The sequence below is a fragment of the Somniosus microcephalus genome, chromosome 21, assembly GCF_052327205.1.
Source record: "Somniosus microcephalus isolate GS21.2 chromosome 21, FLI_Smic_1.0, whole genome shotgun sequence".
In the NCBI taxonomy this organism is placed as follows: Eukaryota; Metazoa; Chordata; class Chondrichthyes; order Squaliformes; family Somniosidae; genus Somniosus; species Somniosus microcephalus.
In genome coordinates, this window is record NC_141007.1 from 71,465,876 (window position 1) to 71,537,749 (window position 71,874).

The 71,874-nt window shown below is 47.5% G+C and overlaps 2 protein-coding genes across 3 annotated transcripts in view; both read right to left on the minus strand.

Moving 5' to 3' along the window:
- Positions 1-1,065: 1,065 nt before the first annotated feature.
- LOC147102946 (voltage-dependent calcium channel gamma-1 subunit-like) lies at positions 1,066-45,973 on the minus strand. 2 transcript variants are annotated; one of them, XM_085963921.1, is made up of 4 exons: positions 45,635-45,973; positions 13,819-13,893; positions 8,576-8,713; positions 1,066-5,087 (listed from the first exon to the last, which is right to left on the minus strand). In XM_085963921.1, the coding sequence occupies exons 1-4, from the start codon at positions 45,873-45,875 to the stop codon at positions 4,861-4,863; spliced, it is 681 nt and encodes a 226-aa protein (XP_085820047.1). In that variant the 5' UTR covers positions 45,876-45,973; the 3' UTR covers positions 1,066-4,860. The 2 variants fall into 2 exon arrangements, with proteins under 2 accessions (XP_085820047.1, XP_085820048.1); XM_085963922.1 differs by lacking the exon at positions 13,819-13,893.
- A 9,824-nt stretch (positions 45,974-55,797) lies between these two features.
- LOC147102947 (voltage-dependent calcium channel gamma-4 subunit-like) overlaps positions 55,798-71,874 on the minus strand; it is a 17,732-nt gene continuing 1,655 nt past the window's right edge. Inside the window, exons 2-4 of the mRNA XM_085963920.1 lie at positions 60,521-60,604; positions 59,407-59,547; positions 55,798-57,499 (exon numbers count right to left, since the gene is read on the minus strand). Of these exons, the coding sequence (XP_085820046.1) occupies positions 56,955-57,499; positions 59,407-59,547; positions 60,521-60,604 (770 nt within the window). The 3' untranslated portion in view covers positions 55,798-56,954. The remainder of the gene's footprint in view (positions 57,500-59,406; positions 59,548-60,520; positions 60,605-71,874) is intronic.

Genomic DNA, 71,874 nt, shown 5'->3' on the forward strand with positions numbered 1-71,874 from the left:
ACGCAGCCCGATTGCACTGATTTTATGTTTTGCGATATGCAAATAAGTTTGAGTGGAAACTTGAGCTTAAAAAAAACACTTAACAAAACTAACAGAATTTGCGCCCGGTTCACTCTGCTCAAAGCGGAAACTTTTGGCCCCGTTCTACAGTTTCTGCTATATAGCTCAACATTCTATTAGCTTTGTCGATTATTCTGAATGGGTTGGACTTGTTGAGCGTCGAGTCTAAAGAGACTATTTTAACTCCCTCCACTGGGGGGCAGTAGCAGAGTTAAAATTGTAGTGGAGGACTTGCCGTTGCCGCCATATTCCCTCCCCCGTTTCCGTGGGCAGCCAAGGAACCTGCCTGAAATCAGGCACATGGGTGCTCTGCTCAGTAAAACCAGGCCAAACAGCCCTTCGAGGGAAGTGCGGAAGCGAACGAAGTGCTCAGGTTATTTTTGCGGGGCTGGGCGTGCTCCTCCAGGCTCCGCCAGAATACTGCGGGTCTCCGCACCCCGGTCTCCCCCCTCCTCTGTGTTCTCAACCGCCCCCTTCCCTCCTCGGGTCTACCTTTTTTTCCCCAGCCCCACTGGCCCAGAGCTGCTTGGCTGCAGTGGGGCCCCCCGTTCAAGGTGTACAGCTTGCCACACATATGTTAATAAGGGTCGGCCCTCTCAATGGGCCGCAGCTCTCGGCCAACAGAAGTTAATATCCACCCATGAATAGGGTTGTCAACTCTGGGCGTACTCCTGGTCTCATGACCTCCAGCCACCCCGTTCAGTTAAACAGCCTTTTTCTTTTTATCCTTCTCTTGGAAAACTGACACCATTTTTCTCCTGGTTGCTCACACCAATGTCCTGGGGATTAATCTTTAATTGGAGGAGACTCCAGGTTGGCAACCCTACCCTCGCGACTCCTCGGTCTCTCTTAACCTCCCACCTATCATAGCACCATTCATGGAGTTGGCAATGGGGGGGTGAAGCTTTTGTGCAATGTACTGAAATCATGTTAACAACTAGATGTTGAAGTTCTTTAAAAAAAAAAAAAAAAGTCATATTAACAATTCATTGCTTATGAAGTGGCTCTTTTGTACATTTTGTTCATTTATTTACATTTTTAATTCAAGAAATGCCAACAATTTGGTAAAGAAACATTTTTTTTTTCTAAATGACAGTTTTACAAGTGTAGTAGAAGTAAGATAAAATTAAGTCATTCATTGTTAAGACAGAAGGTCAGTCTGAGAATGGTAAGTGCGAAGTCCATCCCCTGACCGTTATAGTACAATACAATAGTCACACACATACTATCTGATAACATGCATTGGGTTCCAGTTGCTGGCTATGGTCATGCAGCCTGCTACCATGCACTTAAATTGTATTGTTAGCTGGAATATTAGTGCTGCACAATAATAATGGGGCCTGCATTGTTTTGATGACCGTATTATCCTCCAGAATGATTCTAGTTTGGTATGCCCCATTGCACAGAGGTGGCTTGTGGTCAGTCCACAAGTGACAGTAACAAACTGCACAAGGAACTGCTCCACCTGGTGTGGTGAAGAGTCCTACAGACCCGGAAGGTCCAGGTTCAATCCCAAATCCACTGAGCACAGCTGGGATGGCCGGTAAGGTGCTATAATTGGCCTCAGTGCCTAGACGAGGTGGGGGGGGGCAACAATTGGGAAGGTTTCCTGATCTTGATTGACACCTGCTGGAAGGGGCATTGATAAACGTGACCAGGCTCAGTCTATGATTGCCCCATTGTCAAGTAACCTGCCAACATTCACAGTCCAGACTCTCACGTGAAGAACATGCACTTGGGGGAAAGTGCCAGAGGACTGCTGCCACCTGTGCAACTATATCCCAGCAGGATTCTGCATCTTCAGGGGAAGAGGAAAAAGCTAGCATCAGTGACCATATAACCACCAGATTGTCGTAAAAACCCATCTGGTTCACTAATGTCCTTTAGGGAAGGAAATCTGCCATCCTTACCTGGTCTGGCCTATATGTGACTCCAGACTCTTAACTGCCCTCTGAAATGGCCTAGCAAGGCAGCTCACCACCACCTTCTCGAAGGCAGTTAGGGATGGGCAATAAATGCTGGCATTGCCAGAGACGCCCACACCCCGTGGATGAATAAAAATCAGGAAACGTTAGAATATTTTTGTATAAAATACTAAACACTTGTGGCATAGATACAAAATTATGCTCAATCGGTTTTCATTTTACAAGTCTTGGTATGGCAATTTGAGTGAAACACTAAATATCCCCTTACTGTATTACAGAACCCAAACCATTGCTTCATTTTACTATTTTATCTCGTGTTGAGTTGTAATGGACTATTTTTAATGTCAACACTTCTCTGGTAATTTAGCTCAGATACTCATGACTAAACAAACTGTAATAATTGAGCTAAACTTTTAACGGGTACCTCGGATGTGACGTGTTTCCTGCATACAGTATAAAGAACAACTGGCCATTGAGTCAATTTAAACAAAGGAAACCTTCCATTTGTCCAGCTGTGTTCCCACGTCCTTTAATCTATTATTTCTTTTGATAACCCCTCAATCCACTGCCCTCATGGGTAAGATGATCCTGGCTGGACAAGGAGAGGAAGCTTAGCAGGGTTGTGTGCTTAGTAGGCTGTGCAGATTTAGCTAGTTAAACTCCAGCAGTGCACTCACCTACTTTTGCGTGTTCCTAAACTTTGGATCGTGCCAACCTGCACCTGAGCTCTCTGAACTTAGTGGACCTCACAAGGGTCAACTGTAATTGCTACCTATGTGATTTCTCAGTAATTTGGTTTTGGAGACTTTTGAACATGAATCTGGGGTTCACACCAACTAACCAAAATAAATCCTTTAGACCTTATTTTAACTTGTTCAATTTTTTTTCAGATGTCTTTGCCCTCTCATACTCCAGCTAATATAAATTTGGCCAAGTATAGTTTGATGCAAAGAACTTTGCTGTAGTTGCCATCTGCTGCATTCTTCTTTTAAAACTTGTTTACTTGTGCTTACGTGGAGGACGCAGTACATAAATAGGAACTGGAATAGGCTATTCAGCCCCTCGAGCCTGCTCCGCCATTCCAATTAGATCAGGAGTGATCTGTACCTCAACTCCACTTACCTGTCTTTGTCGGAAGAACACTGTGTATGCAGTTCAAAGCACAATGTTCAAGAGACTCATTTTCACGACCAATGTGGTAACCCTCCTCACTGCAGATTTCAGAAGCCACACATACTGTAATGCGAAGTTGTGTTACAGAGAACATGCGTACGAACAAAAAGGTGAGGAAAAAGTGGCCAGATTCATCAACTCTCGCTCGATCCACTGGACAGAGCAACTTCAGGGTTGGGCAATAAATGCTGGCCTTGCCAGCGACGCCACATCCCCCGAAAGATTTTTTTTTTTAAAGGCACTGCCCTCCACAATCAGTAATGTACTGACTCCCGGGGAGGCAAAAACACTCACAACCTGCATCCAATTTCAGGAAAAACGCTTGAAAAATTCCTCCCCCGAGAGTCTTTTATCTCATTTCTTTATTGAAGATGTTTGTGTGAATATGTGTGTGTGCGTGTTTATAAAAAGGGGCTGCCATGCAGTTAAAATGCAAATGCATGCTCAAAGGACACAAAGCTCAAAACCTTGTAACTGTGGGGGTGAAAGAAGAGAGAAGTCGAATCCCATCTACCAAACTAGTGTGTGAAAGTGGTGTATTATAATATAAAATAGTCCAGTGCTGAAATCTCCTTTTTGTGGTTGACCTACAGATTTTTTGTTAGCTTTTTTAAATTATTTTTTCCAGACTGTATTTTGGATTATTGTAGCTATTCCCCCTGAATTAGTCAATTTAAAAACATCAAAAAATATCAATAGCACACACCGAGCAGGGTGAGGGTTTGACAATGGGGCTGAGTTAAGCATACATGTTAAATTCCAATTTATTTATTGTTTTGTAAATGTGTTAAACCATGTTTTGCATCAAGAATATATTTTGAATATTTACAAATGCTCCACAGTAAACACTGTAATAAATGCTTACTGATATTTATGTTAATACACTACAAAAACTTGCAACAAACTGTGTTTAAGAATTAAATTTCTAGGGAAGCATAAATCTGGAGATAAATGATGGCTAGACTATATGCAAAATGAGATGTTGTGCAGATCTGAATTTATTAACCTTTAAAGCCATTCAAGGTGGTTTGTTTGAGGCTCTGATGCTTAATCTGCAGTTGTGAGAACACAGCACACTCACAATAATCTACAACAGCGAGATCTGCTTATGTGGCCCCTTCCATGTTGTGAATCAGATAATTAATATTCAAAGAGAGTCTCACAAACAGTGAGTGCTGAAAACAGTGTGGGTGATACTGCCATGAGGCCAACTGTGAGCGAGCAAAGCTACCATCAGTACAGTTACAGGCATAAACCCTCCGATGATTCACCATTAACTGTGTGTATTTATTCGCACTCTGCGAGCAACCCTTGCTAGGTCTGTACCACTGAAAATAAAATAGAAAATGTGCAGCAGGAATCTGAGAGAGAGTGAAAGGTTAATGTTCAGGGCACGGCAAGCCTGGCATATTAATCCCTCTTTCTCCGATTGACATCCTGAACATTCTGGCATTTTCTATTTTTATTTGATTTCCAGCAGTCTCGGTTCTCTTTTTTAAATAGGCAAAGGATGTTAATCAAACGTCTTTGTAATTTAAGTCATAGTTCTTTTTTTAAAAGAAAAAAAAAGCCCTGCTAATGAGCCTCCCTCTTTAATCACCATCACCATGCTTTCCAAAATTCAGCACCCATATCCCTGCCTGTAAAATTGTTGTGTTACAAAGTGAGTACTTTGCGGTGTTTGATTTGTTCCTCTGTTTTTTCACTGCTCTGGTGGTGCATCCATGCACGTCTCCCATGGGTTTTGGGGCATGCGTGGCAGAGAGATCAGAAGAAGGGTGATCCCGCCGATGAAGAGGATGACGAAGGCAGCACAGGCGCAAGCGAAGGACCAGGAGTAGTGGTACTGGATCCAAATGGTCTCTTTGCTGTCTATCATCCGTTTCACTGATTGTCGCATGACCTCCACAGAAATGATGATGCACAGCCCTGTAACAAAGTCAGGTGGAACGAGTCAGGAGCTGGCAGCACCACTTGTGGGCATAAAGAACAGAATTTCACATTCAGAAAGACACATTCATGCTTCGTTCAACTCTTCTGCAGGGTGGCTCCTTGGGCACTGAGTGGCTGGACTGTATTGTCTGACGGACCTTGCCAGGCAGAAACCTCACAGCACTCAGGAAATTCTCCTGTAGTGTTCCAATGGTTTCACAACCGCAAATTGTGATTTTGAACCTTTACGAAGATCATACGGAGTATTTTACCTTCCCCTCCCACTAACCTCCCCCCGCCCCAAACAAAATTTGATCGCACATCCCATAGTTTGACCTCCTGGACAATTTATGTTGTACCCGGTGATACAGCCATGCACAAGAGGGAGGAGTTATTTTGAAGTAAAGTGCTCTGGTCTCCTTCCTTCCAGTGCCCGTCTGGTGACATCAATGACGAGGAGAGGTTTCCTACGTCCCAGGCCCACTCCATTTATTTAAGGGAGTCGCAACTTTTCTCTCAGTCTGAGATCCGATCTGGTGCTGCCTGACTCCAGGGGAACCCACTGGTTAAATTGATTACCTTTCACAAATGGGTTGACTAAATAACTCTGAAATGTGAAGCCTTGAGTGAGTTATGACTGGGCATCACCTGTGGGATACATAGATCATGCAAACCACAGCTCCTTGTCTTGTGTTCAATTTATAACAAACACCAGGTAATTAATTAAAATGATAAAAGTGAGTCGAATGGTTCAGAGCTGAGGTGCAACAAGTGAGCCGCACAGACCGTGTAAAATGACCACTTGTGGCTGAGGAACCACATCCCAGCGAGAGTCAGCACCTGCAAGGCTACAGGGAGGGAATGAAAAGTAGCGGCCCAAATTTTACTGGAGCAGGGCGTCTCCCGGTGGGGCCCTGTTAGTTAGACTTGTTCATGCACATTTAGGCTTTTAAAAATGTTGCCAACCAAGTTGCTGGAAGTGCAAGCTGATAACGGCACGCCGAGGGCGTCTGGGACCTTGAACAATGGGACCATCAGCGTATCTCCTTAACCAAACAATCTAGCTCCTTAACTAATGAGAGTAAAGGATTGAGAAATAAACAGAGGAAGGATTGAGAAGGAGGATGAAGTAGAATCAGTGAATTCAATGTCAAATTAGGTACAGAACGAGTGGATTAAGAGAGAGAAAAAGACATTTTTAAAATCGCCCGACAACAATTCACTACCTGAAGGAATGAGACTCCACACTTTTAATTGTTCACTTTCTGGGCCAGACAGATTGATTGGCAGTCATTAACAATTATCATGTCATTAAAAGTGTATTTACACTGCTAATCATAGAATAGAATCATAGAAAGTTACAGCACGGAAGGAGGCCATTTCGGCCCATCGTGTCCACGCCGCCCAACAAAGAGCTATCCAGCCTAATCCCACTTCCCAGCTCTAGGTCCGTAGCCCTGCAGGTTACAGCATCCCAAGTGCACATCCAAGTACTTTTTTAATGTGGTTAGGGTTTCAGCCTCTACCACCCTTTCAGGCAGTGAGTTCCAGACCCCCACAACCCTCTGGGTGAAGAAATTTCTCCTCAAATCCCCTCTAAACCTTTCACCAATTACTTTAAATCTGTGCCCCCTGGTTTTTGACCCTTCTGCTAAGGGAAATAGGTCCTTTCTATCCACTTTATGCCCCTCATAACTTTATACACCTAAATAAGGTCTCCCCTCAGCCTCCTCTGTTCCAAAGAAAACAGACCCAGCCTATCCAGACTTTCCTCACAGCTAAGATTCTCTACTCCCGGCAACATCCTTGTAAATCTCCTCTCTACCCTCTCTAGTGCAATCACATCTTTCCTGTAATGTGACGACCAGAACTGCACGCAGTACTCTAGCTGAGGCCTAACTAGTGTTTTATATGGTTGAAGCATAACCCACCCTGCTCTTATATTCTATGCCATGGCTAATAAAGGCAAGCATTCCGTATGCCTTGTTAACCACCTTATCTACTTGGCCTGCTACCTTCAGGGATCTGTGGACATGCACTTCAAGGTCCCTTTGTTCCTCTACAGTACTCGGTGTCCTACCATTTAATGTGTATTCCCTTTCCTGGTTAGCCCTCCCCAAATGCATTACCTCACACTTCTCCATTTGCCACTGTTCTGCTCACCTGACCAATTTATTGATATCTTCCTGCAATCTACAGCTTCCTTCTTCAGTATCAACCACACAGGCGATTTTAGTATCCTCTGCAAACTTCTTGATCATACCCCCTATTTTCAAGTCAAGATCGTTGATACATACCACAAAAAGCAAGGGACCTAGTATGGAACCCCACTGGAAACAGCCTTCTAGTCACAAAACACCCATCAACCATTACCCTCTGTATAGTAATCTGGGATGTTATGATTAAGGTTATCCACCAGGTGGTGCTGTGGCCAATGCTGCTACTAAGGTCAGAGGTTTGCTTCCTGTATAGGTCAGCACAAGGTGGAATGCCAGGATGCTGATGCAGGCTGTCTGTAAACGTGTTTCCCAGTTGTTAATAAAGTACTCGTGTTAATTCTAACATCTAGCCTCTGAGTTCCTTGTTCCACTTTCTGGATTTATCACACTCTGCTTCCTGTCTCCGAGCCAGTTTTGAATCCAACTTGACACTTTGCCCTGGATCCCATGGGCTTTTAACATCATGACCAGTCTGCCATGTGGAACCTTATCATCAAAACCCTTGCTAAAGTCCATATACACTACATCAAACGCACTACCCTCCTTGTTACCTCCTCAAAAAATTCAATCAAGTTTGTCAGACACAACCTTCCCTTAACAAATCCGTGCTGACTATCTTTGATTAATCCGTGTCTTTCTAAATGAAGATTTATCCTGTCCTTCAGAATTCTTTCCAATAATTTTCCCACCACCGAGGTTAGGCTGACTGGCCTGTAATTACTCGGTCTATCCTTTTCTCCCTAATCACTAGACTTAACTATCTACGACAAGTTTAATAGGCAATTAATGTGCAAATGCAGCAACTTCATCGAACTCTTGGGGAGGTTGAGGGCGAGATGCCGTTTTCGCAAAGCTATCGGCGGAACGGTGCAATTAGTCCAGCAACTTGTGCCGATTTGCAATTCACGGGATAGCTCTTCCTCGCCACAAGTTGCTGTCCGATTTAAACATCAATAACGGCGAGCCTCATTCACACCATTACAGTTTCAGCAAATTCTGGGCCGTTAATTAAGATATTCTGAGTGGTTCCTGTTGATTTTTTTTCACCCCATCAGTGCTATCTCTGTCTCAATTCAGCATGCCCATGAAAGATGAAGAATATTTTGTCGAGGTCATCCCATCATGCGACGTGCAATTTGCCCAAGTGTTATCTCAATGAAAAACAGGCTTTAATGGAAAAGAAATTTAAGAGGTTCCTACAAGTCTGGTCAGAAGGCAGTAAGTACGGCTGTTAACTCTCTGACCACAGCACAGAGACAGACCTACCTGAGAAGAGGAAGAACATGCCAGCCGGTTTCAGGAAATAATCCAGTCTCTTGTTGAAGGACAACAGTACGCAGACTGTGCCGAGCACCATGAAGCCCACGCTGATAATGGCAATGGCTGCTGCTGATATACTGTATTCTGGAGAAAGAGCAACAGGTGCAAAAAGACCATGGATTATTTGAGCAGAAATGTGTTCGCTGGCTCACTCACTCGCTGCTAAGCTATTTTGTCTACTCCCAGGAAGATCGATACTGGGATGCCAGTCAATAAGTAAAGTGGACGTGCACAGCAACCGTTTGAAAATAAATCTCCCTGAAGTATAATCCTCATTTTACATTAGTCTGCAAAATCCAAAGATGTGGGCCTAGAATTTAGTTTGCGCCGGCAGTGTTCAGGGCAGCCCAATTTTGCAAAGGGGGCCTCAAACAGGCGTTAGGCCCCCCCCATTTGCATATGCAAAGGACCTGACAACTGTTTCAGGCGCCCTCCCTGGACGCCTCTGTCTCTGCCTTTGCCAATATGGTGGGTGGCGCACTTTCGGCATGTAATGAGCGCTCACGCCCCGCCCGCCATACTGGATCTTTAGGCGCCCGTGTTGGGCCTGAAAAATGGACACAGCGCCATCGAATTTCCAGGCCGTGGCATTCCAGTGGAATAAATGGTGCAGCCTCTACAGGTGAGCAAACATAATATTAGCCCTGGTGGCTCAGTGGTTAAGGGCCCTGCCCAGTGTGGTACTGAACCATAAAGAGCAGGAAGTTTAACTCGTGCCTGGGCCGCTGAGTTAGTTAGTCTCAGCTGGAGTGGCAATATGGGTTGTGAGGTGAGGCTCCGCTCCCCCCCCACTCGCTGCCTCGGCCACTTACATGAGGAATAGGCACTTGGGCAAGGTATCAGAAGATGCCTGAAATATATTCCTGGAACCGTACCCCAGACAGAAATAAAACAGCAGACGTAATACTGACAGATCTATCTGATCTGCTAGGTTACAGAACAGCTCATTATCAGGCATCGCAGACGTATATGCAGCAAGTCGCCAAGGCTGCTTTACCATCACCTCCCAAACCTACGGCCTCCACCTCCTAGAAGGACAAGGCAGCAGGTTGCAGGGGAACACTGTCACCTCCAAGTCACGCACCATCCCGCATTGGACACATATTGGCCATTCCTTCATCGTCGCTCGGTCAAAATGCTGGAACCCCCCTCCCTATCAGCACTGTGGGAGCACCTTCACCACACGGACTGCAGCGGTTTAAGAAGGAGGCTCACCACCACCACCTTCTCGGGGGCAATTAGGGATGGGCAACAAAATGCTGACCTTGCCCGCGATGCCCACATCCCAAGTACAGGTGCACTATCCCTTATCCGAAAGCCTTGGGACCAGCTGAGTTTCGGTTTTCGGAATTTTTCGGATTTCAGAAGGTATTATTATAAGACTGGGAAATTTGTATTTAATATAAATTTTAAAAGTTCAGGCTACCTCTTGCGACTGTTCCGTGTCTCATTCCCCTTCCTGCTTCTCTGGAAAGCCGGATATCGGCTGACTCCTACTAAGCTGGCCCGCAAATCAGGTCGGGTGGGGATGGAGAAAAGAATATCGGACGGGCCGCGGTTCGGGTTGGGTCGGGAGAAAAGAATATCAGACGGGTCGGGGGTCGGGTCGGGTGTGGGGGGGGGGAAAAAAAGAATATCGGACGGGCCGCTGCAGCTATCGGACCGGCCGCTGTATTGGGTTCACTCTCCCGGTACCTCCTTCACACTGCCCGGCTCGGCCTGCAATCTCCTACCCAGGAGGGAACTCTGTGACCCTCTGCTCTACTCAGCGTAAGTCGTGCGCCACTCTGGTCATGTCGTGCGCACGACTCACGCTGAACGAAAAAACTTTCGGTTTTTAGAGGTTTTCGGTTTTCGGATAAAGGATAGTCTACCTGTATGAATAAATTTTAAAAAGTTTATTCAGTCACCTGCCTTAAGTTCTGAAGCTGAATGTTTTCCATGAAAGAGCCAATAACCCAATGTGCTGGTGCATCCTCCGAAAATTTAAGCTTTGGAGCTTCTCTATTTAACACAAATTGTGGTTTTTAGGTTCCAATTTTTAAACACCATTTGTCTGACACCTTTTTCAAGGCGAGATCGGGCAGAAGATTTTCAGGGCGACAGGTTCTGTGCGAGTGAAACATTTTTAAAGGGACAGGATAGCAATCTTGGCCGGCACAGGCACGATGGGCCGAATGTCCGCCTTCTTTGCTGTATCGCTCTCTGGATAAGATCATTCTGGTGTTTGCTCAGGGTTTTCAGTACTGGGATCAATTCAGTTTTTTTCAGCAATTTTATAAAATCATAATTTTAATGAAAATCCAGCATACATGAAACACCTGGCGTGGTACTCGGTACAGACCCGGAAACAGCCTCTGGGACTCGGTACAGACCCGGAAACAGACTCTGGGACTCGGTACAGACCCGGAAACAGCCTCTGGGACTTGGTACAGACCCGGAAACAGCCTCTGGGACTCGGTACAGGCCCGGAAACAGCCTCTGGGACTCGGTACAGACCCGGAAACAGCCTCTGGGACTCGGTACAGGCCCGGAAACAGCCTCTGGGACTCGGTACAGACCCGGAAACATCCTCTGCGACTCGGTACAGACCCGGAAACAGCCTCTGGGACTCGGTACAGACCCGGAAACAGCCTCTGGGACTCGGTACAGACCGGGAAACAGCCTCTGGGACTCGGTACAGACCCGGAAACAGCCTCTGGGGCTCGGTACAGACCCGGAAACAGCCTCTGGGGCTCGGTACAGACCGGGAAACAGCCTCTGGGGCTTGGTACAGACCGGGAAACAGCCTCTGGGACTCGGTACAGACCGGGAAACAGCCTCTGGGACTCGGTACAGACCGGGAAACAGCCTCTGGGACTCAGTACAGACCCGGAAACATCCTCTGGGACTCGGTACAGACCCGGAAACAGCCTCTGGGACTCGGTACAGACCCGGAAACAGCCTCTGGGGCTCGGTACAGACCCGGAAACAGCCTCTGGGACTCGGTACAGACCCGGAAACAGCCTCTGGGACTCGGTACAGACCGGGAAACAGCCTCTGGGACTCGGTACAGACCCGGAAACAGCCTCTGGGGCTCGGTACAGACCGGGAAACATCCTCTGGGACTCGGTACAGACCCGGAAACAGCCTCTGGGACTCGGTACAGACCCGGAAACAGCCTCTGGGACTCGGTACAGACCCGGAAACAGCCTCTGGGACTCGGTACAGACCCGGAAACATCCTCTGGGACTCGGTACAGACCAGGAAACATCCTCTGGGACTCGGTACAGACCCGGAAACAGCCTCTGGGACTCGGTACAGACCCGCAAACAGCCTCTGGGACTCGGTACAGACCCGGAAACAGCCTCTGGGACTCGGTACAGACCCGGAAACAGCCTCTGGGACTCGGTACAGACCCGGGAACAGCCTCTGGGACTCGGTACAGACCCGGAAACAGCCTCTGGGACTCGGTACAGACCCGGAAACAGCCTCTGGGACTCGGTACAGACCCGGAAACAGCCTCTGGGACTCGGTACAGACCAGGAAACAGCCTCTGGGACTCGGTACAGACCCGGGAACAGCCTCTGGGACTCGGTACAGACCAGGAAACAGCCTCTGGGACTCGGTACAGACCCGGAAACAGCCTCTGGGACTCGGTACAGACCCGGAAACAGCCTCTGGGACTCGGTACAGACCCGGGAACATCCTCTGGGACTCGGTACAGACCCGGAAACAGCCTCTGGGACTCGGTACAGACCCGGAAACAGCCTCTGGGACTCGGTACAGACCCGGAAACATCCTCTGGGACTCGGTACAGACCAGGAAACATCCTCTGGGACTCGGTACAGACCCGGAAACAGCCTCTGGGACTCGGTACAGACCCGGAAACAGCCTCTGGGACTCGGTACAGACCAGGAAACATCCTCTGGGACTCGGTACAGACCCGGAAACATCCTCTGGGACTCGGTACAGACCCGGAAACAGCCTCTGGGACTCGGTACAGGCCCGGAAACAGCCTCTGGGACTCGGTACAGACCCGGAAACAGCCTCTGGGACTCGGTACAGACCAGGAAACAGCCTCTGGGACTCGGTACAGACCAGGAAACATCCTCTGGGACTCGGTACAGACCAGGAAACATCCTCTGGGACTCGGTACAGACCCGGAAACAGCCTCCGGTTTGATCTTTGATCTGTGTTGAGTTACCTGCTCTCAGCCAGGCCATGACGTTCTGTGTTGTACATGTCTGGAATACTGTGAGCTAATGAAGGATTGAAGATTCCTGCTGTCCAGAGACCTCTGCTGGGAAAGTGCACCTGGATGTCAAGTGAGCACGGGATCAGGCCTGACTGATGTCCCTCCTGATGAAATGGCCCTTTAGACTCGCACATGAAGAATTCTCACTTCAGTGAGGTGGCCATAATGCCTGTGGAGCCATATCCTGAAAAGAGTCAGAGCCACCAGAGTAGGAAGGGGGAAAAAAAATTTTGGGGGGGGGTGGTGGCAGGAGTAGGTTACGGAATAGTGAATGTGTCTCCACCTAACAGCTGTCTTTTTTAACTTGTGAGGTTGACAGTATCTCTATCACCCCTTCACCAGTAGTACAGTCACGTTTAAAAATTGTGGGATGAGAGGGCTGTCCTATGAGGAGAGATTGTGTAGATTGGGCCTATACTCTCTGGAATTTAGAAGAATGAGAGGTGATCTCATTGAAACATATAAGATTCTGAGGGGGATTGACAGGGTAGATGCGGAGAGGTTGTTTCCCCTGGCTGGAGAGTCTAGAACTAGGAGGCATAGTCTCAGGATAAGGGGTCGGCCATTTAAGACTGAGATGAGGAGGAATTTCTTCACTCCGAGGGTAGTGAATCTTTGGAATTCTGTCCCAAAGGGCTGTGGATGCTCAATCGTTGAATATATTCAAGGCTGAGATAGATAGATTTTTGATTCTAGGGGAATCAAGGGATATGGAGATCAGGCAGGAAAGTGGAGTTGAGGTCGAAGATCAGCATGATCTCATTGAATGGTGGAGCAGGCTCGAAGGGCTAAATGGCCGACTCCTGCTCCTAATTCTTATGCTCTTATGTGTGCTATGTTCAGTATTCTTTATTACAGCATCAGATACTCTTCAGGATAAAGATACCTGATGGATAATTGGCAGAGTTTATCCCACAGCTGAGAACGATCCCATAGCTCGCAGGGCACTTACCCTTCTGAGTGGTAACTTGGAATACCTCTGCATTCTCTCCTGACGTGAAGTGCTTGAAGTACGTGCAGTTATATTCTAAACAAAAGTAAAATAGCAAAGTGAATTGGGCACTGGGACATCCTTACGGTTCAGTTTATTTCGAACAAGCACCATGGCTGCAGTGTGTACCATCTACAAGATGCACTGCAGCAACTCGCCAAGGCTTCTTCAGCAGCACCTCCCAAACCCGTGACCTCTACCACCTAGAAAGACAAGGGCAGCAGGCGTATGGGAACACCACCACCTCCAAGTTCCCTTCCAAGTCACATACATTCCTGACTTGGAACTATATCGGCCGTACCTTTATCGTCGCTGGGTCTAAATCCTGGAACTCCCTCCCTAACAGCACTGTGGGAATAACTTCACCACACGGGCTGCAGCGGTTCAAGAAGGCAGCTCACCACCACCTTCTCGAGGGCAATTAGGGATGGGCAATAAATGCTGGCCTTGCCAGCAATGCCAACATCCTGTGAATGAATAATCATTTTAAAAATTGGCCCATCAAGGTCACTCCCTCTATAAATACTGTCGAGTTTCCCTCTGCTATGGAATCTACCCAACCCACCCACGCTTCTGAGGCTGTTGACCAAATACTAGTTAAACCTTCAAGGCAAAGCTCTAAATGAAATGTTGCCCTGACTCTTACAAATATTCAAATGAAACTCTAGGATATTAATTCAATCTTACAAACCACGTCTTTTGACTCTAAACAGTTAATTTCCAAATGGATGATTCGTGCATGTCCCAGCAATAGAAGAATCATGGTATTCCTAAGTGTTTCATCATCCATGTCTATCCTTAACCTACAATACCACTTCTTAATGAGATATTTATCTAATTCTTTTTTGAAGGGGTTAGGTCCCCCCCAAAAAAATTATTTGCTGAGTTCTTCTTAACTCAGTTGGTGACACTCTCACTTCCCAATCACAAGGTTGTGGGTTTGAGCCCTACATCAAGGGCTGGCACCCCAGTGAGGCAATGAGGGAAAGCTGCAGTGTTGGAAGTGCTGTCCTTCAGATGTCTGTTCGGGTAGATGTTACAGATTCCAGGACACTATTAGAAGAAGAGCAGCGAGTTCTCCTGGAGCCCTGGCCAACATTCCTACCTCAAACAACACCACCAAAAACAGATTAACTGGCCATTCATCTCACTGCTGTTAGTGGTACCCTGATATGGCATTTGGCTGCAGTCACTGCACATCATTGTACATGAAATACTTTGAGACATGGTGCAATGCTATGTAAATATAAGTCTTAATTACTCACTAATTGAACATCGACGCAATATCTCCAAAGGGGGAATGGCCATGTCAGTATCTGATAGAGAATATTTATGACTAGCCGAACGCCCAAAGCACCGAATATGGTCACTTTCATACTGGTCTCTGATATCTGTGTTACTGCTTCTCTTTATTTCGTCTTTTGCTTTTATCTCTCTTTGTCTTCTCTTCTGCTTCTCTCTTCTTTTTAAAGGTGGGTGGTGGCGTGGTGTGGTGTGTAGTGCGCTGTATAATGTGGTGTGTGTAGTGCACTGTATAATGGTGTAATGTGGTGTGTGTAGTGCGCTGTATAATGGTGTAATGTGGTGTGTGTGTAGTGCGCTGTATAATGGTGTAATGTGGTGTGTGTGTAGTGCGCTGTATAATGGTGTAATGTGGTGTGTGTAGTGCGCTGTATAATGGTGTAATGTGGTGTGTGTAGTGCGCTGTATAATGGTGTAATGTGTGTGTAGTGCGCTGTATAATGGTGTAATGTGGTGTTGTAGTGTAGTGTAATTCAGGATGTACTTGAAGTGGGGATTGTGGGGAAAATATGGTCCTTGATGGCTCCCAACTTATCCCCTCCCCAATCATGTGCACTTCCCCCAACCCCTTCGCTCCTATAGCATCTCCTACCCCTTCAACTTCCCACTAGCCTCCCTTTCCTACCACCCCTTCAAATTCCCATCACTACCCCAACTTTTTTCCTTCTGAACTATCCATCCATTCAACCCCTACATCCTCCCCGTCCTTGCTTCGCTGTCAATCACCTTGCCCTTAACCCTCCATCCACTCCCCCAACTCCCACTTTCTCCCCCCCCCCCCAAGCTGAGTGACAAGACACCAGAGGACCCCTCAGCTCAACCTGTTTCCCTTTTGCTTTTCCTTTCTTCTTTCTCCTCTAATTCCTGTTTCCCTCAAAGAGGCTTTACTTCATTTAAAATTCAGCTCACTTTTTAAAAACTTATTTTAAAATAAATAAAATTAGAATGAGGAAAGACACTGTCTACCTTTCTATTTATCCATCTGTCTCCCTCTCTTATAGGTATTAGCAATTAGGATCTGTCTCACAGGTGTAAGGAACTGTCATTGACCTTTTCTAACTGTCAGTAAACACAATTAATTGGCTTCAAAATTCAACTTTTTAATGAAAATTGAACTAACATTAACATGAAATGTGTCTCTAATTTTATATATATGTAAAATACTCCCCCCTCACTCCTTCTGTCTCTCCCCATCTCTCTGGCCCCAGTCTCTCTCTCACATATGCTCTCTGTCCCTAGTCTCTCTTTCTTTCTCAGCTTAATGCACTTTCTGAAACTTATAGAACACAAAGTATGTAATCAGAATATTATAATTTTTTCTCTCACACGCTTTAAAAAAAGCTCGACAAATTTTATCTCATAGAGTCATAGAGTCATACAGCACGGATAGAGGCCCTTCGGCCCATCGTGTCCGCGCCGGCCATCAAGCCCTGTCTAATCTAATCCCATATTCCAGCATTTGGCCCGTAGCCTTGTATGCTATGGCATTTCAAGTGCACATCCAAATGCTTCTTAAATGTTGTGAGGGTTTCTGCCTCCACAACCCTTTCAGGCAGTGAGTTCCAGACTCCAACCACCCTCTGGGTGGAAAAATTCTTTCTCAAATCCCCTCTAAACCTCCCGCCCTTTACCTTGAATCTATGCCCCCTAGTTATTGACCCCTCTACTAAGGGAAAAAGCTCCTCAGCATCCATCCTATCTATGCCCCTCATAATTTTGTACACCTCAATCATGTCCCCCCTCAGCCTCCTCTGCTCCAAGGAAAACAAACCCAATCTGCCCAGTCTCTCTTCATAGCTGAAGCGCTCCAGCCCTGGTAACATCCTGGTGAACCTCCTCTGCACCCTCTCTAACGCGATCACATCCTTCCTGTAGTGTGGCGACCAGAACTGCACACAGTATTCCAGCTGTGGCCTAACCAGTTTTTTATACAGCTCCATCATAACCTCCTTGCTCTTATATTCAATGCCTCGGCTAATGAAGGCAAGTATCCCATATGCCTTTTTTACCACCTTATCCACCTGTTCCGCCGCCTTCAGGGATCTGTGTACTTGCACACCCAGATCCCTCTGACCCTCCGTCTTGCCTAGGGTCTTTCCATTCATTGTGTATTCCTTTGCCTTGTTAGTCCCCCCAAAGTGCATCACCTCGCACTTTTCCGGGTTAAATTCCATTTGCCACTGTTCCGCCCATCTGACCAACCCATCTATATCGTCCTGCAGACTGAGGCTACCCTCCTCGCTATTTACCACCCTACCAATTTTTGTATCATCCGCGAACTTACTGATCATACCCTTTACATTCATATCCAAGTCATTAATGTAGACCACAAACAGCAAGGGACCCAGCACCGATCCCTGTGGTACCCCACTGGCCACAGGCTTCCAGTCACAAAAACAACCTTCGACCATCACCCTCTGCCTTCTGCCACTAAGCCAGTTTTGTATCCAATGTGCCAAGGCACCCTGGATTCCATGGGCTCTTACCTTCTTGACCAGTCTCCTGTGCGGGACTTTATCGAAGGCCTTACTGAAATCCATGTATACCACATCCACTGCGTTACCCTCATCCACACACCTAGTCACCCCCTCAAAAAATTCAATCAAATTAGTCAGACATGATCTTCCCTTGACAAAGCCATGTTGACTATCCCTGATTAATCCTTGCCTCTCCAAGTGGAGACAAATTTTGTCCCTCAGGATTTTTTCCAATAATTTTCCTACCACTGATGTTAGGCTCACTGGCCTGTAGTTCCCCGGTTTTTCCCTACTACCCTTCTTGAATAATGGTACTACATTAGCGGTTCTCCAGTCCTCTGGCACATCCCCTGTGGCCAGAGAGGTCCTGAATATATGTGTTAGAGCCCCCGCAATCTCCTCCTTTGCCTCACACAGCAGCCTGGGATACATTTCATCCGGGCCTGGGGATTTATCCATTTTTAGGCCAGCTAAAACCGCCAATACCTCCTCCCTCTCGATGTTAATATGTTCGAGCATATCACAGTCCCCCCGCCCTATTTCTATGTCTACATCGTCCTTCTCCATAGTGAAAACAGATGCAAAAAATTCATTTAGAACCCCTCCTACATCTTCCGGCTCCACACACAGATTGCCACTTTTGTCCCTAATGGGCCCTATTTTTTCCCTAGTTATCCTCTTACCCTTAATATACTTATAAAACATCTTCAGATTTTCCTTTATTTTGCTTGCCAGTGTTATTTCATGGCCCCTCCTTGATCTCCTAATTTCTTTTTTAAGTATCCCCCTGCACTTTTTGTACTCCTCTAGGGCTTCCTCCGTCTTTAGCCTTTTGTATCTACCAAAAGCCCTCCTTTTTTTCCTAATCAATAAAGTTTCTGAAATTTGACCTCTTGTTTTTCAAAATTATTTGAAGAAAAGCTACTGATTAGAAAGGCATACAAGCTAAAGAAAAATATCCCATCAGTACAGCTGACTCAATGCATTATGAAAAATTGGTATGCTGCACGTGCTCAGACTGCACAATCCAAATACAGTTCACAACTCTGGGCAAAGCTATCAAGCCCAGGCATTTGGGAAAGGTGGAGGCCTTCAAGCAAAAACTTTAATGAAGTAATTAAAAACACGAGACAATTGAACGAATAAATACAACCAAGTTATTGTGAAATATGTAAAATTGTGCATTTTTAAATTTGGTTTAAATCATTATTTTGGGCATTGGAGAAAAATGGGAGGAGGGGGTGGAATTCAGGAAGCATTTTGAGTGAGTTGTGGGAGCCTGTTGGTCTGATCGTGCAATCACAAGGTGATCTACTCTCGCTATAAAATAGCAGCTATTGTATGTCACACAATGTGACATCTTTAACACTGAAAGGGCCTATCGAAGTACCACCTACAGGAATAACAGCTACGCTACTTATAATGAATTTTCAATGAAACCTCGCACACACGCACCAAACTAAATATAATAGATTAGTATACCACGATAAAATTAATGTGCTAGTCCATATTTAAAGCATAAAAGTCTCTTTTCTATGCTGAGTCCTATGTAAAATGAATTTGGGACATCTCCATCCGGTAACTAATGGGTACAGGCCGATAGGACAAAACTGTCCCCAGTCTTGACAATCTCACAGAGAGGCCACAAGATGGCCGATGTGGGAAACGGGGGGTGTAGTGTATGTACCTTTAAGAGCCCCTGTGTACTGTAATACCGGTAGTGACCACTCAGGTATATAAGCCTGTATAGCGTCTTGTATCTTTTAGTTCACCTCCAGACTTTGTTCAGTAAACACCTGTTAAACCAACTCCTGCATTCCGTGTCTCCATTAACACACGGATACAACAGTGGCGACGAATTGGAAACGGACTTACCTGCAATTCGGCAGCACCTCAAGGAGATCGATTCCTCAGATGAAGGTCAAAGGAAAAAAAAAAAAACTGTGGTTTCACCAGCTAGCCGGGCTGGTGGCAGGTACTGCACTAATCCTTCCTGGGCGGCGGGCTGGGGCTTGATCGGGTGGCTCTGCAGCGGAGCCGAGCAGCGAGTCGGAAGGCAGAGGCAAACAGAGACGGAGGGTGGAGCACTCGGGAGACGGCCGGCGCTGCAAAGCAGGTCGGCATTCGGACCAAGCAGAGGGAGGGAAAAGTCCCAGAGCACGGTGGCATAGTGGTTAGCACTGTTGCCTCACAGTGCCAGGGACCTGGGTTCGAATCCGGCCTCGGGTGACGGTCTGTGTGGAGTTTGCACATTCTCCCCATGTTTGCGTGGGTTTCCTCCGGGCACTCTGGTTTCCTCCCACAGTCCAAAGATGTGCGGGTTAGGTTGATTGGCTATGATAAATTGACCCTTAGTGTTAGGGGGATTAAAATGTGTGGGGTTACGGAGATAGGGTGGGATATGTGTTGGTATAGTGGTTACGGGGATCGGGTGGGATATGTGTCGGTGCAGGCTCGATGGGCCGAAATGGCCTCTATCTGCACTGTGGGGTTTCTGTGATTCTGTGATTGAGAGTCCGGCGGGAACGAGTCTCCAACTATTAAAAATATCTGTGTAAATAAAAAACCGCGGAGAACAGCGTTGTCAGCAGCGGCGGGAAGCACCATTTTTCTCGGTAGGGAAGAAAGGAAAGCGCGGGAGGCGCCATTTTTTGATTTTCAGGATGCCTAAGACTGGCAATATTACTGCTTTCGATAGTGATATAGACGATTGGACCACATATGTGGAAAGAGTGGAGGTATATTGCACAGCGAATGAAGTAGAGGATGATAAAAAGGCATCGGTACTTCTAAATCTGATGGGCGCAAGGACATACGGGCTGTTACGAAACTTAATCACTCCAGCCAAACCGATGGACAAGAATTTTAAGGAGATTGTTGATACCCTACAGGAGCACTTAAACCCAACACCGCTGCTGATAGCGGAACGATTCAAATTCTTCAGGAGGAATCAGCACAAGAATGAAAGTAACGCTGATTACCTCACCGAATTAAGAAAGCTGTCAAAGCACTGCCAATTCGGGGCAGGACTGGCAGATTCTCTACGAGACAAATTTGTCTGCGGTCTCCTAAGTGAAGGAACACAGAAAAGGCTACTTTCTGAGAAAGATTTGACACTGGACAAGGCTTTCAGTGTGGCTGTATCATACGAAGCAGCAGCAAGAGGAGCTGCAGAGATACAGCAAAAGCCACAGGACTTCGGCACCCATGAAATGACACGGGGTTGAGAGAGATGTTATCGCTGCGGCAGATCCACCCATGACCAGAGGGACTGCTGGTTCAAGGACAAAGCATGCAGGCAATGCGGAAAGATGGGACACATTGCACGTGTATGCCGATCTGGAAACAAAAAATCCACTGACAGAAAAAAAATCAATAAGGAAAAGTACAGAAAGGTACAAATGATGACGGACAGTAGCTCCGAAGACTAGAAGAGCGATAGCGACTCCGGAAACAAGAGACTAAGCTGTCTCAAATTACATAATGTAATTGCCAAAGAGGATTACCATACCATTTGGGTTACCCTCATGATAGCGGGGTCCCCAATTAAAATGGAGCTAGATACAGGATCAGCTCTGACCGTCATAAGTCGACGGGATTACGAGCGGCTATTTCCGCATATACCTTTGAAAGACACATCCATTATCTTGAAGACATATACGGGGCAGAAAGTATACCCCAGAGGGAAAATAAAGGTGCCTGTTGTATACAATGGCAAGGAAATACAGAAGTTGTATTTATACGTTCTGCAAGATGGTGGTCCACCGTTGTTGGGACGTGAATGGATCAGGAAAATACGTTTAGACTGGCACTCCATTCAGGCACTGACGGTGACCAGTAAGAAAAAAAATGATGATGATGTCATACCTGAACGATTAAAAGACATCTTGGCTAACGCCAAAGAAGTGTTTCAACAGGAACTAGGAACCTTGAAAAGGTGTCACCGCCTCAATAAAAGTGGAAGATGCGGCAATTCCCAAGTTTTTTAAGGCAAGGCCGGTGCCATACACAATTCGTCCAGCAGTCGAGGCAGAGCTGGAGAATTTGGAAAAAGCAGGTGTGTTATCCAAGGTAGATTGGAGCGAGTGGGCAACACCCATCGTCCCGGTCATGAAGAAAACGTTGAATAATGATAAATCTGAAGAACAGAGAAAAATTCGCATCTGTGGGGGCTTCAAGGTGACTGTAAACCCGGTCCTTCACATGATACAGTATCCTCTTCCAAGGATAGAAGATATTTTCGCCTCACTATCTGGAGGGAAACGTTTCACCAAAATTGACTTGGCACAGGCATATCTACAGATGGAGGTTGAGGGGGCCTCTAAAAAGTATCTCACGATAAACACACACAAAGGCCTGTACCAGTACAATCGACTGGTTTTCGGAATAGCATCAGCTCCAGCTATCTGGCAAAGAGCTATGGAGCAAGTCCTGCAAGGGATTCCGGGGACTCAATGCTACCTAGACGACATCCTTGTAACAGGAGAAAATGACAACGAGCACCTTGCCAATTTGGAGCAGGTGCTCACTAGGCTGAGAGAACGGGGCCTACGAGCAAATCGCCCCAAGTGCGAATTTTTCCAGAAACAAATATCATATTGTGGCCATATAATTAACGAAGAAGGATTGCATAAGTCACCTGAAAAAATTGAAGCGGTCATGAAAGCCCCAGCACCTGAAAATGTCTCACAATTAAGGTCATTCCTGGGATTGATAAATTACTATCATAAATTTTTACCACACTTGTCAACTGTTCTGCACCCTCTTAACGCACTGCTACAAATGGGAGTAATTTGGAAATGGAGCGAAGACTGTAAACGTGCCTTCCATAAATGCAAAGGCTTGATCACGTCCAAGGAAGTGTTGGCTCATTACAACCCATCACTGCCAATCAGACTAGCGTGCGATGCATCCCCTTACGGCGTAGGAGCGGTATTATCGCATAGATTCCCTGATGGCTCGGAGCGGCCGATAGCTTTTGCATCACGCTCATTGAACTCAGCTGAGCGTAACTATGCCCAGATCGACAGGGAAGCACTCAGCCTGGTGTGGGGAGTGAAGAAATTCAACCATTACCTACACGGACAAAAATTTACCTTGTTGACTGACCATCAACCCCTTGTCTCCATATTCAACCCTAAAAAGGGCGTTCCCATTATGACAGCGCAAAGGCTACAGAGGTGGTCCCTTTTCCTAGGGGCACACCAATATGACATAGAATACAAAGGATCAAAACAGCATGGGAATGCTGACGGTTTATCGCGCCTACCGTTGCCAACGGTAGAAGAGGCACCTACAGTGGACCCAGTGGAGATGTTCCACTCAACCATAGTAGAATGTCTACCAGTAACAAATTCTACCATTGAAAAGGAAACGAGAAATGACCCGACTCTCTCACGAGTCTACGATTTAACGGTGAAGGGATGGCCAGCACATGGCGAACCACTGTTGCCAGCATTCTCGCAAAGAAGAGAACAGCTGTCAGTGTGCCGAGGAACCTTGATGTGTGGATTCAGAGTGGTGATTCCACCCAAACTCCAGGATAAAGTGCTAAAGGAGCTTCACGAGGGGCATCTGGGTGGAGTGAAAATGAAGAACCTAGCCAGAGCGTTTGTGTGGTGGCCAGGTATCGATGGAGACATCGAAGAAATGACCAAGAGCTGTCTAGGATGTCAGAAGGTCCAAAACGCCCCACCACAAGCCCCCCTACATCCATGGGAGTGGCCCTCATCTCCATGGCAAAGGGTACATATCGACTTTGCTGCTCCACCACCACGGAAAAAACCATCACAGTATTAAGGACCATATTTGCCAGGAATGGGCTGCCTGAACAGATCTGTTCTGATAATGGACCACAATTTGTGTCCGAAGAATTCAGGAAGTTCTTAAAAAACAATGGGGTTAAGCACTACACGTCCGCCCCATACCATCCCGCCACCAATGGATTAGCTGAAAGGTTTGTCCAGACCTTCAAGAAGGCCATAAAGGCCATGGGTAATGAAGACATAAATCTACAACATAAGGTAGATAACTTCTTGTTTGCATACAGGAATGCAACACATGTGGTTACTAACCAAACTCCCGCCATGATGTTTTTCAATAGAAGACTAAGATGCCGGCTGGATTTGATCAAGCCAAACATCAGAAGGGACGTAGAGAACCGGCAATTTCAAGGCATGAATGAAAGGCCAACTAGAACCTTCCAGATAGGTCAACAAGTTTTGGCCCGGGACTACCATACCGAGAAATGGCAGCCTGGAACTATTTGCACACGACTAGGACCACTGATGTATACCGTGGACATTGGTGAAAGCATAATAAGGCGCCATGCTGACCAGATCATAGAGTCATCCGAAAAGGGACAACCTACACCACAACTCTATACACCTAATGATGAAGCAGAGATAACCATAGTATCTACCTCCGATCCGGAGATACTGGAACCAGATGAACCCGACACTGGCATTCAAGCTGAATCGACCTTGCCAAAAGAACCTACTACACCACCGAGGCGTTATCCGGACCGAGTCAGGAAGCCTCCAGAGAGACTGACTTATAATTGATTAACTGCAGCAAATGTGTAGATTATTGTTCTTGTAAACATGTTAATTAATGATTACTTAAAATGTTATGTACTAATTATCTAAAAGGGGAGGAATTGTAGTGTATGTACCTTTAAGAGCCCCTGTGTACTGTAATACCGGTAGTGACCACTCAGGTATATAAGCCTGTATAGCATCTTGTATCTTTTAGTTCACCTCCAGACTTTGTTCAGTAAACACCTGTTAAACCAACTCCTGCATTCCGTGTCTCCATCAACACATGGATACAACAGGGGGAATATGATATATGCAGGAGGAGTTGCTCTGTTCAAACTGGGGCTCACGCACGTTGTTGTGGCAGGGCAGAGAGAACTTTACTCCAGTCTGGCTGTGCTTTAACAAACCTGTGAGTGCTTGATGGCGACCCCAGGCACTAGAATTCCCCGGGTTTAATATCCCTCACCTCAGTGGGCACACAATGAGTTAACAAATACAAAATGATGAAAGAACTTGCATTTCTACGGTGCTTTTCATGACCTCAGGACATCCCAAAGCGCTTTACAGCCAATGAAGTACTTTTGAAGTGTAGTCACTGTTGTAATGTAGGAAACGTGGCAGCCAGTTTGCGCACAGCAAGCTCCCACAAACAGCAATGTGATAAAGACCAGATAATCTGTTTCAGTGATGTTGATTGAGGGATAAATATTGGCCAGGACACCGGGGATAAACTCCCCTGCTCCTCTTCGAAATAGTGCCATGGGATCTTTTATGTCCACCCAAGAGGGCAGACGGAGCCTCGGTTTAACGTCTCATCCGAAAGACGGCACCTCTGACAGTGCAGCACTCCCTCAGCACTGCACTGGAGTGTCAGCCTAGATTTTTGTGCTCAAGTCTCTGGAGTGAGACTTGCACCCACAACCTTCTGACTCAGAGGTGAGAGAGAGCGCTGCCCACTGAGCCTCAGCTGACACTTAGAGTTATGGAATTCTCAAGACAATATCGTCACATCCAATGCCCAACTCCAGACAGGATTGTGATGCCTCATAGATCCTCTACGGCATGGGGACCCTGAAATTGAAAACGTATGACCCACCTGAGTGATTTTACAGAAGCATGCAGTATAGTTATTAGCACATCTCACCAACCTGACTTCTTGGCTGCCCTGTAGAAGGGGAATTATAAAATAACTGGTAAGATTCAGATTGCTTGATCGCCATTTATCAGCCTGACTTATTGCCAGTCTCCCATGGAACAGAAGCAACAGTGCAACCTTCAAATTGAATACTCGTTTCGCAAAAGCATCCAAAGAACTCCACTGCTGTCCTGATATTTATTGCTATAGCCTATTGTTTGTAAATTAATGCAATGTGTATTTATAGTGAGGGAGGCGTTGAAAATTACCAGTTGCAAATAACTGCTGAGAGTTCTGGGATGATTAATTTCAATGGTGTTGGGCCTGTTTATGGAGCCCATCAATCATGGTGCTTTGCCATAGAGTAAAAGTTAAAATGTGCACATTGAAAGTGGGAGATTTCAGCCCTGTGACAAATTCATAGCTGGTAAGTTTACGCCATTAAGGTGAGTTGACACCCATTGAATGCAGCCCTGCAGGGTATATACACAGCCTCAAGGAAACTGAGCAAAAGAAAAGACTTGAGTGCATCCCAAAGCGTTTTACAGCCAATGAAGTACTGTTTTGAAGTGTAGTCACTGCTGGAATGTAGCAGCCAATTTGCACACAGCAAGGTTCCACAAACAGCAATGTGATAATCTCCAGATCATCTGTTTTTAATGGCATTGGTTCAGGGATAAATATTAGCCAGGATACCAGGGCAAACTCCCCTGCTCTTCTTCAAATAGGGTCATGGAATCCACCTGAGAGAGCCTTGGTTTAACATCTAGATCTGGAAGGCAGCACCCCTGGAGTGTCAACTTTGTGCTCAAGTGGCTGGCATGGGACTTGAACTCAGAACTGTCTGCCTCTAAGCGAGAGCACTGCGCACTGAGCCACAGCTGGCATCTAGTAGTGCAGAATCACAGCAATCATTTCAGACCCTTCTAAACAAATGACTGGAGAGCCTCTGCAGAAATAAATGCCTGTATTTATTTATTTCTTTGTAACTTCATTTTTCTTTTGAAGGTAGGAGATCCCTTTTATTTTTTCCTCCCTTTTGTCCATTAAGGGTCTCGCGGACCCAAGCATGCCCTGCAGCCAAGGGGCAGCTGGCCTGCTCTCCGGCCTTTGCCAATGGTCATCTTGAGCTGGCTTCTGGGAAGCACAATACAGCAGCCCAGCAATGCGACTCCCTCTAGGCTTCACATCCTCCTTGAAAAGGTGCCTGACCCCCCCCCCCCCCCAACTCACTCAGTGCCAAATCAAAACAAGTCATAATCAGCACTGGATTGATCCCTGGGATGAGAGGGCTGTCCTATGATGAGAGATCGAGTAGAATGGGCCTATAAATCAAATCAACTTTATTGTCATTGTTAGTGCACAAGTGCAGTACAACGAGATGTAGGCTTGCGGCTCCCGAGAGTGTACATTTAGATTAAGACATTTAAACATTCAACATTCATTTGGCTTGTAATACATTAACATAAACATAACCATAATAAAGTGCATTGGCAGATGTGCAGGCTTTAGTGTTTATTTGTGGAGTTCAGTAGGATGACAGCCCTGGGAAAGAAGCTGTTCCTAAATCTGGTCGTACGGGTGCGAATGCATCTGTAGCGTCTCCCAGATGGCAGGAGGGCGAACAGACTGTGGCTGGGGTGGGTAGGGTCTTTGATGATGGACTGTGACCTCCGTAAACAGCGTTTCTGGTATATGTGCTCTATGGTCGGTAGCCGGGTGCCAGTAATGCGTTGGGCAGTTTTGACTACCCGCTGCAGGGCTTTCCGGTCATAGTAGCTACAGCTGCCATACCATACTGTGATACAGTTCGTCAGGATGCTCTCTATTGTGCAGCGGTAAAAGTTAGAGAGGATCAGGGGTGACAGGTTACATCCCTTCAGCCTCCTTAGGAAATATAGGCGCTGCTGGGCCTTCTTCACCAGATAGGAGGTATTGAGGGACTAGGAGAGGTCTTCCGTGATGTGGACTCCGAGGAACTTAAAGCTGTCCACCCTTTCCACCACAGCCCCATTGATGTGGATGGGGGTGTGACTTCCGCCTTTAGACTTCCTGAAGTCCACAATGATTTCTTTGGTTTTCTTGATGTTAAGGGCCAGGTTGTTATCGGCGCACCACTTCATGAGATGCTGGACCTCCTCCCTGTAGGCTGACTCATCGTTGTTGGTGATCTGGCCTACTACCGTGGTATCATCCGCAAACTTGATGATGGTGTTGGAACCAGGAACAGCCACACAGTCGTGGGTGAAGAGGGAGTAGAGGAGGGGGCTCAGCACACATCCTTGTGGGGCCCCCATGTTCAGGGTCGGGGGGGGGGGGGAGGTGTGGTTACCTAATTTGACAGACTGGGGTCTGTTTGTTAGGAAGTCCAGGGTCCAGTTGCAGAGGGAAGTGTTCAGGCCAAGAGTTTGGAGTTTGGTGGCCAGCTTGTTGGGGACGATAGTGTTGAATGCTGAGCTATAGTCTATGAACAGCATTCTGATGTAGGTCTCTTTACCATCTAAGTGATTCAGTGCCGAGTGTAGAGCAGTTGTGATTGCATCCTCCGTTGATCTGTTTGCACGATAGGCAAACTGGTGTTGGTCAAGAGAGGCGGGAACACTGGCTTTGATGTGAGCCAGGACCAGTCTCTCGAAACACTTCATTATGATGGGTGTGAGTGCGACAGGTCGATAGTCATTCAGACACGTCATAGCCATTTGTTTTGGCACAGGAATAATGGTAGCAGTCTTGAAGCATGTAGGGACTACTGCCTGGGCCAATGACAGATTGAAGATGGCGGTGAAGACATCAGCCAGCTGATCAGCACATTCCTTGAGTACCCGTCCAGGGATGCTATCCGGTCCAGCAGCCTTTCGTGTGTTCACTCCGCGTAGAACACCCCTTACGTCGGAGGTCGACAGAGTGAGCACCTGGTCTTCCGGGGGTGGCAAGGCTTTGGTAGCCGGCTCCCTGTTGTCCCTGTCGAAGCGAGCATAGAAGTTGTTAAGCTCCTCCGGAAGGGAGGCATTGCTAACCGGGGGGCTGGTATTTTTGCCCTTGTAGTCAGTGATGGACTGGATGCCTTGCCACATGCGCCGGGGGTCCGAGTTGTTGTGGAAATGATCCTCTATCCGCAGTGTCTGTTTCCTTTTGGCATTCCTGATACCCTTTTTTAGGTTGGTCCTAGCTGCACTGTAAGCCGCCGCGTCGCCAGATTTAAATGCTGCGTCGCGTGCTTTCAACAGCGAGCGGACCTCTCCGTTCATCCAGGGTTTCTGGTTTCTGGAGTTTAGAAGAATGAGAGGTGATCTCATTGAAACATAAGATTCTGAAGGGGTTTGACAGGGTAGATACTGAGAGGTTGTTTCCCCTGGCTGGAGAGTCTAAAACTAGGAGGCATAGTCTCAGGATAAGGGGTTGGCCATTTAAGGCTGAGGAGGAGGAGGAATTTCTTCTCTCAGAGGGTTGTGAATCTTTGGAATTCTCTGCCCCAGACGGCTGTGGATGTTGAATCTTTGAGTATATTCAAGGCTGAGATCGATAGATTTTTGGACTCTTGGGGAATCAAAGGATATGGAGATCGGGCGGGAAAGTGGAGTTGAGGTCGATGATCAGCCATAATCTTATTGAATGGCGGAGCAGGCTCGAGGGGCCGTATGGCCGACTCCTGCTCCTAATTCTTATGTTCTTAGCTGGGAGGCATGATGGGAGTTCAAACCAGGTGCGGTATTTCACTCCTGTTTTTTCCCTTATGTTGAAAATACCAAAAGATTTGACACTTACGTGTGTTGTTTCACCCCTAGCCAACCCTGCAACAGTTGTCAAATGTCCACTTGGAGTGGATTCTGATGTTTTGCTCCTCTTTCTACTGTTCCCCAGTGCCAAGCACCATTCACACGCTGCCTGTCGCCATCTATCAGTAAAACACCCAGGATCAAATAACAGCTTCAATTGACTTATCCTCCAATTCTCCACCCCTCCCTGAAGGGAGTGGAGAGGGGACCAATGTGCTGCAGTATTGCTCAGCGTTATTCTGGTGTGATAGAATACGCAATGTGTGGAACACTGTAAATATTCAACTCAACATCTCTTGGTGCAATGCACTGACCTTCAAGTATCCTTCAAGGGTTATGTGGTCAAGTTGCCCCTTGAACTCATCTGCTATTCAATGCAATATTGGCCATTACAACAACAAATATTAAAAGGTGCTTTTGCAGCCCTGTGATCCTATGTTGAGGCATCGATTTAAAGTAATTGGTCGGAGGATTAGAGGGGAGTTGAGGAGAACCTTTTTCACCCAGAGGGTGGTGGGGGTCTGGAACTCACTGCCTGAAAGGGTGGGAGAGGCAGAAACCCTCATCACATTTAAACAGTACTTGGATATGCACTTGAAGTGCCGTAACCTGCAGGGCTACAGACCGAGAGCTGGAAAGTGGGATTAGGCTGGAGAGCACTTTTTTCAACCGGCACAGACACGATGGGCCGAATGGCCTCCTTCTGTGCCGTAAATTTCTATGATTCTATGTTGTTGCCACAATGTTGTTGGAGCAGGTTCATCCACACAGGACTCACTCTCAATCAGATCTCCAAGAGCCTGTTAAACCTCATGGCTTTTCTCACATTAACACTCTGTGCTTAAAATAAATAAAAATGATCATTCTTTCATTGGAGGTGTGAAGGCTTCTTCCTCAGATTTCTCTTCTCCAGAAGGCACAATTCTTGATGGGGCTCAGGCCTGTGCTGTTGATGACCCTGTGGTATCTCGCCCAATTGGCCATGCTCCATGTTTGAGCCTATAAAATGAATTGCCAAAAGGTCATCGAGCTGAAACGTTAACTCTGTCTCTCGCTCCACAGATGCTGCCTGACCTGCTGAGTGTTTTCAGCATTTTCTGTTTATATTTCAGATTTCCAGCATCCGCAGTGTTTCGCCTTTGTATTGTAGTAACCTTTCCTCTGTGGACACCTGCACCTACACTTGTGGTAGGGGTCACTTCAATAAGGAGGGGGAATGTGGCTAATTTGGCCGCATTCTCACCCAGGGGCTGCTGACCGCCCGCCCCCACCAATACCACCCCAGAGTGATATCAGCCAACTCGACCCGCAGCAGAATGGAAGCTGAGACTTTCTGACTGAGCACTGCATTCGCCCATTAACTGGTCCAGGCAGCGGGCGGTCGAGGGGGTCGTTCAGCCCGACTGCCTGCCTCTCTTCCGCGGTTATGTTCGCGCCCGGGTGGCCCCGGAGGTGGAGCACACGGTGTCCACCGGCACGCTCGAGGCCTTCCATGACTGGTGGGCACCGGAGGGACTGGAGTGCATCATCACCATGCCCCCGCCCGCCCCCCCCCCCCCCCCCAAAAACAGAATTTTGATTTAATTTGGTAAGTTTCCTTTAAATTTTGTTGAAGTTACAGTTTTATTGGCTGTGCTCCTTTAAAAAAGGGGAATATAAACAGAAAATGCTGGAAATACTCAGCAGGTCAGGCAGCATCTGTGGAGAGAGAAACAGAGTTAACATTTCAGGTCGATGACCCTTCGTCATAACTGGAAAAATTTGGAGATGGAACAGATTTTTAAGCAAGTGTAGGGGCCGGGAGGGGGGGGGGGGTTGGAGGAGAGAACAAAAGGGAAGGTCTGTGATAGGATGGAAGATAGGAGAGATTATTTAAGATATAAAAGGGATGATGGTGCAAGGCAAAAGGAGATGGTAATGGGACAAGTTAAGAAACAAAAGATGAGTCTAGATGAAGTGTAAATGGGAATAGCAGAATGATCGACAGCTGCCATGTGGGAGAGAGAAAAAAAATGGGAAAAAAGAGACAGAGGCAGAGGGGGCACTGGACTCCTCTTGAATTGGTGATGGCACCAGCCATCACCACTGAAATGAAACAAAAGGCAGCACTTCACTCGGCAATGCTTTTTACCCAGTGAGTAACTGAGGAAGTTATTCTAACAACCCTTAAATAGGATTCCTAAAACATGCCGCCCTGGATAGCTGTGTGCTCCCCTCGCTATGTGTGGCTCCAGCTCTCTCTGCAACTGTGACCAGAGCAACTCAGACCCCACATTCACGGCACTTCTTGTTAACCTTCTATGCAGGGATGAAGAATTAAACTCACCAGGTCACCTCATCCCAAAAGTCACAATCACTCAATTTCGTTCTGTGACTGGAAATAAAAAGTAAAATCTAAAATACTTCTTCAAAAAAAAACCCCTACAGAATTCTCCTGTCTAATTCAAAGTGGGCTTTTTCTAAATTCTTTCTGCTCTCCTGTTCCCCCCCGCCCCCCATTCCTTCTGCACCTGGCCCGAGGCTGCTGGTCTGTGCTGGGTTACAGTCCCACAGGCTCCGGCCGCTCGCTCCAAATGCCGGATTATTCACTGGTGAGTCCAGACAGGAAGGATTAGCGAGCTGTTCAGCCGTGAGGAGAGCACACACCTGAGCCACACACTGTTAACCCATTGTTCTGTGACTCTGGTACTGTGCCAGTACACCAGCTCCTGCCACCAGGGCGGGTGTGCCAGATATACAATGGACGGTGGTCAGAGGGACTCAGCCATTTGACTTTGGTGCACCGGGTCCCGATGGTGTGTCAGGAGCATGATATAAAAGTACTGTAGGGTTTTTTTCCCTCTTGTTTTTGCTCGTCGAAGCGAGGGATGTTTTGGCTGTGGAATGGACCTCTTCCCATTTCAGACACCCACCCAGGGGGGAATTTTGCCAGCCCTGGGGAGGCAGGTCTGCCGAGAAAATGGCAGAAACTGGGAGCGGGTACCGAGCCCACCCCCATCCCGCCTCTGTGACATCTTCCCAGGAGACGGGTCCCCAACTCGCGCTGGGACCCGTCTCCTCGAGGCGGGAAGGGGATTACAGCCACTTAACTGCCTGTTAACAGGATTATCCCCATTTTGCCAACACAAGTGCGGGCTTCCCGAAGTCGGGAAACCTCGCCAGGGTCAGCGAGGCGAGCAGTGGGTTTGCGGGGGTGAGAGGGTTCGAAAAGTGCGCTGTGGAGGTGAGTGATGGGTGCAAGTGTGGAAGGTAAGTATGAGAGGTGAGTGAAAAGTGTTAGAAAAAGTTTCCTTACCTTTGTTTCTTCCTGCAGGCTTTAACCGTTGGGGGTCCGGAGGTGCCTCATCTCAACGGCAGAGATGGCAGAATGGCTGCTGCATTCTCAGATGCAACAGCCATCTGATTTCTGCTCAGAAAAGAGGTTTTGGTGAGACTTTGTACAAGGGCTCACCTTAGAACAGAGATTGTCAGTGTTTGAGTGACAGCTTCTCAAAGCTGTCAAACAATGACAATTGATCTATCAAAAATTTTTGACAGATGAAACGTCATACGCTGACGTCCTCTGTCACCGGCTTTCCCTTAATCGGCCTGGTAAGCCCGCAGGGCGGGCTTAACAAGGTCAATCAAGGGAAAATAGCGTGGGTTGGCCGGACGTCATTGGGGGCGGAACTGAAACCCGACAACCAGCAGTCGCGCCCCCAACGAGAAACTTTCCCTCCCCCGTGTCCACTTTCCACTGTTGTTGTAATCGAAGGGCACCCCAGTGTTCAACTAACAGATGTTGCAGAGCTAGAGCACATTTGTTCGGTGCTTTTAGGCTCTTGTTGTGTTTCAGATGTGTCAGTTTTAGTAAACTTTCAGCGGTGCGAGGGAGTTAAATAGTCAGCAAATTCACTCATTGACCCAAAGTGCTTCTATTCCCCCGCTCCGCGCTGAGGTTCAGTAACTGGGATGACGTTGTCAGCTTGACTTCTAACATGTATTACTCTGTTAACAGAATTGAACGAAAACAATAAATGTTGAAGTTAAAGGGGGGAAAGAGGCTGTTTGGCCGGGTGGGCGATGGGGAGGTCATGTGATGAAACTCCAGGAATACATCCAATCAAAGCTCGTCACTGCTCATTAGTTATCTGCTGACGTGGTGTGTGACATGGGCCAAAACGCCGGACTTCAGCAGCGTGGAAACACCACAAACATTGGGTTGAATTTTAATGGGGGAGCAGGGGATCTCCGAGGCGGGCGGGAACCCCGGGAGAATGGGTTTCCTCCAGGCCCTGCCGAAGTTAATGGCAGGAAGGATCTGAATGGGAAGCTTGTTTCCCACCCGCAGCCAGCCTGATTAGCTGGCTGGCTCCTGGAGGGTAGGCCTGCGGCACTAGGCCGCGGAGAGGAGGGAGGGATCACGTGGGGGCTGGGGGGACAGCAATGGGGGAGGGGGGTAGCGGGCGTCAGAAGAGGATCGTGGGCCGGGAGCAGAACGGGGAAGGCCAGAGGAGCGGGGGGGTGGGGTCAGAGGCCTGGGGGGGGGGTCTCCAATCGTGGGGGGTGGGTTAGGCAGGGACCCTGGATCCAGGAGGTCAGTGTAAAGGCACAAACCCCCTGGATCCAGCAGTCCTCGCCTTCCACTAGCTGGCAGGTTTCACGAGGCCTGCAAAACCCGACCGGCTAAAGTTAAATACAAAATGGCAGTTAAAGCAGAGGCTTCCAGCCTCAATATAAGATTTAAATAGATGACCCGCTTCCTGGGAGCAGGTTGGCGTCCCGCACCCCCCCTCCACCCCATCCGACCGCCCCTGTCCCCTCATCCTCCCTCAGCTAAAACTGGAAGCGGGCGGGTTGGAGGCGGCTTCAGGTTGCGATTCCGATTTTTAACACTTTAATATCCCCCACAACCCCAACACGCTCATTTTTTTAGGTTAAATCTCCCCCCATTGTATGGAGAGGGAAGCAGTCATCCTGATCAGCTCAACCAATCAGAACAACCACTCCAGCTGAGGAAATCAATCCCGACTAATAACGAGCAACTCCCAACCGGGCACTTTATGACAAAGGACAAGCAGCATCCAACCATGTTCTGGATGGTGAGCGGGGGCTGGGGAGCGGGCCTGGACCGGAGGTCTGAACCTGGACGGGGTCAGGTCTGGGCCTGGCCAGGCAGCAGGCCTAGACAGGGGCGGGTCTGGGCCTGGGAGGGGGTCTGGGCCTGGGAGGGGGGAGGGGGTCTGGGCCTGGGAGGGGGGAGGGGGTCTGGGCCTGGGAGGGGGGCGGGGTCTGGGCCGGGGCGGGGGCGGGCCTAGGCCAGGGAGCGGGCCTGGTCCTGGACCGGGGAGCGGGTCTGGGCCTGGCCGGATGGCTGGCCTGGGCCGGGGAGCGGGCCTGGGCGCGGCGGGTCTGGGCCTGGGCCGGAGCGGGCCTGGACGGAGCGGGTCTGGGCCGGGGGTGGGTCTGGGCCTGGATGGGGGCGGGTCTGGACGGGGAGGGGTCTGGACGGGGAGCGGGTCTGGGCCGGGGAGCGGGCCTGGACGGGGCGGGTCTGGGCCGGGCCTGGAGCGTCTCGTTGTGCGAGTCAACATTCTCAGCAATTACTCTGATAAAGTCCCAACTGCTGGACGCAAAGCTAGAAGCTGCACCAAGGTGCTGTGTCTGATAAATTCAGGCCAGAGTTCCAAACTTTGGTGAGAGAGAAAGATTGCAAAGTTTTCCACTGAATGGTGGTAATGTTTAAGTAAATATACACGCGAAGTACATTTATCCTGTATTGTGTCTGACATTTTCTACTAAAATTAGTGCAGGCGGCTAATACAGTGTCGCTGTGGCCACACCTGTGGCCAGTCAGTGATATCTGTTGGCCAACACTGTCCTAAGTTACTGAAAACCCCTCACAGGGCAAGTTTGGGACTGTCCTGTGATCTGGGTGGTGTTTACGGGATTTGTTACCGTGTTAAAGTGACTGGACTCTCAGACTCTGATTTGTTTTCAATGTTTGGCAGGGTCAACACTTAACCCGAACTCCAGCCTTTCCCCCGGGGTCTCAGTTGTGTTTTATTGAATGAAGGTCCCGCCCCCCCATAGAATTTACTATAACATAGTCTTGAAGTTGAGCACATTGAGGAGGTCAGTGAGCTGGACGGCCTAACTCCCTCTTTAATGCTGCTCATGTCTGCAATCTTATCACTTTATCAGCAGCTGCCAGCGAGGAGATGGATCCAGACTGAGGTCTATTAATGACCGCAAGCGTCTAGTGTTTTGCAATCAGATTGGAGATGGGTCTTGTGATCGCATTTGCATGTTTAAAAGTTTAAGGACTGCTCTCAACTCTAACTGGAGATAAATTTCTTTGTGATTTAAAACCAGTTCATTTGACACAAGAAATGTACATTTAATGGGTTATCAACACCTTGCCAAAGAGTTAAGTAACTGTCATCCCTTTTTTTTTTACAGAAGACGCCATGGCTTAATTCATTGCTTGTCCTATTTTCACTGAGATTTAACCCACCAAGTCATTAATTACATCGAACTCCTGTTCTGCTGGGGGTTATGATCCTTGACCTGCGATCTCTGAACCTAAATAGATGTCAACAACAGCAACCTGCATTTATAGACCACATTTATACCAGGGCCGCATCGCAGAGGCGTAAGGAAAACGGACACTAAGCCAACTTAAGTGGGGTGACCAAAAATTGGCCAATGAGCTGGATTTTAAGAAGGGTTCCTAAAGGAAGAGAGAAAGTTGGATAGGTCTATGGAGAGTGGAAGCTAGTCAGCTAAAGACACAGTGGTGGAGGGGGAGGTATGAGAGGTCGGCGTGAGGAATGGAGAGTTTGGGAGGGAGTTTTAGGGCTGGAGGAGGTTAAAGATAAGGAGGGGCAAGACCATGGAAGGATTTAAACACAAGGATGAGGATTTTAAATGTGGCTCCCAGTCCCCCAACTCCTCAATGGAGGTGAGTGAAGACAGGGATGCTTGGGACTTGGTGCGGGATAGGATTCAGACAACGGAATCTTGGGTGAGCTGAAGTTTATGGAGGGCGGAGGACTGGAGAGTTTTGAAATAATCAAACCTGGAGGTCTCAAATTACTGTTTTAGCAGCAGATGGAACAAGGTATTGGTGGAAGTAGGTGATATTATGAAGGTGAGAGTAGGCAGACTTTGTGAAAGAGAGGAGATGGATTTGGAAATTCAGCTCAGAGTTGAACAAGTCACTTGAGATTGTGAACTGTCCCCTTGAGCCTGAAACAGTGACCAGGGAAAGGGATAGAGTCACTGGCAAGAGCACAAAATTGTACAGAGAATTGAAGATGTTGGCTCCTTCAGTCTTCACAATCTTTAACTGGAGCAAGTTATGGTTGAGCTAAGGTGGGATATCAGACAAGCAGCCTGACAGCCCAGAGGCAGTGAGGTGATGGAGAGGTCGAGCTGGGCATCATCAGCATATATGTGGAATCTGAGCCCACATCTGCAGATGATGTTACCAAGGGACAGCATGTAGGTAAGGAAGGGAAAGTCAAGGTTGGGGATTCTGAAGATGATGGTTCAGGGTGAGATGAGAAACCCTCGCTAGAAATACTCTGGGTATAATTGGATAGGTAAGAATGGAACCATAAAATGGAAGTCCCATCAAACTTGACAACAGAGGAGAGGCATTAAAGGAGGAGTGTGTTATTGACTATGTCAAAGATGCAGAGAGAACGAGAGGGGATAATGCACCACAGTCGCGCAGAATGTCAAACCAATGACTTTGGTTAGGGGTGTTTTAGTACTGTGAGAGCAGCAGAAAATTTGATTGGAGGGATTTAAATTGAGTTGCAGGAGAGATGGGCACAGATCTGGGAGTCAACAACACATTCAAGGACTTGGGAGAGGAAAGGGAGGTTGGAGATGGACGATAGTTAACTAGGACAGAGGGGTCAAGAGCTTTTTGGAGGAGGGGATTCTCAATGTGAAACAGATTTCCTGGAAGATTTTCAGTTTGTCCCCATCAACCATGGTGCTTGACTTGGGCATCTGCACATTTTTCATACAAACCAGCTCACGATGGATGATTCATGCCGGAGGTCCGCTTCCCTGTACAAGCATCCCAGCTGGGTTCTGAACAGGAGTTAACAGTGTCATCACAAGAATCTACATCCACATCTTAACATGATTGGGACCAATAGGATTAATTTGGTCTTATTGGCTAGTAAAGCATTCCCTCTTCTCAGACATGTAAAAATAATTTAATGGGGTTGAGTTTGTTTTTGTCACCTGCTGTGAGATCTGTGATGTGGTGGTTGCCCACAGTGAGTGGTCAGAGTCTAGACATTTATGTGTCCTATAATTTAGACATGGTCGCTGCCTTAAGATTGGTGTAGCATTAAGACCTAGGAAGACTGAGCTATTCCCTCTATATTGTTTGGAGCAGGGTCCTAAAAATGGAAGAATCAATAAGAGACCATTCTGAAAGCACTAATCTGATCAGGGCCATTGGTTTGAAGTGACTGAATAATCCAAATGACATTTTTATTACACTAGTAGATCTCCCATGGTGTTGCTGCTGATGAGCAGGAGGATAGTCTATTTTATCCTGACAGGAGCAACACACAATGTATAAGAGAACCTCCCATGGTGCTTCTGCCAGTAGTCTGGAGCACTGTATGACACTTCACTGCTAACATGAAGCCGCATTTCCGCTGGGTTGTTCCTTTAAGGCCACTGGTCAATTACTTCCTGTGGGAAAGTGGTCTAAGTAGACACATCCTGGTAACTGCAGTGGCTTGCCAAGTTCCTCGGGCCAATTAAAGATGAATGATTGTAGCTGCTTGTAAATTTCTGCTTCTGGGTCAGAAACCCAGCATTGAATGATTGGCTTCTTTTTCTTAATTGTTTTTGCATTTGTTTGACAGATGCCTGTTTGGCATATAAGAGTTCATATAATAAATGTGGAATTCCCAAAAATTGCAAGCGACTATATTTTGGCCCATTCCAACCATATTTCAGTGCAAACTGCCTTTGTTCACAAGTCACTGTCAGGTGTGCAACTGGTCCACGCAGACCTGAGGCCGTCACTGGCATGGTAGTTCGGGGAGTGTCCATGGATGTTGTCTATATGGACTTTCAGAAGGTCATTTGATAAGGTTCCGCGCAAGAGATTATTAGTAAAAGTGAGAGCACACACAATTGTAGGTAGCCTTGTGACGTGGGTGTGTAATTAGTTGAGAAGTCAGAAACAAAAAGTAGGGATAAAGGGAGCGTTCTCTAATTGGCAGAGTGTGACAAGTTGTGTTCCCCAGGGATTTGTACTGGGGCCTCAACTTTTCGCCATATAAATTAATGACTTGGATGAAGGAATAAAGAGTTGTATATCCAAGTTTACAGATGACACTAAGTTGAGAGGCACAGTAAATCGTGTAGATGGGAGCAGAAGGTTACAAAGGGACACAGACAGACTAAGTGAGTGGGGAAAACTATAGCAGATGGAGTCCAATGTGGGAAAGTGTGAGGTCATCAACTTTGGATCCGAGAAAGACAAATGGAAATAATTTCTTAATGCTGAGAGACTAAGAGCTGTGGAGGAGCAAAGGGATTTACGTTTCCATGTACACGTCACTAAATGCTAGTGCACAGTAATTAAAAAGGCTAATGGAATGTTGGCCTTTATCTCGAGGGGGTTGGAGTATAAAAGTGAGGAGGTTGTGTTTCAGTTGTACAGAGCCTTGGTCAGACCCAATCTGGAGTGACTGCGTTCAGTTTTGGGCACTGAACCTCAGGAAGGATATATCTGTACGGTGCGGATTCACCAGAATGATACCAGGGCTTAAAGGGTTCAGTGATGAACAGGTTTTATTCCCTGGATTTTAGGAGTTTGAGGGGTGATCTAATCAAAATATTTAATATAATTAAGGGATTTGATAGGGTAGATATAGAGAAACCAGTTCCTCCACTCGGGGAATCCAGAGCAAGAGGGCATCATCTTAAAATTAGAGCCAGGCCATTGAGGAGTGAAATCAGGAAGCAATTTTTCACACAAAGGGTAGTAAAAATCTGGAACTCTCTCCTCCAAATGGCCCTGGTTTCTGGGACAGTTGAAATGTTCAAGACTGAAATCAAGAAATGTTGTTGGATAAGGGTATCAAGGGATATGAAGCAAAGGCAGGTAAATGGAAGTCCAGATCAGCCATGATCTAACTAACTGGCGGCACAGACTCAAGGGGCTGAATGGCATACTCTTGTTCCTATAGAGATGAGGAAAATTACCAGATCCTTGGTGCACTCGAGTTATCTAGTTAGAGCTAGATATTTAAGTTGGCGTCAGAGCCCTGGGATTAGGAGGGGGGAATCCATCCCTATCCTGATCAATGCCAGTGAACGGAAGACCAACATTGATTCAATGGGGAGAGTAGAAGGGTATGCTAGGAGCAGCACCAGGCATAGCTTAGAATGAGGTATCAAACTAGAAGCTACCAAACAGGGCTGCCTGCATGGTAAATATCAAAAGCAGTAGGCTACAGACAGCCAAGTGGTCCCACAGCCAATGGAACAGAGCAAAGTTCTGTAGTCCTATCACATCCAGTCAAGAATGATAGTGGAAAACTAGGCAAGTAACAGGAGGAGTAGTAGCATGAATGTCCCCATCCTTAACAATGGTGGATCCCAGCATGAGTACAAGAGACAATGCTGAAGTGTTTGCAGGTATCCTCAGTCAAAAGTGCTGAGTGCATGATCTGACTCGTCTTGCTTCCAAGGTCCCACCATTATAGATGTCAATGTCCAGCCAATCTGGTTCACTCCCTGTGATATTAAAGCCAGGAGTGGTGCTCTTTGCTGATGTTTCCAGTGTTCAGCTCCATTCACAAATCTTCCCATAATGAAGCAGCTCTTGCCAGCTTACATCAGGAACAGGATAACATCCAGGCTTGGGCTGACAAGTGGTAGATAATGTTCACACCACGTAAGTGTCAGGTAATGATCACAAACAAGAGGAAGAGCCAGTTGCTTCCTCCTGAGCTTCAATAACACCACCATTGCCAAGTCCCCCGCCATCAACTTCTTGGGAGTTATCATTGGTCCATTAAGCTGCTGGTCAATCACTTCAACCACCATGGCTACAAGAGCAGGACAGAGGCTAGGTACGCTGCAACAAATGGCTCACCTTCTGACCCCTCAGAGCCTTGCCATCATTTACGAGGGTCAAGTCAGGAGTATGATGGATACTCACCACGCAAGAAGCTCAGCACCATCCAGGACAGAGGAGCCTGTTTGATTGGTGCCCTTGCCACCAGGCTCAATAGCCACCCCCTCCATCACGGGCACACTGTGGCGGCAGTACGCACGATTTACAGGGTGCACTGCAGCAACTAACCAAGGTTACTTTGACAGCAGCTCCCTCCCCTCTGACACCTACCATCGAGAAGGACAAAAGCAGCAATGTTGTGGGAACACCATCACCTCCAAGTTCTCCTGCAAGTCACACACCCTCCTGATTTGAGTATTCCTTCATCGTTGCTGTGGCCATATCCCGGAATTCCCTCCTGAACACCATTGTGGGAGCACCATCACCACAAGGACTGCAGCGATTCAAGGAGAAAAGTCCACCGCCACCTTTTATGGGCAGGCAGGGATGGACAATCAATGTGGCCTTACCACATCCCAAGAAAATAATATTTAAAAAACCCGTTGTAAAGTGGATGTGTGTGTGTGGGCAGGAATCCTGTTCCCACGGGGCAATAGTCGGACAACACTTGCTGCCTCAGTCCACACATTAGGAAAGGCCACAGTCAAGGTGGAGGCCATATACTAGTGAGGTTAGGTCCTTCCAAGGGGAGAAGATAAGAGCACCAGAACACAAGCAATAGGAGCAGGAGTGGGCCATATGACCCCTTGAATGACCGGTGGGCGCCGCGGGGACTGGAGTGCATAATTGGGCTGGAGAACCAAATTTTAATTTGATTATTAAGGTTTATTTGGAGTTTTATTGGTTTATTTACAGTTTTATAGTTTATTTACAGTTTTTTTATTTGTCTAAATTTATGGGTTCACAAAAAGAGGATGACCCCTTGAACCTGCTCCGCCATTCAATAAGATCATGGCTGATCTTTGACCTCAGCTCCACTTTCCTGCCCAATGCCCGTATCCCTTGATTCCAGAGTCCAAACATCTATCGATCTCAGCCTTGAATATACTCAACGACTGAGCACCCACAGATATCACTGAGAGAGATTAAAAAGATTATGTTGCAGCTTATGTTCCTCCCTCTGGGGCACCTGGTTGGAGTCTGATAGTATTTTAGAAACAGTGAGTAAAGCTGTAGCCATGCCGACACAAGTGGGTATATTTGATATTTCAATGTGTATATGTAAATACAGAACCTTACCCGAGGACTGAAGGCAGGGTGTGAATGTGGGCGTTGGAGATGTCGATTCACCCTTTGTGCTTGTGTGCGCGCTCCGACTTTCCTTAAACACAACCGCAAAGGTTCAGGCTGCACTTCTGATGCTCAACTATTTTTAGGTACATTTCTATAATAAAGCTAATTGAAACCAAAACGAAACGGCATAAAGTGTGCGATGGTCCACCGGGTGAGTGAACTTCTGCAAACGCCTAGAATACGCGGGTGAGCAAAGGGCAGCCTCTTTCACACATTGGATGGAATTGTGGAGTGCAGCGGATGAGGCCGTCAGCCTTATGTTCAAAAGACAGTCCTGGGTTCACAAATCAAGGAGTGTAGGTGAGAAGGGACACAAACCCCGATGGTCAGCAGGTGTAAACATCAGTGAAACCCATTTTCCCCAGGTGGAATGCGGCGTCACATCAGTGCACAAACACTCCATGTAAACAGCTGGTGTGATCACAGTGACCAGTAAAGGTTGTTCAACAAATGACTGTAGACTCAGATGGTGGCAGTACAAATGAAACAGGACATCGCATGGATAACTTTACACCTTTTTATGTTGAAATTGGGTGATTGACGGCTGGTGCCATCACCAGTAAGACAGTAAGCAAGCGCCCCCTTTTAACGGGGCGCAACCAATAAACCGCAAGTTAAACCAAATTTAGATGAAACTGAAATCAAATTACAATTTTGTTGGGGGGTGGGAGGTGATGATGCATTCCAGCCCCTCCGGTCATGGAAGGCCTCAAGCGTGCTCCATCTCTGGGGCTACCCGGGCGCGAACATAACCGCAGAGGAGAGGCAGGCAATCAGGCCGAACGACCCCCTCGACCGCCCGTTGCCTGGACTAGTTGATGGCCACCTTGGCCAGGCCCAGGAGCTGCCCAACGAGGAGGTCCTCTGACCTGCCCGCTCCCCCCACACCGGGTGTCCAAGGATCAACAGCGTGGGACTGAAGTGCAACCAGAAAATTGAGGAGGTGGTTAACTATATATTTTTTTATTCGTTCATGGGATGTGGGCATCGCTGGCAAGGCCAGCATTTATTGCCCATCCCTAATTGCCCTTGAGAAGGTGGCAGTGAGCTGCCTTCTTGAACCGCTGCAGTCCGTGTGGTGAAGGTACTCCCACAGTGCTGTTAGGGAGTTCCAGGATTTTGACCCAGCGATGATGAAGGAACGGCGATATATTTCCAAGTCAGGATGGTGTGTGGCTTGGAGGGGAACTTGGAGGTGGTGGTGTTCCCATGCTCCTGTATAACAAGCACTGGAGTAACAAGCGCCAGATTGATGCGCCCAGCCAACACCTGGTGAACTCTGTTTATAAATGGAATCCACAAATCCTCCTGCGACTGACTTTCAGAAACGTGGCCGGAGTTTTGCCAAACGGTGATCTGTGGGGAGAGTGAAGCTGGAGGACTGATCGACCCTGAGTAACTGCACTGGTGGCCAGTGCTCGAGGGAGGAAGGACACTAAATCACGGAGCTGTGCAGATTATTCATTCTACATAAACACTCGGGGAGACTGTGAAATAATCCCGATTGGAATTGGGGAATACTGTAAGATGAAAGGCTTCAATATTGCCTGGAGTTGACAGATGAGCGGATTCTAGCCTCTCCCCAGACTGCAGACGGGAATGCCATAAGTAGATGAACAGGCGGCCTCCAAATATAACCTGATTCCGGATTGGGTCTTGCTGCTGGTTTAATTTTATCTCGAGCACTGATTCGATGTAGAAAACTACCCAGGTGGATCTGAAGGGTCCGGTTATCGGTAGAGCACTCGAACCAGCCGTTCATCCTAAAATCCTAGTAAAGTGCCCTAGTTACTACTGTTCAATGTTAGCCCTTTGATGTTATTATAAGGCAGTTAATGGACACTGGGGAGTTACTAATAGATTGGAAACAGGTGAACATGTAAATTCAAAAACGATGACAGAACGGACACATAACTACAGACCAATCAATCTCTCTTCAATTATATGTAAAATGATGGAATCAATTATTAGGGGTAAACTTAACGATTATCTTTAAAACCCAATGAATAGCAGTCAGCGTGATTTAGAAAGTGCAGATTCTACCTGACAAACGTCTTTGAGGAAGTGACAACCAAAGTGGACTGTGGTGAACTCTAGGATATTGTGTACTTAGATTTCCAAAGGTAATTGGAATATAAAGTTAAACCCAAAGCTTCTGGGCAAATCTTGGGAATTGTCAAGAAATTGGTTAAGAGATAGAAAACAACAAGTACTTGTGAGAAAGAAATAAAGTCTTGCATTTCTATAGCGCCTCTCGGCCTCAGGACGTCTCAAAGCGCTTTACAGCCAATGAAGTACTTTTGAAGTGCAGTCACTGCTGTAATGTAGGAAAGGTGACAGCCAATTTGCACACAGCAAGCTCCCACAAACAGCAATGTGACCATGACCAGATAATCTGTTTGTGATGTTAGATGAGAGATAAATATTGATCAGGACCCCGGGAGAACTCCCCTGCTCTCCGAAATAGTGCCATGATGTTGGCCAATATTTTAGTTTAACATCTGGTCCAAAACAAGGCGCCTCTGACAGTGCAGCACAGCCTAGTGGAGTGGGACTCGAACCCACAACCTGACTCAGAGACGAGAGTGCTACCCACTGAGCCTCCGCTGACACATGAGGCATGAGAGAGGAGTTGGAATGAGGGGGGGTTACCTGCATTCAGAAACTCAATATCAACTGGTCCAACTTGCAGGTGATAAACTAGAAGGGGCAGCAGTAGGATCAAAGGGGAATTGACCAGAATTACTCAAACAAATGGAAGATAACATTGAATACAGGACAATGGGAAGCATTGCCGCCAGGGAGGGGACATGTACCCGCAGGGTGGTGCTGAAAGAGAACGATGAGTCTTAGACTCGGGGCTCAACAACAATCAAGAACCTCAATAGCATATTAAACTAGTAAAAGGTAAGTTTAGGCCTGGTATCAGGAGGTTCTTCACCAGAGAGTGATCAACACTTGGACTGGACTGTCAGATAAAGCTGTGTAGACAAAAACCCTGGAATCATATAAGAAGCAATTAGCTGTTGTAATGGAAGGAGTATCCAGCCTGTCTGAGAAGAAGAGTCAAAGGGCCTTCATCATCCGTGAAGTATCTGGTGAACTGCCAATTTCCTCGTGTGCTCGTTGGCCCGGGCACATGTCAGGCATTCGGGGCAATGAGACAAGGGAGGGACAGCGATCCTGAAATAAAGGGCTGATGAATCAAAACTCAACTCGTAGTATAAAGTTAGGAGGAAGGCCGGCCCGCTCTGGTTAGTATATTTAACTCCAATAAAGTCAGTGTAATCTAACACCAACACCTGTTCGGCAAACCAGCAAGGCGGGCCTTTAGTTAAGCTGTTTCTATCCCATATATATTTTAATTTGTCATTAAATAGGGTGAGTTGACGTAGGCAGCAGCAATGGAAGTGCCGGACTGAAGTGAAATGGGAATTTTCATGTTAATTAAATCTAGTTAATTAACAGGGTCTGAGAATGATTCCAAACCAAGTTCAGTCCTGTTAGAGTACGAGACGTGTTGCCAGAAAACAGAGAAAGTTCCCAGTGATTCCTCCAGCATATCCACTCTCTCCGACCTTCCAGTACACCCGTCTCTCGCCCAGTCCCCAATCTTTTCAATCAATTAGCAGCTTTCCCGGAGGAGAGGGGGCTTGTCCGGGTCCTGAGCCCCACACTTGGTGAACGATGTGTTTCTCTATTCTAGAAGATCGCGGATTTATTGATGCCCCTTGGTCAAGTCACCGAGAGAAGGTTCCCAGCGCCCATCAGGAACCCCAAGCAACACAACTCCGTCTCCGGCACGGACACTGAGGCTGTGCCGCTCATTGAGACGTCACGGTGAATTTAGGGCAGTATTTTTATCAAGTGGATTGGTGCACAGAGAAGGTAGCCCTCCCCCGTTACTGGTAAATCCTAGATGTCTACACAGTATTTGTGAAACGTTCTTTTCCAATGACATTTGTGGTCAAGTCCTTGTTTATTTAGTAAAATGACTTGAGTGATTTGGACTAAAGAAGAATGGTTTAGTTCGCAATACAAAAACTGAACAACCGAATGCCCGCCTGATTTATTCCTGGTCATTTGCCCCCCTCCCCCTCCTTCTATTTCAGATAAAGTTCAGATACAATTCAGCTGTCACTAACCTCCGGGTAAACCCGTGGTCCCACAGCCCTTGCCGGCGGGATCCACCGTCAGGACGAAGGTCTGCTTGGTGCAGAGTCGCCATAAGCCAAAATGCGCTTCTTCACAGGTGGTGTTGGTCCTTTCGAGCCTGGGGCTGAGCATCGCCCAGTAATCGGTGCTGACAGCCACCACCATCAGGAGAATACCCACCGCCACGATGCAGAAGGTAAGTTTAATCTTCCCTGCTTTTCCCTCGGACATTGTGCCGGTGCAGACCCTGGACTCCTCCCTCCCCCCGAAGTACTTCTTCGCTGTCCTCTGCTCTTAAAGTTTGCACCGTGTGACCCCACCCCTGCTTTGATCCGCCTCAGACCAGAGCAGTCCAGGCCAGGCGGCGCGGAGGTGGAGAGTTTCCAGCTGTTGCTCTATATCTGGAGTTCGCTCGCTCGGTGAGTTACACACACACATGGGTCGCATCAAACACCCGGAATCTAATCCTTTCGGGCCACCGCGAGAACTTTTTTTAACATTGAGATCAGAGAGAGTGAGCTTTGGGCTCGGGGTTTGGCCCCTTGGGTCTGTCTCAGCCTCTGGGCTCCTCGTGTTACAGGTCGAGCCCGGACTGACATTCCTTTCTATTCAGAGCTGCTGTCTGCTGGGGCCTGGCCGCTTGTTTATACAGAAACGACAACACTTAATTACATTAAAACCACCGAAGGCAGCCAGTCACTGCAGGTCCGGTAGCAGAGTGAGCCGACCTGGGAATTCTCAAATGATGTAAGGACACTTCCGCTGGATTTGGAGGAGAGAAGACAACAAACTTTTAATTGTCTCCCAGGGGAGATGTTTTCAGGAGTGTTTGGAGCCGGTCTCTGGTCTGTTTACCGACAGACACTTTGATGTGAGGGTGAATCCGGAGCGTGTTTTGTCCGCTCTATTGGACACAGCCTCTGCTTATTGTGGGTCCCAGCACTGACCCGTGTCCAGCCCCGGACTGGATCAGGCCCAGGACCCGAGCAGGAATGGGGATTGGCCCAGCCCTGTGCACGGGTGTCTCAGAAGTGAAATGTGAAACGGTTCAGAACGTGTTTCTAAACGGGGCAGTGAATGATCCGGGCCGCGCTCTGTGGGAGAATCCATTGCTGCCTCCTGTCCCACAGGCACCGGGCTCTGGCCAAACTCCAGCCCACTTGGGCCACAAATGTCCCGGAAACAACCTCCGCCCTGTTGTGGAAGGAGCTTGGTCTCAACTCACTGCCAGGAGACAGTCCCGGGAATCGGTCCCCCGTCCCGGGAATCGGTCCCCCTGACTGCCCTCCTCCACAAACCCCCTCCCCCTGACTGCCCTCCCCCTGACTGCCCTCCTCCCCCGCCCCGCCCTGACTGCCCTCCTTCCCCCAAACCCACCCCCTCCCCTTGACTGCCCTCCTTCCCCAACCGCCCCCCCACTGACTGACCTCCTCCCCAAACACCCCTCCCTCCCCCGGACTGAGCTCTGCTGTTTAACCTGTAATGCGGTCACTCTCGGGTACATCCACCTCCTGAGAACAGGGCAGTTTCAAACCAATGGGGCTTGTTCAGAAATAAGTCATTTACCGCGGAGCAGCAGGTGGAGACGGGCGGAGCCTGTCCCCAGACACTAACACCGAGATTGACTTCTGTCCAGCGGCTGCGAATGACCCGCCCCGACAGCCGTGTCCGTTTACAGGAAGCTTGAATGAAGTTGGGGAGGGATTTGAACTTGTGGCTTCTCTGAAAGTCCGGTACCTCATCCTCGCGCCTACCAGGCTGTCCCGGTGCTGAATCAATCACAAAAGAGCCTCAAATGTAATGAAGAGAGAAATCTCGAATGTTGAGTTTGGAAATGATGGTGAGCTCACTTTGACTCGAGTCCGTTCCTGTCCCTGTTCAGGGAAGCGCCATTGTGACAGGGTTTGCTGAGCAGGAGCTGGTGAGGAGTTATGGCGGTGTTGAGCCACTCCACGGGAGCTTGGCTTGTTTGTCATTGTCCATGTTCAAAGGCTTCCTACCTTTTGGGTTACAGATCGCAGTGGAAGCAATCACTTCATATCAGGCTGAAGATAAAGTTGGAAACGGGAGTAATTTGCAGAGAAAGCAGTTTTGAATTTTTTTAATAGGAACACATCATACCTACCCATCTCTGTGATGCATGAATACCCACATTTGGCCAGAGGCAGTTATTGTCAATCAGTGTCTCATCTGGCGTGAGGACAGAGCAGATTTGTTCTCCACCCCTCCCTCCACACACACTCAATCCAACATTACTGCCTGGGGTCCGAGTTTGATTTCCATCTGGATCAGTGCCTCCTACCCGGCACCGCATCAAACTGAGAAATAAAATGTAGGTTCCATCACTGTAGATGTCAGGAGGGCTTTCGGCTACAAACAGAGCTTAAAAACCTCACAACTGTAGGATCTGTCATCTCAGCTGTCGGCGCTCCTTGGAAACAGGACTCCGAGTCGGTCCATCTCCAAGCAGCCTATCTATAATTCCGTGTCTGGCTGACTTCACCTTGCTCTGCTGTAAGGAGGTTGGCTCTCCACTCGCTGTTAATCTGGACCATTGGATGAGGGAAGGGATGAGCGAGAGGGCGATGTTGCAGGGCATCTGCTGAGTGCCCGGTTGGAGCAACCTAGCTCTTCCTACATCCTGGGAGAAGGATTAAAGGGGAGTAGAGGAGAACTTTCTTCACCCAGAGGGTGGTGGGGGTCTGGAACTCACTGCTTGAAAGGGTGGTAGAGGCGGAGACCCTCATCGCATTTAAAAAGTACTTGGATAGGCACTTGTAGTTTCGTAACCTACAGGGCTACAGACCAAGAGCTGGAAAGTGGGATTAGGCTTGACAGACATGATGGGCCGAATGGCCTCCTTCTGTGACGTAAATTTCTATGATTCTATGATCTACTTGTTAGAGACATAAATCTAGTGGAGCTAACTGAGCCTCATCCTTTAATCTTCAACTGAAATGTTTAGAGTATTGTATACTTCCTACGTTCTTCCTGTCTGGCATTTTTTGGCAGGGAGTGATTGGTTGGCACTGCTTGCCTCTATATCATGTTCTTCCTCACACTTACCTTCCATATGTTTTAATCGTGATTACATTTTTTAGTTTAATTCCCAAAAATATTGAGAGGTGTTCTGCTCTTACACAGGGCACGTGGCACTGTGAGGAACTGTGTTCTGCTCCTACACAGGGCACATGGCGCTGTGAGGAACTGTGTTCCGCTCTTACACTGGGCACATGGCGCTGTGAGGAACTGTGTTCCGCTCTTACACTGGGCACATGGCGCTGTGAGGAACTGTGTTCCGCCCTTACACTGGGCACATGGCGCTGTGAGGAACTGTGTTCCGCTCTTACACTGGGCACATGGCGCTGTGAGGAACTGTGTTCCGCTCTTACACAGGGCACATGGCGCTGTGAGGAACTGTGTTCCGCTCTTACACCGAGCACATGGCGCTGTGAGGAACTGTGTTCCGCTCTTACACTGGGCACATGGCGCTGTGAGGAACTGTGTTCCGCTCTTAGACTGAGCACATGGCGCTGTGAGGAAGATACAAACATACGAATTAGGAGCAGGAGTAGGCCACTCGGTCCTTCAAGCCTACTCCACCATTCAATAAGATCATGGCTGATCGGATTACTCCACATTCCCGCCTACCCCCGATAACTTTTCACCCCCTTGCTTACCAAGAATCTATCTACCTCTGCCTTAAAAAATATTCAAAGATTCTGCTTCCACCACCCTCTGAGGAAGAGAGTTCCAAAGACTCATGACCCTCTGTGAGAAAAAATTTCTCCTCATCTCTGTCTTAAATGGGCGACCCCTTATTTTTAAACAGTGAGCCCTAGTTCTAGATTCTCCCACAAGAGGAAACATCCTCTCCACATCCACCCTGTCCAGACCCCTCAGGATCTTATGTTTCAATCAAGTCACCTCTTACTCTTCTAAACTCCAGCGGATATAAGCCTAGCCTGTCCAACCTTTCCTCGTAAGGCAACCCGCCCATTCCAGGTATTAGTCTAGTAAACCTTCTCTGAACTGCTTCCAACGCATTTACATCCTTCCTTAAATAAGGAGACCGATACTGTACACAGATCTCCAGATGTGGTCTCACCAATGCCCTGTATAACTGAACCATAACCTCCCTACTTTTGTATTCAATTCCCCTCGCAATAAACAATAACATTCGATTAGCTTTCCTAATTACTTGCTGTACCTGCATTTTGCGATTCATGCACTAGAACACCAGATCCCTCTGCATCTCAGAGCTCTGCAATTTCTCACCATTTAGATAATGTGCTTTTTTATTCTTCCTGCCAAAATGGACAACTTTACATTATACTCCATTTGCCAGATCTTTGCCCACTCACTTAACCTATCTATATCCCTTTGTAGCCTCCTTATGTCTTCACAATTTACTTTCCTACCTATCTTTGTGTCATCAGCAAATTTAGCAACCATACCTTCGGTCCCTTCATCCAAGTCATTTATATAAATTGTAAAAAGTTGAGGCCCCAGCACTGATCCCTGTGGCACACCACTCATTACATCTTGCCAATCAGAAAATGACCCATTTATGCCTACTCTCTGTTTCCTGTTAGCTAGCCAATCTTCTATTCATGCCAATATGTTACCCCTACACCATGAGCTTTTATTTTCCGCAATAACCTTTGATGTGGAAATCTAAATACAATACATCCACTGGTTCCCCTTTATCTACAGCACATGTTACTTCCTCAAAGAACTCCAATAAATTGGTTAAACATGATTTCTCTTGCACAAAACCATGTTGACTCTGCCTGATTACTTTGAACTTTTCTAAGTGCCCTGCTATAACATCTTTAATAATAGCTTCTAACATCTTCCCTATGACATCTTCCTTAAGCCTGTGGTTTCCTGCTTTCTGTCTCCCTCCCTTTTTGAATAAAGGAGTTACATTCGCTATTTTCCAATCTAATGGCACCTTCCCCCGAATCTAGGGAATTTTGGAAAATTAAAACCAACGCATCAACTATCTCACTAGCCACTTCTTTTAAGACCCTAGGATGAAGTCCATCAGGACCCGGGGACTTGTCAGCCCGCAGCTCCAACAATTTGCTCAGTACCACTTTTCTGGTGCTTATAATCTTCTTGAGTTCCTCCCTCCCTTCCATTTCCTGATTTGCAGCTATTTCTGGGATGTTACTTGTCATAGTCATAGATTTATACAGCTCAGAAAGAGGCCCTTCGGCCCATCGTGTCCGCACCGGCCATCAAGCCCTATCTATTCTAATCCCATTTTCCAGCACTCGGTCCGTAGCCTTGTATGCTATGGCATTTCAAGTGCTCATCTAAATGCTTCTTGAATGTTGTGAGGGTTCCTGCCTCTACCACCCTTTCAGGCAGTGAGTTCCAGATTCCAACCACCCTCTGGGTGAAAAAGTTTTTCCTCATATCCCCTCTAAACCTCCTGCCCCTTACCTTGAAACTATGCCCCCTGGTTATTGACCCCTCTACTCAGGGGAAAAGTTCCTTTCTATCTACCCTATCTATGCCCCTCATAATTTTGTACACCTCAATCAGGTCCCCCCTCAGCCTTCTCTGCTCTAAGGAAAACAACCCCAGCCTGTCCAGTCTCTCTTAGCTGAAGCGCTCCAGCCCAGGTAACATCCTGGTGAATCTCCTCTGCACCCTCTCCAATGCAATCACATTCTTCCTATAGTGTGGCGACCAGAACTGCACACAGTATTCCAGCTGTAGCCTAACTAGTGTTTTGTACAGCTCCATCATAACCTCCCTGCTCTTATATTCTATGCCTCAGCTAATGAAGGCAAGTATCCCATATGCCTTTTTAACCACCTTATCTACCTGTCCTGCTGCCTTCAGGGATCTATGTACATGCACACCAAGGTCCCTCTGATCCTCTGTCCTTCCTAGGGTCCTACCATTCATTGTGTATTCCCCTGCCTTGTTCGTCGTCCCAAAATGCATCATCACACACCTTTCAGGGTTAAATTCCATTTGCCACTTTCCTGCCCATCTGACCAACCCGTCTATATCGTCCTGTAGCCTGAGGCTTCCCTCCTCGCTATTTACCACTCCACCAATTTTCGTGTCATCTGCGAACTTACTGATCATACCTCCTACATTCATATCTAAATCATTAATGTACACTACAAACAGCAAGGGACCCAGCACCGATCCCTGTGGAACACCACTGGACACAGGCTTCCAGTCACAAAACCATCACCCTCTGCCTCCTGCCACTAAGCCAATTTTGGATCCAATGTGCCAAATTGCCTTGGATCCCATGGGCTCTTACCTTCTTGACCAGTCTCCCATGTGGGACTTTGTCAAAAGCCTTACTGAAGTCCATGTAGACTACATCAACTGCACTATCCTCATCCACACACCTAATCACCCCCTCGAAAAATTCAATCAAATTGGTTAGACATGATCTCCCCCTGACAAAACCATGCTGACTATCCTTGATTAATCCTTGCCTCTCCAAGTGGATACTAATTCTGTCCCTCAGAATTTTTTCCAATAATTTCCCTACAACTGATAGGCTCGCTGGCCTGTAATTCCCTGGTTTATCCCTACTACCCTTCTTGAGTAATGGTACTATGTTAGCTCTCCTCCAGTCCTCTGGCACCTCCACTGTGGCCACAGAGGTTCTGAAAATTTGTGTCACAGCCCCTGCAATCTCTTCCCTTGCCTCACACAGCAGCCTGGTATACAGCTCGTCTGGGCCTAGAGAATTATCCACTTTTAAGCCCGCTAAAACCGCTAGTACCTCCTCCCTCTCAATACTAATTTGTTCAAGTATATCACAATCCCCCCGCCTTATTTCTATGTCTATATCGTCCTTCTCCATAGTGAACACAGATGCAAAATATTCATTTAAAACCTCACCCATTTCTCTGCATCCTCCTCACAGCACACATGCCCACCCAGCTTTGTGTCATCTGCAAACTTGGAGATATTACATCTAATCCCTCGTCTAGATCATTAATATATATTGTGAATAACTGGGGTCCTAGCACCGATCCCTGCGGTACCCCACTAGTCACTGCCTTCCACTCGGACAAAGACCCGTTTATTCCAACTCTTTGCTTCCTGTCTGTCAACCATTTTTCTATCCAAGTCAGCTCTTAGTTCCGCTCTTACACTGGGCACATGGCACTGTGAGGAACAGTGTTCCACTCTTACACTGGGCACATGGCGCTGTGAGGAACTGTGTTCCACTCTTACACTGGGCAAATGGCACTGTGAGGAACTGTGTTCCACTCTTACACCGAGCACATGGCGCTGTGAGGAACTGTGTTCCGCTCTTACACTGGGCACATGGCGCTGTGAGGAACTGTGTTCCGCTCTTACACCGAGCACATGGCGCTGTGAGGAACTGTGTTCCACTCTTACACCGAGCACATGGTGCTGTGAAGAACTGTGTTCCACTCTTACACCGAGCACATGGTGCTGTGAAGAACTGTGTTCCACTCTTACACCAAGCACATGGCGCTGTGAGGAACTGTGTTCCACTCTTACACCGAGCACATGGCGCTGTATAACGTGGATAAATGCGAGGTTAGTGGCAAAAACAGGAAGGCAGATTATTATCTGAACGGCAATAGATTGGGAAAAGGGGAAGTGCAACGAGACCTGGGTGTCCTTGTGCACCATCGCTGAAGGTAAGCATGCAGGTGAAGCAGGCGGTTAAGAAGGCAAATGGTATTTTGGCCTTCATAGTGAGAAGATTCGAGTACAGGAGCAAGGATGTCTTGCTGCAGTTGTACAGGGCCTTGGTGAGACCACACCTTGAATATTGTGTGCAGTTTTGGCCACCTTATCTGAGAAAGGATGTTCTTGCCATGGAAGGAGTGCAGCGAAGATTCACCAGACTGATACCTGCGATGGCAGGAATGATGTATGAGGAGAGATTGGGTCATTGGGCTTGTACTCGCTGGAGTTTAGAAGAATGAGAGGGGATCTCATTGAAACTTATAAAATTCTAACAGGACTAGACAGACTAGATGCAGGAAGGATGTTCCCGATGGTGGTGGAGTCCAGAACCAGGGGTCACAGTCTAAGGATAAGGGGTAAGCCATTTAGGACAGAGATGAGGAGGAATTTCTTCACCCAGAGAGTGGTGAACCTGTGGAATTCTCTACCACAGAAGGCAGTGGAGGCCAATTCATTAATTATTTTCAGGAAGGAGTTGGATATATTTTTTAAGGCTAAAGGGATCAAGGGATATGGGGAGAAAGCAGGGACAGGGTACTGAATTTGGATGATCAGCCATGATCTCATTAAATGGCGGAGCAGGCTCGAGGGGCCGAATGGCCTACTCCTGCTCCTATCTTCTATGTTGCTATGTGAGGAACTGTGTTCCACTCTTACAGTAGGCACATGGTGCTGTGAGGAACTGTGTTCTATTCTAAGAAGGTCCAGAGGGGAAACAAATAGCTATTCTGCCCATCAAACCTGCTGCATCTGCAGACCACCTTCCACATCTGCCGCAGACCCCTTACTTTAATTAATACTAAATCCGCCGTGGACCCCTTACTTTAATGAATACTAAATCCGCCGTGGACCCCTTACTTTAATTAATACTAAATCCGCCGTGGACCCCTTACTTTAATTAATACTAAATCTGCCACGGACCCCTTTAATGAATACTAAATCCGCCGCAGACCCCTTACTTTAATTAATATAAATCCGCCATGAACCCCTTACTTTAATTAATACTAAATCCGCCGTGGACCCCTTACTTTAATTAATACTAAATCCGCCACGGACCCCTTACTTTAATTAATACTAAATCCACCATGGACCCCTTACTTTAATTAATATAAATCCACCGTGGACCCCTTTAATTAATATAAATCCGCCGCGGACCCCTTACTTTAATTAATACTAAATCCGCTGCGGACCCCTTACTTTAATTAATATAAATCCGCCGCGGACCCCTTACTTTAATGAATACTAAATCCCTTCTCTTGCATCCCCTGAAATGAACAATCTGCTTACTTTTGAATTTCTCTTACTTTCAATCTCACTTAAAAAAAGAAACCTGCATTTATGTAACGCCTTTCACTACCACCGGACATCCCAAAGCGCTTAACAGCCAATGAAGTACTTTTTGAAGTGTCGTAACTGTTGTTGGGGAGTCTAGAACCAGGGGTCACAGTCTCAGAATAAGGGGTCGGCCATTTAGGACTGAGATGAGGAGCAATTTCTTCACTGAGGGTGGTGAATCTTTGGAATTCTCTACCCCAGAGGGCTGTGGAGGCTCAGTCGTTGGGTATATTCAAAACAGAAGTTGATAGATTTTTGGATATTAAGGGAATCAAGGGATATGGGGATAGGGTGAAAGTGGAGTTGAGGTAGAAGATCAGCCATGATCTTACTGAATGGTGGAGCAGGCTCGAGGGGCCGAATGGCCTACACCTGCTCCTAAAACAAAAGTCCCAAGGTGCTTCACAGGAGAGTAATCAGCCAAAAATTGACACCGAGCCAAAGAAGGAGACATTAGGACAGGTGGCCAAAGGCTTGGTCAAAGAGGTTGGTTTGAAGGTGCTCCACCGCAAGACCACGGCCAGCGAATCCAAGTTATAGCATTAGTGGGTTTCACATTCAGCCCTGACGACCAGTGCACTGAGGGATGTGATGTTGCACACTGTGTTGACTAGTTTAATGGGCTGTTCTGAGGTGGTTGGCTTGCCGGCTGCTGCGGTTGAAGAAGCGATGCGCCCACTACATTGGTTTGGGTTCCAACCCCTGCAATCGCAGCTCCGTTTAAACTGGCGACATAGAATTCAGCTTTTAAATCTAATCTTAATCGTTAACCTAATTTCGATCCTTTAGTGGAACGCAAAATGAATCCTGATTATCCCATGGAATCCAGGAGGAAAGAGCTCAACAGATCCGAGATCCAACAGCGTGCTGTGGCTGCACTGTGCAGTTATCATTCACTAACATCGGTGACAGGCAAAAACAATAATTGCTCTCTCTAAATTCGAACCGTGTGTACATCTTCCCTGGGACTGCGGTTGGAAGAGCCCCATCAGCCGGAGCGGGTGAGAGTAGGAGGCGGCATTTCCCGGTGAAAGGATCTCCATCAGGAGAATGAAGCAACTGAGACAAGCACCTCGTTTCTTCACAGAACGGGAGACTGTCACCATATCCAGATGCTACTTTATTATCACAAATACTTTACAGTAACCCAACCACGTACAGTCAGAACACACACTGCTTCAGAGCAAAGGGCGCCTCTCTCTCTCTCTCTGCTTAGCCTGCGATATTTTCACAATCTAATTGTAGATCAGTTTTAGTATTGTCGCCCATGTACTACACGCAGTTCTAACTTTTAACATCTTTACAGTGACACATGTCTGAAAATCTAATGGGGGGGAAAAAACACAAGAAACACAACCACTGAGGTTTGCCTTTAGCCGACATCCCCATCAATAAATGTGAGCTTTGAAGAGAATCCGGGGCACTCAAAACTCGCCACTCTTGGAATCATAGGTACATTCTTAAGTGTTCCTAAACGATTAAATGCATACATTAAACTTAATTTTTTGAATTGTTGTGCAAAGTGATATTATCAATCCCACCACACACAAGCCCAGGGGGCGTTTCTCTGGGGTGGGGGCCTCGGCAGCTCACAGTTGGCCAAGACTTGGGGGTCACCCTTGGGTGTCACCCTTGGGGGCTTTGCCCACTCACATTTCTCAGAGATCCCGGGAAACAGTGCAGGCGCCGCCCAGGGCAGTGCCACTGGCAGGGTGAACGGTGGAAACGGAGATCCAACACGGAGAATGGGTCTGGATGGACCATGTCATCACTGCACCGTTCAAAGGGTTCAAGAAAACATGAGCACCACAGAGATGATCCCGACTGGCCCATAAACAGTCCCTGGGCTTGGTGTCTCGATTGGATGAGATGTAAGACAGCGTATATTAAATGCTACAAAATGTTAATCCGTGTTAATCACCAGCTGGACAGAAATGGACACACTTCAGGCTTTGGACTGGGGGCCAGTGTTTTCCAAGTGTTATTTTTTGGTGTGATTTATTTCCTGGTCACCGGGGCCTCGTTCCCTTGCCCCTCCCGCCCAATTCCGTGTAAAACTCCCTTTTACCTCTTTTGTGTTACTCGCCTTGTCCCTTATCTGCTGGTACCAAGAACCCAGCAGCAATGAGAAGGCCATGCTGGTGGGACTTGTCCTTCTTTTGGACTGGAGACGCGCCGAGCCTCTTCCATTGATCTCCCCTTTGAACAGGGTAGAAAAAGGAACCCGGCCCCCGGGTTTTTTTTTGCCACCTGGCGGGATCAGACTGGCGTCGTTCGCCTGTTCATCATGTTCATGCTGAGCCCTTCCTTCAGCTCCTTCTGGAAACAGTTGTGAACTTGCAGGAAGCTCTCCTCCTGCTCCGGGTGGTAGGCGGCCCCGACTGGCGGCTTGTTGGCTTCTCTGGACAAGGTGTACATGGAGATCTCGGCCAGTGGGACCATGCTGCTCACCACCTTCATGTTGGCGGCTGCAGAGATTTCCCGAGCCGGGGACGGCTCCTCGGACCTGGAGCTCGACCTGGACCTCCTCCTTTGCCTGTACCTGTAGCTGGACATCCTGGCGTAGGGCGAGGAGGAAGTCTTTAAGTACTCCCGGTGCGGCCTGGTTCTGGCCGCTTTGTTTTTGTCGATGTAAATGCTCACGGCGAGGACTCCAGCCATTTCCGCCACAATAAAGGACAAAGCCCCGAAGTAAAATGACCATCCGTAAGAATACATGCTCTTCTTGTCATCGTCATTCTTGTCCCAGGGGTTGCCCGTGTTGCTCGATATATACACGATTATCCCGATAATGTTACTCAGTCCTAGGGGACAAAAAAACCCTATCAGCCTCATCAACCAGACCTGCACAGAGCAACTTGCATTTATATAGCGCCTTTAACATAGTAAAACGTCCCAAGGCGCTTCACAGGAGCGCTATCAAAACACAATTTGACACCGCCACATTAGGGAGATATTAAGGCAGAAAGCTTGGTCAAAGAGGTAGGTTTTAAGGAGCGTCTTAAAGGAGGAAAGAGAAACGGAGAGGTTTAGGGAGGGAATTCCAATGGTGGAGCGATGAAAATCGGGGATGCACAAGAGGTCAGAATTGGAGGAGTGCAGATATCTCGGGGGGTTGTGGGGCTGGAGGAGATTACAGAGATAGGAAGAGGCAAGACCATGGTGGGATTTGAAAACAAGGATGAGAATTTTGAAATCGAGGCGCTGCTTAATCGGGAGCCAATGTAGGTCAGCGAGCACAGGGGGTGATGGGCGAACGGGACTTGGTGCGAGTTAGGACACAGGCAGCGGAGTTTTGGATGACCTCAAGTTTACGTAGGGTGGAATGTGGGAGGCCAGCCAGGAGTGCGATGGAATAGTCAAGTCTAGAGGAAACAAAGGCACGGATGAGGGTTTCAGCAGCGGATGAGCTGAGGCAGAGGTGGAGACGGGCAATGTTACATAGGTGAAACTGCCAACTAACTATTTTGTTTTGAGAACTACTGGGCATTTAGCAAAAATGCTATTGACCCTTGCTATTAAAAGTAGGCTGCATATAGTGACACCACTATTCCAGGCCAGAATGGAGATGATTGGATAATTCCCCCATCAATCACACACTGGGATTATTTTATGCACATTTGTATGTAACTATCCTCCACTCACTGCATTTTGCTGAAGAAATAACCCTCTTTTTATGGGGAGATGTTGTTGTAGTTTTGATCATGAGTTCTGTTTGCTGTAGTTGGTACAGACTCTTTAAATAGACTCTGTTTGTTGTTTGCTGAGTGAATAGACTTTGCTATAAAATAGACTTTGCTGCAAGTCCTGGTGGCTGCAATAATTCCTTACAAATACATATCAACTTCAAATATGTGTCTGCACCTGATTTCTGGCTTGTTTTGTGGTACAGCATCCATCACTGTGTGCTTGCGACTGTGTGTGTGTGAGAGGTACATAGTGCGAGCAAGGCTGTACTGTGTGTTGCTGTGTTCCTTGTGTGTGATTGTGCATGTGTATTTTGCATGTGGGTACATGTGAACCCGTGTGTTTTCTGAATGTTAGTATGTGTGTTAATGTGTATGTTTGTTGAGTACTGTTATTGTGTGAATAACCTGTGAGTTTATAAATAGTGTCTGTGTGTAGTGGCTCCATATGTGAGAGTGTGAGTGCGAGAGTGTGTGTCAGTAGCATTGTCTGTGAGTCTGTGGAGTGAGTAGTGGGTGTGTATGAGAGTGAGGAATGTGCAAGAGTGAAGAGTGTGTGTGAGTGCAAGAGTGAGCAGCGAGTGTGTGAGATTGAGGAGTAAGTGTGTGAGAGTGAGGGGTGAGTGTGAGAATGAGGGTGAGTGTGCAAGAGTGAGGAGTGAGTGCGAGAGTGAGGGGTGAGTGTGTGAGAGTGAGGAGTGAGTGCAAGAGTGAGGGGTGAGTGCAAGAGTGAGGGGTGAGTGTGCGAGAGTGAGGAGTGAGTGTGCGAGAGTGAGGGGTGAAAGTGAGGAGTGAGTGCGAGAGTGAGGGGTGAGTGTGCGAGAGTGAGGGGTGAGTGTGCTAGAGTGAGGGGTGAGTGTGCTAGAGTGAGGGGTGAGTGTGCGAGAGTGAGGAGTGAGTGTGCGAGCATGAGGAGTGAGTGTGTGAGGAGTGAGTGTGCGAGAGTGAGGAGTGAGTGTGCAAGAGTGAGGGGTGAGTGTACGAGAGTGAGGAGTGTGCAAGTGGTGGAAGAGGTTGGCACTCACCTGCTGCTACAAACAAGATGCCAGCACTGAGGATAATGTTGGTTTTGCTGCTGTACAATTTGCCGGCTCCAACACACAGGCCTGCCAAGAGCAGCAGGATGGTGCTCAGGATTGGGAATAAACTGGAAGCTCGGACAATGCCTAAAGAGAGAAACAAACAACTTGTTCGATCTTTTTCACCTCTCGCATCTTAGCCTGATGGTTTAAAACCTATTATTTTCTTCTTGGGAATACAGAAAAAGTACGACATGATCAATTTATTGATTGTAAACTGGTGTGTGTACAGGGCAGGTATGTGTGTACATGTGTCTCAATATCTCTCCTTGTAATTCCTGCCAGGCTCATTTAAAATTACATCATGTGATGTGCTACTGAGTCAAAATCACCAGGAGGATCCCAGGTTAGATCGCTGATCTCTGCCAAATGGGCTGATCTCGGGAGAGTGGGAGTGGGTCCCTGCTTTGGGCTTATGTGTTCCTGGGCTAGCGAGAGAGAGAGCAGGGGAAATCAGCCAGGGTTCCCACTCCTGATCCTTGATCAGTAACCCCACTGGAAAGTGAACATGTATGGTCATCAGATGAGGACATGGTAGAATAGTCTGCTAGCACTCCCTGCCTAGGGGTACATAGAAAAATGTAGTCTTGGGTTGGTGCTGCCTATCGAATTACCTCCAGGCTTCAGGAGAGAAAATTGGAGGGGAAAATGTCTATTCACTCTCATTTATAAAATACTAGTCGATCTCCCGGGTGATGCACGTGAGGAGTCAAGATCAAGTGTAGTCTTCGGGTGCAGTGGGGTTAGAGGGTAGGGGATAATTAGATCAGAGTGTGCAGCCATAATACAGTCCCTGTTTTAAAGTCATAAAGCCCCCCAGAGGTAAGAAAGATGAAGACAGGGTCTATCAGGGTTACTGTGGAGGGCTGGGTAGGTGAAAGTAGAGGGCTGCGTGTGAAGGTGGGTTGGGTGAATGTGTAAATATTAAGGTTCACACGTAACAAAGCACATTTTCAAATGCTCTAGATTTATATATTATTCTGCACTATTTCAGGTGTGGCTCAGAACAACATGACTGATCATCCCTACATATAGGGCATTAAATTCCTTAAATACTTACGCAAAAGGTATTCTGAGCCCTCCTGGTCGTAATCATCATCTTCAGGAAAGTAATTGATTCTGAAGCAGTTTCCTTTCTGAAGGCCTGAAATGGTGGAAATCAGAAAGTAACCAGTAAGCACCAATGGAGTAACTACCCCTCACAACATGCCATCAGACTCCTGCTAGAAAGGGCAACATTCATCATACCAGATCTAGAAATATGATTGATAACTGCTGGCGCATGTTATTATAAAAGTATTTGTTTGAGGTGCCTTATTAAGCCATACTGCGGCCCCACAGTTTACAAATCCCAGTGCTGGCGCAGAGACTATGGAGGAAAAATTGAATCGCGCCCCCTTTGGGGCGTTAACTTTGCTGGGGCGTTACTTTTAGTGCCCCAAAACAATTAGCACCCCCGCGGCCGAAATTGAATGGTAGCACCCCAAGAGGGAAGTGGGACACTACTGGAAGCACCCTGCCTCCCTCTTGGGGTGCTACGAGGGAATATCGCGGCGCTACGTGCCGCAGTATTGCAGGCCTTCCTCCCCTTCTTAAAGGGGAGGGGCCTGGCGCAGCGCGTCCCGGCACCCAGCTGGGCCACCAGGGATCGGGAGTGCCGACAAACGAGCCTGGCACTCACAGAGAGCAGCCGGCACCCTGCGGGGGGGCTTCACGGGGGCCGGGTCGGCAACAAAAATGGCCGCCCGCCACCTCCCCTTTAACTAGTGCCACCCCGGCCGCAGGTAGGCCCCCCTGACCCCGTTGGACATAGCGTCCGGCGGTAAGTCGGGGGGCGCCACCGAAGATCACAGCCGGGGCGCGAGCGGGGCACTGTGCACAGCGATGATGTCATCACTGGTGGCGCAGCGCCACGGGGCACTAACGGTTACTGCTGCCACTAACCTCCTGCTGAATTTCACCCTCTTAGGGCGCTAACCGGAGGCGCAAAGCAACCAAATTTTTCCCCCTATTAGTTTCACCATAAAAAAATGCAATAGTTTAAAAAGACAACAATTTAATAGTTCTGGAAGAGTTTTATTAAAGAATATAAAATATCCTTTTGCGAAGTATCTGTTGTAAACCAAACTTCTGAAACATCTATAATGAAAACCTTCTGTTCACAATTCCTTATTAGAAATCAGCATCGCTTAGGAAGCAACACATATTAAAATGTTATATTATCTGCTTTAACTTGAAAAGAACTGACACTGTGTCCTGGTTTCCTGCTGACGATCACTGGATAGGTCCCTTGCAGTCAGAATCAGGGGAATTTATAATGGGGAACAAAGAAATGGCAGACCAATTAAATACATACTTTGGTTCTGTCTTCACAAAGGAGGACACAAATAACCTCCCAAAGATGGCGGGGAACATAGGGTCTAATGAGAGGGAGGAACTGAATGAAATCAGTATTTGTAGGGAAATGGTGTTGGGGAAATTGATGGGATTGAAGGCTGATAAATCCCTAGGGCCTGATAATCTACATCCTAGGGTATTTAAGGAAGTGGCCCTAGAATTGTAGATGCATTGCTGGTCATCTTCCAAAATTCTATAGACTCTGGAACAGTTCCCATGGATTGGAGGGTAGCTAATGTAACCCCACCATTTAAAAAAGGTGGTAGAGAGAAAATGGGGAATTATAGACCGGTAAGCCTGACATCGGTAGTGGGGAAAATGCTAGAGTCCATTATAAAAGATGTAATAGCAGAGCACTTGGAAAACAGTGACAGGATTGGACAAAGTCAACATGGATTTACAAAAGGTAAATCATGCTTGACTAATCTACTGGAATTTTTTGAGGATGTAACTGGTATACTAGATAAGGGAGAACCAGTGGATGTGGTGTATTTGGACTTTCAGAAGGCTTTCGATAAGGTCCCGCATAAGAGATTAGCATGCAAAGTTAAAGCACATGGGATTGGGGGTAAGGTACTGACTTGGATAGAGAACTGGTTGGCAGACAGGAAGCAAAGAGTTGGAATAAACGGGTCTTTTCCGAGTGGCAGGCAGTGACTAGTGGGGTACCACAGGGATCGGTGCTAGGACCCCAGTTATTCACAATATATATTAATGATCTAGATGAGGGAACTAGATGTAATATCTCCAAGTTTGCAGATGACACAAAGCTGGGTGGGCGTGTGTGCTGTGAGGAGGATGCTGAGAAACTCCAGTATGATTTGGACAGGTTGGGTGATTGGGCAGAGGCATGGCAGATGCAGTATAATGTGGATAAATGCGAGGTTATCCAGTTTGGTGGCAAAAACAAGAAGGCAGATTATTATCTGAATGGCAATAGATTGGGAGAAGGGGAAGTGCAACGAGACCTGGGTGTCCTTGTGCACCAGTCGCTGAAGGTAAGCATGCAGGTGCAGCAGGCGGTTAAGAAGGCAAATGGTATGTTGGCCTTCATACCGAGAGGATTCGAGTACAGGAGCAAGGATGTCTTGCTGCAGTTGTACAGGACCTTGGTGAGACCACACCTTGAGTATTGTGTGCAGTTTTGGTCGCCTTATCTGAGGAAGGATGTTCTTGCCATGGAGGGAGTGCAGCAAAGATTCACCAGACTGATACCTGGGATGGCAGGAATGACATATGAAGAGAGATTGGGTCGATTGGGCTTGTATTCGCTAGAGTTTGGAAGAATGAGAGGGGATCTCATTGAAACTTATAACATTCTAACAGGGCTAGACAGACAGGAAGGATGTTCCCGATGGCGGGGGAGTCCAGAACCAGGGGTCACAGTCTAAGGATAAGGGGTAAGCCATTTAGGACAGAGATGAGGAGGAATTTCTTCACCCAAAGAGTGGTGAACCTGTGGAATTCACTACCACAGAAGGCAGTTGAGGCCAATTCATTAAATATATTCAAGAAGGAGTTAGATATATTTCTTAAGGCTAAAGGGATCAAGGGATATGGGGAGAAAGCAGGGACAGGGTACTGAATTTGGATGATCAGCCATGATCTCGTTAAATGGTGGAACAGGCTCGAGGGGCCGAATGGCCTACTCCTGCTCCTATCTTCTATGTTTCTATAACAGATAGTTAGGTTGCAATTATGAAATTATGTGATTACGGAGGAATCTGACTGCTGTGTGGTCAAATGAAAGTTCTAAATTCTCATAAGTTAGAACCTTTTAAAGGATTTCATGATTTGTGCACTGATCTATTTCATTGAGTTCCTAGTGAATCACTTTATTTTTCTTGAGGTTGGGGAAATTGAGTTTGTGCGCAGTTACCCTCTAACCTTCCTAAGTCCACATTTATAATAGAAATTTAGGTTAAACTGTAAATAAAGCCTCCTGCTTCACCTAAATATTACAATTGGTCTTAACTCTCTATGAGGAATGTCATGGGAGATTGACTAATATTACATAAAAATGGTGGTCTCTGTGAATCATGTTAAAAAAAAGGTGCAGAGTGTAGGTTGTGCACTGTTCAGTGTTGGGACTGAGCCATACTGCCAGCGAATTCTCAAGGCTGGATTCCTAGTCCGTGCAACATTAGCTGAATTCAGCTGGGGAGTTGATGAAAGGTCCTGGGCAAGCAAAGGAAGAAATTAGCTCGGCCTCTCAAGCATACCTATCCAGTGATCCCTGCTGGATCTGTGTGTGTGTGACATTAGAACAAGATTAGATTCAACCATAAGCTCACCCCCAACCCCAGGAAACCTGCCAACACTTGCTGCCTAGTTTATTTGTAAAGAATGGCGTCTTGGCCAAGATACCAGAAGACACCCAGCACCTGTGGAACTGTCTGCCTGAGGAGAGGAACTGGCGGGGGCTGGATACAGAGGAACATATCATGTTACATACATTTAATGTTTTTATTATAAGGGTTTTTATATAAGACAATTTTATTAAAAAGTGGTCCAAGGACTTGCACGACTTTTCTAAACTGCACTATTTGAAACCGTGATCATGTTAACCTTATAAGTGATCCCTAACTATCTACGATCAGACCTAGATCCAAATCTCAATCCGTGTAGTAACTTCTACCTCCGCATGCACCCCCCATCTCCACTCTGCCCCCACAGGCCTCTTTGGGTTTTGAGAGAGTCAGGTACTATGTTCAAACCCAAGTTAACACCTTTCCATTCAATGGCAAAACATCAAGCAATAGGAACCATCAAGAAATGTTCTTAAAATCACCACATCGAGCGGGAAATTGTGTTGAAGGGTTCTGGTACCAGATGCGGCCGTGGTAATTTATGTATTGGGGAACAGTTGTGGGACTCGATTGTTAATCCATTTGGTCCCACAAAAATGTAGCTGTGACTCAGAGTAAGAGCTGGGGACGGGCAATGTCAAAGTTAAAGGAAAAGAGCCAAGAGGTGACATTTTGAGATGTACACAAGATTTTAGAAATGTGAAAGAGGGAAGTTATCTGAATGAACCTGTGATCAGAGGGAAGCAGCTGCTGGGTATACAAACTAATTAAAACAACCAGAAGGAAAGGTGAGGAACTGGCCTGCTAAGGAAGAGGGGAGGATAATGTCTCAGCATCATTTTCCATTTCAAACATACCTACTAATTCACTGCCCACAAAAGCATTAATCCAGGCTGACACGTCAGTGCAGTACTGAGGGAATGCTGCACTGTTGCAGGTGCCATCTTTCGGATGGAATGTCAAACCAAGGCCCCGTCTGCTCTCTCAGGTGGATGTAAGAGATCCCATGGCACTATTCGAAGAACACCAGGGGAGTTCCCCCCCAGTGTCCTGGCCAATATTTATCCCTCAATCAACATCACTAAAATAGATATAAAAACAGAAAATGCTGGAAATACTCAGCAGGTCAGGCAGCTTCTGTGGAGAGAGGAACAGAGTTAACAGTTCAGCTCAATGACCTTCACTCTGTTTCTCTCTCCATAGATGCTGCCTGACCTGCTGAGTGTTTCCAGCATTTTCTGTTTTTATTTCAGATTCCAAGCATCTGCATTTGTTTCACTAAGACAGATTATCTGGTAATTTATCTCATTGCTGTTTGTGGGAGCTTGCTGTGCGCAACTTGACTGTTGCATTTTCCTACATAGCCGTGTCCAGCTGAGGCTCAGTGGGTAGCACTCTCGCCTCTGAGTCAGAAGGTTGTGGGTTCAAGTCCCACTCCAGAGACTAGAGCACAAAAATCTAGGCTGACACTCCAGTGCAGTGCTGAGGAAGTGCTGCACTGTTGGAGGTGCCGTCTTTCAGATAAGATGTTAAACCGAGGCCCCGTCTGCCCTCTCAGGTGGATGTAAAAGATCCCCTAGCACTATATCAAAGAAGAGCAGGGGAGTTCTCCCCAGTGTCCTGGACAATATTTATTCCTCAATCAACATCACTAAAACACATTAACTGGTCATTATCACATTGCTGTTTGTGGGAGCTTGTTGTGCGCAAATTGGCTGCCGTGTTTCCTAGCTTACAACTTCAAAACTATTTTATTGGCTGTAAAGCGCTTTGACTTGTCCTGAGCCTGTGACAGGCGTGGTATAAATGCAAGATCTTTATGCATTTTTTTTTACAATTGCACGAAACGATAATGCAATTAAACCTCAATGCAAAACCATTGGACCTGCCAAATGCACTGTCTGGCAGACCACAGTAATCCCGCCCTACCCACAGCAGCCAGAATATTTGGTTTAGTCTCAGTTGCCAGCAGAGGGAGATGGGGTGTGCTGGGAGCAGAGGTTAAGTTTTAACAGCCTTTTCACCTTGTCCTGCCACTTTCAGAGACTTGTGTACACCCACCCCCAGGTCTCTCTGCTCCTGCACCCACTTCAAAATAGTACCATTTAGTTCATAGTTCCTCCCCTCATTCTTCCTACCAAAGTGTATCATATTACACTGTTGCGTTAAATTTCATCTGAATGTGTCGGCCCATTTCACCAGAGTGTCTTCACACTCTTGAAGTCTGTTACTATCCACCTCATTGTTTACTACATTTCTGAATTTCGTATCATCTGCAAACTTTGAAATTATGGCCTGTATATCATATCAAAGTCCAGGTCATTAATAGATATCTAAAAGAGCAGTGGTGCTAATACTGAACCCTGGGGAACACCACAGCACACTTCCCTCCAGTCTGAGAAACAACCGTTCACCACTACTCTCTGCTTTCTGACCCTTGGCCAATTTTGGATCCACGCTGCCGCTGTCTCTTTAATCCCGCCAGCTTTAATTTTGCTAAGACGTCTATTATGTGGTACTTTGTCAAACGCCTTTTGAAAGTCCATATGCAAACTATCAACCGCACTACCCTCATCAACCCTCTCCCTTACTTTATCAAAAAGTTCAATCAATTGTGTTGTGGAAAACCTATTGATTTCGGGTGGGGACATGCAGCTTATCCTTGGTGTGTTGCTGGTTGCATTGGTGAGGTCTGTTTGATGGTGGGTGTCGCAGGAGGCATTGCAAAGCCCTGGTATGAAGTGAACTCCACCTGGTCTGTTTGTTTACCGAAAGTTTTTTTTTAGTAACTTAGGATCTTACGGCTCAGAAGGAGGCCGTTCGGCCCATCGTGCCTGTGCCGGCTCTTTGAAAGAGTGATCCAATGAATCCCACCCACCCCCCGCTCTTTCCTCATAGCCCTGCAGCTGTTTCCTTTTAAAATATTTCTCCAATTCCCTTTTGAAAGTTATTATTGAATCTGCTTCCACTGCACTTTCAGGCAGCGCGTTCCAGATCACAACAACTCGCTGCGTAAAAACATTTCTCCTCATCTAAAATCAAATCAAATCAACTTTTATTGTCATTGTTAGTGCACAAGTGCAGTACAACGAAATGTAGGCTTGCGGCTCCCGAGAGTGCACATTTAGATTAAGACATCTCCCCTCTGGTTCTATTTTGTATGCTAATATTCTGTGTATAAACAACTTAGATTCGGGTTTGGCAGCAATGGTAGATTACAGGAACCAGCTTAGCCAGTGAAAACTGAATTGGAATGTAGACACCAGGGTAAAGAAATCCCCCGCATTTGCTGGAGAGGTTGGTGTTATAAATGATTGTGCTGTTGGCTGTTGAATGGGAAGTGGGTTTGTAGTAAATCGGAATGATCGAGTCTTTATTCCTGGCGAGGGAGAACAAGCCTCTGTCCCTTACGGTGCAGCGACATGTGCAGGAGATGCGGATGATGTTTGAGCCGCGCGGTTCCTATCACTGGGCCGTTGTGTTCACAAAGACAGAAAGGAGCTGCAGCAGTGCTGGTTCGACAACTGTCCTCAACAACCCCAGCTGAGGGAGGGGGAAATCGGCCAGAATTACTGCTTGGCATCGCTATCTAGTGACCCCTGCTGCAAAGTGTGTGTGTGTGTGTGTGTGTATGGCATGAGGCAAGATCAGTGTCCGGCTTGAGTGTGATGCCATCACCGTCAAATCCCTGGCCAGACACTCAATGTCCAGGATCACTGGTGGGGAGGGTAGCAGAGAGCACCCAGTTCTGTGGGACCTTCCCCGGCAAGAATCGGTGCCTTGGGGAGAGGGGGAGGGAAATAGTCTCAGTATAAAACTTCCACTCCCCCCGAGCCCCAACAAGTCAATCGTTGGGCCGCTGTCTTGTGTGCTCGACTGTTTCCATGTGTTATTGGACACTTTGGGGATTTGGCTGGGTGAGCGATTGAGAGGATGGCCACGGCTCTTGTGATAAGATGCTGGAGCAGCGGTTCTGGGGGAGGGGAGGGGGTTGAATAGCTCTGCCGATGGCCGCAGTGAGTTTCAGCCAGTGAGTGCAGGCCGGCAGCACCAAGCTGCGCGCAAAATTGGCCAGTTTCACAGCATCAAGTCAGTAACTGGCGCAGAAGAGCGGAAATAGCCACAAAGCGCAGAGAGGTGCTTTTATGAGGCTGAGGATAAGGCTCATGTCAGCGGGCAGGTAACGTCCCTGCATCTGGCTGGCGCTCTATACCTCACCTTAAAGTTATTGGGCGTTTTATTAAATGGGTAAAAATCCAAGCATGACCTTTTCAGAAGAAGACTTGTCGACCAACTACAACAGCCTAATACCATAAACGTTAGCTATCTAGTGAGCAACTCAGTGAGATGAATGGAGAGGTTTATCACATCACAATATGGCCCTTCTCTGTTTATAAGCCTTGTGGGGTTTCAGTAGGAATTGTACAGAGTAGCCCCACAGATTCGGGTGTTAAGACAATCTCCCAAAGCTGTAAATCTCTATCCGGAACAGCAAATGCTGGAAGAACAGCCAGGATCTGGAAGAGGAGGACACGGTGAAGTTTGGGGCTGGAGGAGGACATGGTGAAGTTTGGGGCTGGAGGAGGACACGGTGAAGTTTGGGGCTGGAGGAGGACACGGTGAAGTTTGGGGCTGGAGGAGGACACGGTGAAGTTTGGGGCTGGAGGAGGACACAGTGAAGTTTGGGGCTGGAGGAGGAGGACACGGTGAAGTTTGGGGCTGGAGGAGGACACGGTGAAGTTTGGGCTGGAGGAGGACACGGTGAAGTTTGGGGCTGGAGGAGGACACGGTGAAGTTTGGGGCTGGAGGAGGACACGGTGAGGTTTGGGGCTGGAGGAGGACACGGTGAAGTTTGGGGCTGGAGGAGGAGGACACGGTGAAGTTTGGGGCTGGAGGAGGAGGACACGGTGAAGTTTGGGGCTGGAGGAGGAGGACACGGTGAAGTTTGGGGCTGGAGGAGGACACGGTGAAGTTTGGGGCTGGAGGAGGAGGACACGGTGAAGTTTGGGGCTGGAGGAGGACACGGTGAAGTTTGGGGCTGGAGGAGGACACGGTGAAGTTTGGGGCTGGAGGACACGGTGAAGTTTGGGGCTGGAGGACGACACGGTGAAGTTTGGGGCTGGAGGAGGACACGATGATGTTTGGGGCTGGAGGAGGACACGGTGAAGTTTGGGGCTGGAGGAGGACACTGTCAGGGCGACTGTCAGGGCGAGGTTGGTTCTGGACCCAAGCGCAGACAGATGAGGCGAGAAGCAGGTATGCAATCTTAAATAACAATACTTTACTAGAATCACACAGGTAAACAGTTGCAAAACATAGGAGCTCAAGACAAGCTACCACATAGGCAAATGGCTAGTCAAGATAGGAACTCAAGACAAGCTACCATGAGGCAACCGGCTTGTCAAGACTGAGCTCAAGACAAGCTACCACAGGGCAACCGGCTTGTCAAGATAGGAACTCAAGACAAGCTACCATGAGGCAACCGGCTTGTCAAGACTGAGCTTGACAAGCTACCACAGGGCAACCGGCTTGTCCAAACTGAGCACCTTGTCAAGACTGAGCAACTTGTCAGCACCTTGTTAAGATCGAGAACAAAGGGAAGAACCACAGAACTTAAATACAAGCAAAAACATAACACAGATAAACAGTTATAGACATAGGAGCTCAAGACAAGCAACCACTAAGGCAAATGGCTTGTCAAGACTTAGCCCAAGACAAGCTACCCCTAGGCAACCGGCTTGTCAAAGGAAGCTACCACAGGGCAACTGGCTTGTCAAGACTGAGATCAAGACAAGCTACCACTGGCAACCGGCTTGTCAAAATTGAGCACCTAGTCAAGACAGAGCACCTAGTCAAGACAGAGCACCTTGTCAGGACTGAGCCCAGAGGAAAGAAACCACAGAATGTAAATACAAGCAAAACAGGTGAAACCAATAAACCAGATAAAAGGCAGTTAAATAATAAACACAGGAGAAACTAGTATCAATTAACAAAGGGAAACCAACCAGTGAAGGTGCCGTCTAGGGGTTACTGAAGGAACTGACCGGCACCCTCACAGACACGGTGAAATTTGGGATGGGAGGAGGACACGGTGACGTTTGGGGCTGGAGGAGGACACGGTGAAGTTTGGGGCTGGAGGAGGACACGGTGAAGTTTGGGGCTGGAGGAGGACACGGTGAAGTTTGGGGCTGGAGGAGGACACGGTGAAGTTTGGGGCTGGAGGAGGACACGGTGAAGTTTGGGGCTGGAGGAGAACACGGTGAAGTTTGGGGCTGGAGGAGGACACGGTGACGTTTGGGGCTGGAGGAGGACATGGTGAAGTTTGGGGCTGGAGGAGGACACGGTGAAGTTTGGGGCTGGAGGAGGACATGGTGAAGTTTGGGACTGGAGGACACGGTGAAGTTTGGGGCTGGAGGAGGACACGGTGAAGTTTGGGGCTGGAGGAGGACACGGTGAAGTTTGGGACTGGAGGACATGGTGAAGTTTGGGGCTGAAGGAGGACACGGTGAAGTTTGGGGCGGGAGGAGGACACGGTGAAGTTTGGGGCTGGAGGACACGGTGAAGTTTGGGGCTGAAGGAGGACACGGTGAAGTTTGGGGCTGGAGGAGGACACGGTGAAGTTTGGGGCTGGAGGAGGACACAGTGAAGTTTGGGGCTGGAGGACACGGTGAAGTTTGGGGCTGGAGGAGGACACGGTGAAGTTTGGGGCTGGAGGACATGGTGAAGTTTGGGGCGGGAGGAGGACACGGTGAAGTTTGGGGCTGGAGGACACGGTGAAGTTTGGGGCTGGAGGAAGAGGACACAGAGGTCGGACGAAGCTTCTCATCCCAACTGTTGCTGCATCTTCAGCTGTGTTTGCTCCAACATGTTGTGTTTTATTTTACATTGCTTTCGCTGACTTCTTCAAACAAGTGTTAGAAATGTTTAATAACAAAACTAGGGCTTATAAATATATGATCATAGAAATTTACGGCACAGGAGGAGGCCATTCAGCCCATCGTGTCTGTGCTGGCTAGCCAGGCTAATCCCACTTTCCAGCTCTTGGTCTGTAGCCCTGTAGGTTACAGCACTTCAAGTGCCTGTCCGTATTTGTTAAATGTGATGAGGGTTTCTGCCTCTGCCACCCTTTCAGGCAGTGAGTTCCAGACCCCCACCACCCTCTGGGTGAAAAAAATTCACCTCAACTCCCCTCTAATCCTTCCACCGATTACTTTAATGCTATGCCCCCTGGTTATTGACCTCTCTGCTAAAGGAAATAGGTCCTTCCTATCCGCTCTATCTGGGCCCCTCATAATTTCATACACCCTAGTAAATCTAATCTGGAATTCAGGGGAAACTTCTTTACCCAGAGAGTGGTGAGAATGTGGAACTCTCTGCCAGAGGGAGTGGTTGAGGTGAATAGCACAGATGCATGTAAGGGGAAGCTGGATAAACAGTTGAGGGAGAAAGGAATAGAAGGATATGCTGATAGAGTTAGATGAAGAAGGGCGGGAGGAGGCTTATGTGGAGCATTAACACCGGCACAGACCAGTTGGGTCGAATGGCCTGTTTCTGAGCTGTGAATTCTATATAATTCTATGTAACACTGCGGGAGATGGGATTACAATAACACAAAGAGCAACTTTTTATATCCTATTTGTTACAAAAGAATGATTCCTTGCTCTCTGGAGCTTACATAAGCTATTCCATAACAAGCCTCTGTATCCAG

Coding starts and splice junctions, on each gene's coding strand:
- LOC147102946 (XM_085963921.1), bottom strand. CDS start 45,875: ATGTCCGAGGGAAAAGCAGGGAAGATTAAACTTACCTTCTGCATCGTG. Junction 13,894..45,634: donor GACCACGGGTTTACCCGGAG/GTTAGTGACAGC, acceptor ACTTTTGTTTAG/AATATAACTGCACGTACTTC. Junction 8,714..13,818: donor CCAAGTTACCACTCAGAAGG/GTAAGTGCCCTG, acceptor CTCTTTCTCCAG/AATACAGTATATCAGCAGCA.